Source organism: Acomys russatus, chromosome X (genome assembly GCF_903995435.1).
Source record: "Acomys russatus chromosome X, mAcoRus1.1, whole genome shotgun sequence".
In the NCBI taxonomy this organism is placed as follows: Eukaryota; Metazoa; Chordata; class Mammalia; order Rodentia; family Muridae; genus Acomys; species Acomys russatus.
This window is the reverse complement of record NC_067169.1, coordinates 70,643,436-70,715,524: the sequence shown is the minus strand read 5'-3', so window position 1 is coordinate 70,715,524 and position 72,089 is coordinate 70,643,436. Positions and strand designations below refer to the sequence as shown.

General features: G+C 36.2%; 1 protein-coding gene and 2 pseudogenes across 1 annotated transcript; 1 reads left to right on the top strand and 2 right to left on the bottom strand.

Moving 5' to 3' along the window:
- Positions 1–17,451: 17,451 nt before the first annotated feature.
- Positions 17,452–18,333, bottom strand: LOC127185335 (transcription factor Dp-2-like; annotated as a pseudogene).
- Positions 18,334–38,933: 20,600 nt separating this feature from the next.
- On the bottom strand, positions 38,934–40,937 carry LOC127185334 (vigilin-like). Its single transcript, XM_051141832.1, has one exon. It carries the CDS (start codon positions 40,935–40,937, stop codon positions 38,934–38,936), a length of 2,004 nt encoding a protein of 667 aa, XP_050997789.1.
- Positions 40,938–41,886: 949 nt separating this feature from the next.
- LOC127185333 (Y-box-binding protein 1-like) lies at positions 41,887–48,417 on the top strand (annotated as a pseudogene).
- The last annotated feature ends 23,672 nt before the right edge of the window (positions 48,418–72,089 follow it).

Sequence of the window (72,089 nt, the reverse complement as noted above, 5' to 3'; positions counted from 1 at the left end):
CTTACGATTTTTTTTCTCTGTAGCTAAGAGGCTCTGAAAAAGCAGCTTATCAGCAGGGGAGTCCTGCTGTAACTTCATTATGTAAACCAGATGATCCTGAGTCCCAAGATCTACTTGTCCCAGATTCCTATTTGTTGACATTTAAGATGTGTATTATAAGCATCTTGTTTAAATAATTTTTATCTCAAAACCAGTCAAAGTCATTTACAAAATCTCATGTTTTAGCAATGTCTAAAAACAAAATATTTCTGCTATAGTGAGAAACAAAAACTTTAAAGGAAAATTCAAGCAAAGAGACAAGAAATTTTTACGTTTTGCTCTACTTGTACCATTTCAGACTGCAGTGGTGGAGCTCTTTCTAACATTACTTGGAATTTAGTAGCTGTTTAAATGTATTTCATTGTCCCTTCCTAGAAAGACTTGACAATCATTTTACAGCTAGAGAGTTTTGAGCTCTAGTAGCCATCAGTTCTTTTGAGAAGTGTCTTCCTTCCTTCTTATTGCCTTTAAATTAGCTTTGTTTCTTTTGGCCTTTTCAATACCTTTTCCCTGAACTTTTGTAATGAAAAAATGGAAAACCATGTTCATCATTAAACATGACAACAGCCAAAACAAAGTCAGAAAAGATACAAGCATTGTTTGACAAGCATAATTTCCATCCTATGTGTAGTTTTAGGCCTATCTTGGTATGAAAGGCCGCCTGTCTCCCTGTTTCATTTCTCCAACTAGCCATGTGCCAATAGTCACCACTGACTTGTTTGAGCTGAGCAGAAAGCAGAAGTGACTTTTGCTGTACTGAGTCTGTTCCCATCTGCCTACAATAGGCTGCCTTTTGCTGTCTAAAAGTCCTTCTGAAAGGGACATGCAGGAGATAGTTTTTGACCAGGGAGTTTTTCGGTTTAAGCTTGGGTTATGTTTTTGAAAACTCATTACCCCTGTCAAACTATGATAAAATATGACTTTTAAGGGTATGGATACTTGAACACATTTGGGCACCATATGCTTAATGATTATTAATATTTAATATTAATAATAATCTTAATAAAATCAGTGGTTATGTCTTAATCAGATTTATGCCCAAATAACCACACAGAGAGACTAGGATCCATTTAATTAGCCCATAGCAAAATGCTGCTCAATAATTACTCCATCCTAAAACTTCATGCTAGTTTAGTTTTTTCCTATTCATATTTCCCACATATACTTGGTTTTAAATCATCTCCTAGGCACAGTTCATTTCTCCTGATGTTTCCAGGTTTTCTCTTTTTGGCTCTACCCTCTCCGTCCTTCTCTTTTTCTTACCCTCACTCACCAGAATTTCCCAACCCATTCTCTGTTATTGCTCAGCATTGGCTATTTGGTTTTTATTCAAAATACAGAGAACAAATAATATGCTTACCCAAACTTGAGACAGGAGATATTTAGAATAAACCTCACAGTGCAATGTCCAAATAGAAACCAGATGGTAAGGTGCAGAAATCAGCATTTGAATGAACATGGATAAACTGTGCATAGTCCACAAGAACATTATGCTAACACTTTCAGAATTTGAAATAAAACTGCAGTTGTGATCTTAAATTTATGATCTTTGACATTGAGCAAATTCTTTAATTTTCTAAAATGAAATTTATAAATATTATTTGTAGAGAATTAAATAAGGTAAATTACAAGAACAACTCAACACAAGGAAAAAGACTGCACACTGAATAAATATTTGCTATAATTTCATAAGTTCTGGTCTTGAATTCCTTGGTAAAGGCACAAATTTCAGGCATTGTGTCTCATATTAACTAGGAAAATTGTATTTTACAGGGATACTGTATTTTAAATCACAATCTTCCTAATTACGACTTACTGACCTCTGAAGCTTTATACATGTAATTTAAGTTCTTCTTGTGTCACTGTCTGCATAAGTATTACTTACTACTGCATAAAAATTAATAATCTTTCTTTAAAGCAAAATACTTTTAAAATATAGATTAAATAATGAAGACTAAATAATTTATGGTATATTCTATTTAGTAATATTTAACTGAAAACATGTTAAAATTCTATCTTTTTATTCAAGTGCAAAATTTAAAATTTGTAAAATCAGATAATTTTCCTTTTTCCAGTAAAATAAGTTATCTTCCATGATCAGGCATTAAACCCATAGAGGGATATACACACATAAGGAAGACATAAAAGTAGGAGGGTGATTTGGGAGGAAACATTAAAGTAAAGGAGAGAGGAGAGTTTGGAGTTAAAACATTTAAAATTCACTATGTACATATATAAAATTATCAAAGAATTAAAAACAATGCAGTCATTTGTTTCTATACTTAAAGTTTACTTCAGCTTCTACACCATAAGATGGCAGTGTTGCTCTTCCAGATGTTTTATAAAAAGTATTTAGACAAGTCACAATGTCAACATATACTATAAATTATGCACTATTATGTACACAATAAATCATGCCTTTACAAATTTGGCTTTATATAGCTTAAATTCTAGATATAATTATTCACAGGATTTTATGATGATATAATTAAAAGAACAGTTATTAAACTTATTTCTTATGTTGCTGGTGTTTCTCACGATGAATTTAAGGGCTATAAATTATTGCATCTAGCAAAAAGTATTTGGGGAAATACTAATTCTATGGGGATGAAAATATACAGTTTACATTCTGAGAAAAGGAAATAGAAGAGGTACCAAAAAAATAAATAAACTACTTGTTCTTGACTCTTCAATAATAAAGGAAACAGATGGTTAATTATATCCCCACTTATATAAGCATTGTTTGGATTTTTGTTTATTTTGTTTTGGGTATAGCATCACATACAAAGAAAATTGAATTAATATCCTAAGGTAAGTTGTTTAGATTATAACTTGAGATATATTGTATGTTTATTCCTCAATGAATTTCTTTCCAATATATATAATTCATACAAATTGAAGGTATAATACATTGCCTTTGGGAAAATATATGATCAAGAACCAAACATAAGTTTCCTGTTAGAAGAAAGAATTGAAGTATAGATAAAGTAACTTTACAAAAAAATGGAATCCACTTTTTAAGAACATATAAAAAGAGCCTAATGAAATAAAAATAGCTGAGAGATTACAAGACTACTCTTAATGTAGTTGGCCTCAAACAATATGCTGGCATCATCTCTGAAACATAGTTGTTCTGAAAATAGTCATCACTGATATCTTGGTCCCCAGTGTGATAGATGGGATGATATAGCCTTTTACAAAGTAGATTTGTGGAGAGTAATGAAGTCTTTTTTTTTTTAATTTTTAAAATTTTTTTATTTTTATTAATTTATTCTTGTTACATCTCAATGTTTATCCCATCCCTTGTATCCTCCCATTCCTCCCCCTCCCCATTTTCCCATTATTCCCCTCCCCTATGACTGTTCATAGAGTAATGAAGTCTTATTGCCTTTACTTTCTTGAATGATTATTCTTATAGAATAAGTTTTGGGCTTGTTGGAGTAAATAAATTCTCATGATAGTGTATTGTTATAAAGCAAAGTCTCTGTATACATTTTCCCTTCTGCTTACGACCATTTTCGTTTTTATTTATTCACCAAGTTATGACTGAGATAGTGAAATCTCACCAGGCTATTTACACATGGTTTTTGGATATTCTTGCTATCAGAAATTTGGGCCAAATTAATATAACATTTTACTTAATAAATCATTCTTGGTATGTTTGTAAATAGAACACAGCCAAGATGCACAGTTGGGTTATGCTACAATCTAAAATGATGGAGTTAAATCATGTAATTCACTTATAAAAATCAAAGACAAAGCTTAAAAGGCTTATCAAAATTAGAAAAAAAAAGCAGATATATAATCAAGTTTTTCAAGTTAATATTTCATTCTAATTTAGCAGACACCACTGCATCCTGACTTTTTATGAAATATTGTTGGATATTTTACAAATTTTAGTAGTATTTTTCAGTATCTGGTTTTACAATCACTCTCTTGATAGAAATTTGAGAATGATTTTTGTCTCTCTTTTCCTCTAAATATTTTTGTGTAAATTGATGTTTTGCTGTATGTTTATGTGTTTACCACATATGTGCAGGGCCTCCCGATAGAAGAAGAGTATGTCTGACCCTTTGTAATTGGAGTTATAGATGATTGTGAACTATGTGGATCCTGAGAATCAAGCCCATAAAAGCAGCCAGTATTTTTAAGTAGTGAACCATAGCATTGGCCTCAGACTAGGAAATATTTGCTTTTAATTTAAAACAATTTTTTAAATTCAAGGCTTTATTATATTAAAATTTAGTTAAACTGATAAACATTTAAAAACCACATACATTTATGTAGCACCATGTAATGATTCTTTTTGTTATTTGTATTACATTTTTCATTATTTAAAACAATTTTCTAATTCAAATATATTTTTACCATATTCCTTCCCATAACCCAAGTCCCTCCAGATACTCACATACTCTCTCATTTACTACCCACCCAACTTTATGTCCATTCTCAAAAATCAAAGAAGAACCCAATACAAAAACCAAAACCCCCCAAAAGCAAGGAAACAAAATAAATCCACATTAAAAAACAAAGAAACCAACACATAAAACTTAAACCAAATAAAATCAGGCACAAAAAAACTGTGGAGTCCAATATGTGTTGTTAAACTACTCCTGAAGATAAGTCCTTCCCTGAACTGGTTGATATACCAATGGTCACTATATTAGAAAAAATCTAATTTTTCTCTCCCATAGCATGTATAAATGACACTTCAGTTGTAAACCTTTATCATATTGGCTAGGCTATAATTGTTCTATTCATTCACTTTTTAAAATATAACAGAATAAAATATAAGGTAAAAAATATCCATGACATGGAAGTTGGGCAAGATGAACCATCAAAAGAAAAAGGCCCAAGAGAAGGTAAGAAAAGCCATTGAGATCCACTCATTTGCACACTTAGTAGTCACATAAAAACACTAAACTAGAATCCATAATATATACATAGAAGGCCAGAATCAGACCTACTCAGGCCTTATGCATGCCGCTTAACTTTCTAAGAGCATATAAAACCTTGCTCCTTTTGATTTGGAGGGCAATGTCTTCTTGGTGTGGTCTATCCCCTCCAGCTCTTACATTCTTTCTAACTCCTTTTTTGAGTTCTAAGTTTTAAACTCTTCTCAGTTTCTGTCTTCTCCCTGAACTCTAAGAGAAAGGATTTGAAAGAAACATCTTGGGAGAGAGAGATCCAAGATGGCGGTGCCAACCGTGCACTGTGTCTGATCAGCAGGACTGAGCGTAGGGACCTGGTTGGGAGCTACAGACCACAAGAGCTGGAGTGCCCTGGGTGAGAAGGTTCCACACTGTGTGGATCATAGGTGCGTCTTGCCTCGGGCCATCCAATTGGTCGACGGAGAAGTCCCTGGTGCCCAGTCCTCAGGGTCTGGGACTCATAGCATACCTGTCTGCAAGTTTCATCTGCGCTCTACATTTCAGATTCTGTCTTTTACTTAAATGTGGGCTATGGAGCACCAGCTTCTGGGTCTGCTGGCCCAGGGGAGAAGCCAGGGTGTGGAGCATTGGTGGGTGGATCTGACCTCAGAAGTCCCCATGGCCTGGTCAGGCACAGGCACATTCACCAAAACCCAGAGAAACACAGGCTAGTGCACTGCACAGACACTCTCTCAGGTGAACTCAATTATTTGCTGCAAAGCACCAGCATCTGAATCTGCTATAGCAGGGGAGAATGCAGGGGTGGATTAGACCTCAGGTCACCAAGCCTATCCACTGAAGGCTCTAAGGCCCATGCAGGCATATGCATGGTCACCAAAGCCTAAGCAGCAAAGCCAGTGCTTTGCACCCATACTCTGTATCAGGCTAAACTGTGCACTGAAGCACAGTAGTATTGGGGGCTACATTGGTGGATCTGATCTCAGGTCACCAGGCCAATCCAGGAACAGTTCCCAGGTCCAAGCAGGCAAAGGCAAAAGCTCCAAAACCTAGCTAGCCATATGCCTGGCAGGGAGCAGCACCCATGCCCTGTATTTCAGATGGAACTGTAGGCCACAAGGTGACAGTGTCTGGGCCTTAGATCCCAGAGGACACCCATGGTATAGTGTACAAGTAGATCTGACCTCAACCCACATGGTAAAGCCAAAGAAAATCTCTGGATCTGAACCCAGGTCACCTTCTTGATCCATAGAAGGGTTCTCTGATTCCCTCAATCTATAGCCAGTCACCTACGAGCTGCTCTCAATGGCCATTGAAAGACACTAGAAACTACCAAACAATGCCAGAGACAACAAGATGACTAAAGCTCAACATAAAAATACAAACTAAAAAAAAAAAAGCCAAAATAATATGGCATCCCAAAAATCCACTTAGGACTGAGTTTTCCAAGGTCTCTCACTCTCTGTGCAATATATCTGTGTGGGTCTCTATATTTGTTCCCATGAGGATGCTTCTCTACTGATAGCTGAACAAAGGTACTGATCTGTCAGTTGAGGAGAATACTATTAGGAGCCATTTTATCACTTTACTTAAAAAAAATTTAGACCAATATCATTTGGTTTCATGCTAGGTCCCTGGGCAATATAGTCTCTGGTTCTTGGTCACCTAAGCAGTGTCAAGTATACATTCTATTGCCTGGAATGGGCCTTAAGTCAAATGAGTTATTGGTTGGTCACTCCCTCAAATTTTGTGCCACCATTGCCTTAGCATATTTTTCAGACAAGATAGCATTGTACATAAAGAGTTTATGACTGGTTTGGTGTTTATTTTTCTCCTTTGCTAATGTTCAGAGTATCTTCTTGTGCCAAAATGCTAGAAGGTAGAGGAGAAGGCACAATGTAGTTGACAACTCGACAGTTTTATTTTTAATGAGTTGTGTAAGTGTTATCTTGAATATTTGTGTCTAGCTGTCAGCTTATAAAAAGGAATTATGGCAAAGACCTAGGGTGTTTGGAGATATCTGTGGGACTCCTTTTGCCAACAACTTAGATATAACTTGGTCCTGGTACTGGAAATTTCATCTGGTGGCAAGAGACATCTGGTTGGGACTCTATCTACCCCATTATTTGATGATTTCATTTAGGTTATCTCAATATAAGTATATATTTCAGTAAATTATACTATATAAGATTTCAATACTACCCGTCAAAGCCCCCTAATTTTAGTTGTCTCTCCCTTTATTTACTCCCAGAACCATTTCTCTTCTCATCTTCTCTACTTGATACGCTCATTCTAGCTTCTCCTTCTATCCATAGCTATATGTTCTATTTTCCTTTCCTAGCAAGAATTATCTGTTCTCTCTCATCCCTTTCTCTATTCCTACCTTAACTGATTGCATGAATTGCAGATTGGTTATCATTGGCTTCACATCTAATATTCACATATAAGTGAATATATATCATATTTATCTTTCTGGGTCTGAGTTCCCTTACTCAAGTTTTTTTTCTAGTTCCATACATTAGTCTGTGAATTTCATGTGTTATTTTTAGTGCTTGTATAATACTCCATTTTGTAAATAGGCAATATTTCATTTATCCATCTGTTGAGGGACAATTTTGTTGTCTCTAGTTCTATATATTATGAATATGGCATCAGAGTACATGGTTAATCAAGTATCTCTTTGGTGGGATGAAGCATCCTTTGGGTAGCTGGTGTAGTGGTGTAGCTGGAACTTTTTTAAAGTTTATTTGTTTATTCACTTTACCTTCTGATCATAGTCCCCTCCTTTCTCTCATCCTAGTCATACCCTCTCACATTACTACACTGTTTTCCACTCCATTTCTTTTCAGAAAAGCAGAGCTCCCTGCCCCCATACCAATGAACCACAGCACAGCAAGTCACATGAACACTGAATGCATTTTCTTTCATTAATACCTAGCAAGGCAACCCTGCTAAGGAGAAGTGATCCAACAGAAGGCAACAAATTGCATGCCAGAAACAGTCCTTGCTTACTTGCTAGGGGCTCCCACATGAGGACCAAGCTGAACATCAGTTATATCTATGTAGGGGGCCTAGGTCCAGACCATGCATGCTCTTTAGTTGTTGCTTCAGTCTCTTTAAGCCAACCAGGGCTTAGGTTAGTTGAATCTGTTGGTCTTCTTTGTGGAGTTTTGTCCCCACTGGATCCTTCTATTCTTCCCTGCACACTTCTATATGACTCGCTTAGCTCTGCCTGAAAGCATAAAACAGAGTGAAGTAGTGGTTGTGTGAAATTATACGTTCAGAAAGATTGTCTTCAGTGACAATCTTCCTATAAGGTCCAAACTTCTAAACCTCTTCAGAAAGTACCACCACTAAAAACAAAATTTCAAACGTCTGAACCTAGGGGTATGTTTCTCATTTAAACTATCACATACAATGATGCTACATTTACTTGATCAAGAAATGATGCGTGGTACTCAGTAAAGAGTCAAAGAACAGAGGAGCTTTAAGACAGTGCAGATAAAATGGTAAGGGGCTGAAAATTAATGTTCCATATACTAGGATTCTGACAGCACATGTACTACCTCTAGATAAATACTGATATGAAAAGAGGTGTCAAAATGATGTATCTACTCAAAACTAAATTGAATTTACTTCAGTTTTGGCCAGTTAGTACCGTCCCATTTTTCCTTCATACGAGTGATTTGGCTGGTAAGTAGCATTTCACCAATATATGCCAAATTTGGGGGGGGGGGAGGAGCATAGCACTTCACAAAATTTCATATGAAAATATGACTCCATACTTGTTATTTTTCACTTATTTCTATATTTATTTTAATTTTTAGTTTTGATTAATCTCATTTATTAAATTAAAACAAAGAGAATTACAGTTGGAGGGTTTTAGAGGTAAGCTTTGGTTGGAAAGAAGCTAAAGGAAAGAGTTAGAGATGAACATGGTCAAAATACATGGTATGAAATTCTAAAAGAATTAATGAAAACATTAAAAAGAAATTAAGGCCCAGATCCAAGATGGCGGCGAGCAGTGTGGAATGTGTTGGAGGCTCCCGTGAACAATTCAGGGAATTGCACACATTTCTGAGCCAGGAACACCGAGGTCCCCACTCCAAGACAGCGGGAGTGTTCCACGGTTCAGAGGGACCAGGGTGCAGAGGACCTGCATGCCCCTGCACATGGGTGGAGCACAGACTTTCTCGGATCACAGCAGCAATGGCAGAGGCAGCAGCAGCAGCAGCAACAGCAGCACCAGCGTCAGCAACAGCGGTGGCTGAGGTTTGCAGCTCAGAGCCTGCCGGTGGAGGCGATTGGTGTGGTGGCCGGTGGGAGCTGCTGTGGGAGAGGGGACTCTCGGCAGGATTTGGGTCTCATGGTGCCTGGAGACCCAAACTGGACTCGTTGGACAGTTCGGCCCCAGAGTCATGGGTACAGCGCAGTGCACAGTGCCGTGGAGATCCTTGCTCAGCTCAGCAAGCAATTCTGCCCAAGGCTATAACTCAGCCCAGCCACAGCTCCCCTGCTGTGATGCAGGCTGGGCCGAGCACTCAGTTCCACCCTAGGCACCAGCTCACCTCAGCAGCAGCTCCCATGTTGTGGCGCAGGCTGGGTGGAGTGCTCATTTCCATGCTAGGCGCTAGCTCAGCACAGCCGCAGGTCTCCTGCTGTGACGCAGGCTGGGGAGAGTGCTAAGCTCCACCGGAGGCGCTGGCTCAGCCCAGCCGCAGGTCTCCTGCTGTGATGCAGGCTGGGAGGAGTGCTTGGTTCCACCAGTGGTGCTGGCTCACTTCAGCCACGGTTCTCCTGCTGTGACCCAAGCTGAGCGGAGCACTCAGTTCCACCATTGGCGCTAGCTCAGCGCAGCCGCAGTTCTCCTGCTGTTACGCAGGTTGGGCGGAGGGCTTAGTTCCACCAGCTCTAAGAATGGTTGGACACAGTGTTCAGTTTGAATCCAGAATTCCTGGCTGACCTTGGCGGACAGTTTGGGCCCTGAGTCAATAACTTACCACACCACCCACTTTGGACCAAAGCCCCTAGCTGAGTTTGGTGCGGAGTCCCAGCCCAAAAATTCTAGCTGGACCCTGTGTGCATTTTGGGCCCAGAATGCCTAGCTGAGCTCGGCAGATGGTTCAGGCCCTGAGAATCTAGCTGAGTTCAGCCCATGGTTTGGGCCCAGTGTTCCCTGGCTGGACTTGGCAGAGGACGGAGAGGCTGTCGATAGCTTGGCCTGACCCAATGCGCATTCAGAGACCCAGAACGATTGCAGGACCCACAGCACGGGGGAGCTGAAGATCACTGGCTATGAGAGTCCAGAATGACAGGGCTAACCTCCTACCATCCACACCAGTGAAGCATTAGAGCTTCCAGCCAAGGGAAATCATGAGAAAACAGGTGAATCTATCATCATACTCCCTCCATCCAACTCTGGAAGCTACCCAACAAAAACAAAGGCGGCAAGATGTCTAAAGGACAGCGTAAAAGCATAAGCAAAAAACTCCAAAACAACATGCGGTCTCCAGTTTCCAGCTATCTCAAAGAAAACAAACGAGAGAAATCAAATACAACAGAAATATAAGAAAATGACTTCAAATCCTTAGTAATAAGGATGGTAATGGAGGAAACAAATAAAATTCGTAATCAAATGCAGAAAGACAGACCCCAACAGGTGAGAGACATAAAAGAAGCACATAGAGTGAAACTGAAAAAATTGCAGGAAAATGCAAACAACCAGATGAAATAAATAAATAAAACAGTTTAAGCTCTGAAGACCTATAAAGAGGCAATGGAAGAAACTCAGGAATGTACAAACAATCAGATAAAAGAAAACAAAAAATCAGTTCAAGATCTGAAAATGAAAATGGAGTCAATGATAAACACACAGACAGAAGAAAAATGAGAATGTGAGACCTCAGAGAAGAAGGCGACCAACACAAAGGTGAGCTTTGCTAACAGAATCCAAGAGATGGAAGAACGAATCTCAGGGCTAGAAGATACAATCACAGATCTTCAAGCAACCATTAAGGAAAATGCAAAATCTGTAAAACTCCTGACACAAAACATCCAAGAAATTAAGGACACCATGAAAAGAAGAAATCTGAGGATAATAGGCATTGAAGAAAGAGAAGATATCAGACTCCAAGGCCCAAAAACAATTCTCAACAAAATTATAGAAGAAAATTTCCCTGATCTAAACAAAGAGTTGACTATAAACATACAAGAGGCCTAGACAACACCAAATTGAATTGACCAGAAAAGAAAACCTGCCCGTCACATAATAATAAAAACACAAAACCTACAGAACAAAGAAAAAATATTAAAAGCTGCAAGGCAAAAGGGCCAAATAAGAGTCAATGGAAAACCTATCAGAATTACACCCGACTTCTCAGCAGAGACCATAAAAGCCAGAAGGGCCTGGACAGAGACCCTCCAAACCCTAAGAAACCACAGATGCCAGGCCAGACTACTTTACCCAGCAACACTATCAATAACCATTGATGGAGAAAACAAAATATTCCATGACAAAAACAAATTCAAACAGTACCTATCCACAAATCCAGCTTTATAGAAGGTACTAGAAGGAAAACTCCATCCCAAAGGGTCAAGATACAACCATACTACTCAGGAAATAGATAACTATACCATAGCAAAAACAGAACTACACAAATTCTGGACTGGAAACAACATCAAATTAAGACTCTTAACAGTCACTGGTCATTAATATCTCTCAACATCAATGGTCTAAATTCTACAGTAAAAAGACACAACTAACTGAATGGGTGCATAAACAAGATCCAACATACTTCTGCATTCAAGAAACACATCTCACCCATAATGATAGGCATTACCTCGGGGTAAAAGGTTGGAAAATAATATTCCAAACAAATGGTCACAAGAAGCTAGCAGGTGTAGCCATTTTAATATCGAACAAAATAGACTTTCAACCAAAATTAATCAAAAGGGATGAGGAAGGACACTTCATACTCATCAAAGGTAAAGTCAACCAAGATGACATCACAATTCTGAACATCTATGCTCCCAATACAAGGGCACCCACATTTGTAAAAGATCTGCTAATGAAGCTTAAACCACACATCGATCCCCACACAATAATAGTAGGAGACTTCAACACCCGACTCTCACTGAAAGATAAGTCATTGAAACAGAAACTAAGCTGAGAAATAACATCATTAACCAATGCCATGGGTCAAACAGATCTAACAGATATCTATAGAACCTTTCACCCAAACAAGAAAGAATGTACCTTCTTCTCTGAACCCCATGGAACCTAGTCCAAAATTGATCACATCGTAGGTCACAAAGCAAGCCTCAATAGATATAAGAGGATTGAAATAATACCTTGTATTCTATCAGATCACCATGCTCTTAGGCTGCAAATCAACAACAACAGAAATAACAAAAAGCCTACATGTATGTGGAAACTAAACAACTCTCTGCTAAACGACACCTGGGTCAGGGAAGAAATAAAGAAAGAAATCAAGGAGTTTCTGAAATTCAATGAAAATGAAGGAACAACATACCCAAATTGTGGGATATATTGAAAGCAGTGCTAAGAGGAAAATTCATAACACAAAGTGCAGTTAATAAGAAATTGGAAACAGCACATATAAGCATCTTAATGACACAACTGGGAGCCCTAGAAAAAAAGAAGCAGAAACACCCAAAAGGAGTAGATGTCGGGAAATAATCAAACTCAGGGCTGAGATTAACAAATTAGAAACTAAGAAAACAGTCCAAAGAATCAACAAAACCAAGAGCTGGTTCTTTGAGAAAATCAAAAAATAGACAGACCGTTAGCCAAACTAACCAAAAGGCAGAGAGACAGTATTGAAATCAACAAAATCAGAAATGAAAAGGGAGACATAACAACAAACACTGAAGAAATACAAAGAATCATAAGATCCTACTTTGAAGGCATATATGCCACAACATTTAAAAATCTAACGGAAATGGACGCTTTTCTTGATCAATTTCACTTGCGAAAGATGAGTGAAGAACAAATAAACAAGCTAAATAGTCCCATTTCCCCTACAGAAATAGAAGCAATCATTGATAGTCTCCCAACCCAAAAAAGCCCAGGGCCAGATGATTTCAGTGCAGAATTCTACCAGACCTTCAATGGTGAGCTAATACCGATACTATTCAAGCTACTCCAAAAGATAGAAATGGATGGAACATTACCAAATTCATTCTATGAGGCCATACTCTCATTGATACCTAAACCTCACAAAGACTCAACAAAGAAAGAGAATTTTAGATCAATTTCTCTTATGAAAATCGATGCAAAAATATTAAATAAAAAACTTTCAAAACAAATATAAGAACAAATCAAAGACATTATTCATCATGACCAAGTAGGCTTCATTCCAGTCATGCAGGGATGGTTTAATATACGGAAATCCATCAATGGAATCCATCATATAAAAAACTGAAAATAAAAAACCACATGATCTTCTCTTTAGATGCAGAGAAAGCATTTGATAAAATCCAACACCCATTCATGTTTAAAGTTTTACAGAGACCGAGAATACAAGGTACTTTCCTCAACATAATAAATGCTACATACCGCAAGCCAATAGCCAAAATCAAAGTAAATGGTGAGATACTCAAGGAAATTCCTCTAAAATCGGGAACAAGGCAAGGCTGCCCACTCTCTCCATATCTCTTCAATATAGTACTCGAACTTCTAGCCAAAGCAATAAGACACAAAAGCAGATCAAGGGTATCCGAATGGGAAAGGAAGAAGTCAAATTATTCCTATTTGCAGGTGATATGATAGTGTACATAAAACCCTCAAAATTCCACCAGAGAACTCCTACAGCTGATAAAAAACTTCAGCAATTTGACTGGATACAAAATTAACTCAAAAAAGTCTGTAGCCTTCCTATACACAAATGACAAGCTTGCAGAGGAAGAAATTAGGAAACCACACCCTTCACATTAGCCTAGAACAATATAAAATATTTAGGAGTTACTCCAACCAAGCAAGAGAAGGACTTGTTTGAAAAAAATTTCAAAACTCTGAAGAAAGAGATTGAATATGACCAGAGAAGATGGAATGATCTTTCTTGCTCATGGATCGGGAGACTTAACATAGTAAAAATGGCCATCTTGCCAAAAGCAATCTACAGATTCAATGCAATCCCTATCAAAATACATACACAATTTTTTAAAGACATTGAAAGTTCAATTCTGAACTTCACATAGAAAAACAAAAAACCCAGAATAGCCAAAACAATCTTGTACAATAAAAGGTGCTCCATAGGAATCGCGATACCTGATTTCAATACTATAAAGCAATAGTAATTAAAACAGCATGGTACTGGCACAGGAATAGGCTGGTTGATCAGTGGAATCGAATCAAAGACTAGATATGAATCCTCACACATATGGTCACTTGATTTTCGACAAAGAAACCAAATCCATTCAATGAAAAAAGGATAGCATCTTCAACAAATGGTGCTGGTCTAACTGGAGGTCTATATGTAAAAAAATGCAACTGGACCCATATTTGTCACCTTGCACAAAACTCAAATCCAAGTGGATTAAAGACTTCAACATAAAACAAGAGACACTAAGTCACTTAGAAGAAAAATTGGGGAAGAGCCTGGAACATATTGGCACAGGAGACAACTTCCTGAACAGAACACCAATGGCCCAGGCATTAATGTCAACCATAATAAATGGGTCCTCATAAGGCTTAGACACTTCTGTAAGGCTGGAGACATTGTCAACAGAACAAAGCGACAGCCTACAGACTGGGAAAAGATCTTCACCAACCCTACATCTGACAAAGGTCTAATATCCAAGATATATAAAGAACTCAAGAAATTAAACACTACCAAACCAAATAACCCAATTGAGAAATGGGGCTTGGAACTAAACAGAGAATTCTCAATGGAGGAAATTCAAATGGATGAGAAACAGTAAAAGAAATGCTCAACCTGTTTAGTCATCAGAGAAATGCAAATCAAAACAACTCTGAGATTCCATCTTACACCCATCAGAATGGCTAAGATCAAAAATTCAAGTGACACTACATGCTGGCGAGGATGCGGGGAGAGAGGAACACTCCTTCATTGCTGGTGGGAATGCAAACTAGTACAGCCACGTTGGAAATCTATCTGGTGCTATCTCAGAAATCTGGGAATAGGACTTCCTCAAGACCCAGGTATTCTACTCCTTGGTATATACCCAGAAGATGCTCCAGCACACAACAAGAAAATTTGCTCAACCATGTTCATAGCAGCCTTATTCATAATAGCCATAACATGTACACAGCCTAAGTGTCCATTAGTAGAAGAATAGATAAAGAAACTGTGGTACATATACACTATGGAATACTAATCAGCTATTAAAAACAAGGAATTCCCAAAATTTGTGGATAAATGGATTGAGGTAAAAATGATCATAATGAGTGAGTTAACCCAGAAGCAGAAAGACTCAAATGGTATATACTCACTTATTTCTGCATACTAGCCCAAGGGGCATGTCCCACGAAAACCTTCACTTACCAGGAAACTGGGACAGAGGGGAGGATGTCCTATTGGGACTCTAGATGAGAGAAGCATGGGAGAATAGCAAATAGAAGGATCCAGAGGGTCCTAAAAACCTACAAGTAGAACATTATGATAGCCAGATTTGGGCCCAGGAGTCCCTCTCAAACTAAGGCACCAGCCAAGGACAATATAGGCGGTAAACTTTAAACCCCTACCCAGATCTAGCCAATGGTCAGAACACTCTCCACACTGAGTGGAGAATGGGATATGACTTTCTCACGTACTCTGGTGCCTCACATTTGACCATGCCCCCTGGAGAGGGAGACCTGGTGGTACTCAGAGGAAGGATAGCAGGTTACTGAGAAGAGACTTGATACCCTATGAGCATATACAGAGGGAGGTAATACCCCTCAGGAACAGTCATAGGGGAGGGGAATAATGGGAAAATGGGAGGGAGGGAAGAATTGGAAGATACAAGGGATGAGATAACCAATGAGATGTAACAAGGATAAATTAATTAAAAAAATAAATTTACATAAACAAAAGTTAGTGGACAATATATATATATACACATAGTCCCGAAACTGTTACAAATTCTCCATACTAACAACAGTGCTGATGCCACTTTCCTCATTCCTGGTATTACAAACTTGTGTGTTTATTTCTTTTAAGTGGTTCTTCCTTTTTAGAGTAGCTAGAAATTTCTCATTTTTATTGATTGTTCTATAGACATGCTTTTTGTTATATTGATTTTTCTCTATTGTTTTTACTACTTTCTAGTTTATTGATTTCTGTCCTTACTCTTATTTACTTTCTCTGATTAATTTGAGTTCACTTTTCCTTCTAGATTTTTTTGCACTCAGGGGAAGGATAGCAGGCTACCAAGAAGATACTTGATACCCTATGAGCATATACAGGGGGAAGAGGTTCCCCTCATACACAATCATAGGGGAGGGGAGTAAGGGGAAAATGGGAGGGAGGGAGGAATGGGAGGATACAAGGGATGGGATAACAATTTAGATGTAATATGAATAAATCAATACTATATATATATATATATATATATATATATATATATATATATATATATATTTAGTTTGAAATGCAATTTACCCAGAAATAAATCTGATAAGGTCAATTTGATAATTAAAATATGAACAAGGTAACATGTACAAGAGAACAATGATGTCCATATTCTTGAAATAAAGTAATGACATTTGGTTCAGTTTCACAAATTGCACATGGGTAAAATCATACAGTACTGCAGACAGCTATAGACAAGCAATTTGGTCAAAGGAATTTGCTGCTTTGTTTCACTCTAAATTAAAAGGCTGCATAGCTTTGATTAAAACTATAAGCACAGTTTCCTTCTCACTAAAACTCTGAATCTAGAATGCTGGCAAAAAGGCAGTGCTGGCGAAGGTTTTAATGCACATGGAAATGCTATTCTATTTGGCTTCCAGAAGTAGCACTAGTAACTCCTCTGCATCGACACATTGACACGTGATCACTTCAGTTTACTGTCAATTATTCTAAACGTCACCTAGGTACTTAAAAGTTAGCACTTGCTCCCTTCTAGAAGCTAAGGCAGCAGATGCACAAAGCACCTCAGCTAGACTTCAATTAGCTCAGCAGTTCACCTGTGCTCCTCAGGCTACAAGAACTGCAATCTAGATCCCTCAGTGTACATCCACTGGGACTTTCAAGTTCATTTGTGCCTATAAAAGATAGCCCAGTGAGGGAGGAAACAATCAACACTGCATACTGTTCCTTGCAGCAATCTCAAGTCTAAATGCTCACACACTGAGGGGTCTTTAAAATCCTACCTCCCTGAAAACAAATGAACTTCCTCCACATCTGTTTTTCATGGGTTGCTGACCCTCCGTTTCTTCAGAAAGCATGTTTTGTTTGCGACGTGCCCTACTGCTCAGGTTTCCTTCACGCTATGTTAACTTCCATTTCAATCATCTCGGCCTTCATAAAATTTGCTGCTTGTGTTTCTCTAGTTTTCACTAAAGACAAATGCAAACAAAGGCAAAGACTGAAGCAATCATTTCAAAACACACATTTTGTCGTTTTCTCTGTACCAGGTTTTTAAAAGCAATTTGCTGCAGGAGAAGCTCTTGCAGCTGGGCTCGTTTCTGCTTTATCCGCTCTATCCACCTCTGCTTCTCTATTTCCAGGTTTTAGCACTCCTGAGCAGAATTGGTAGGCAGGCTCTCTTTTTTTCCCTTTGAAATTATGTTCATTGACATTAGCACATTTAAAGCATCATAAACTCTTCGTCTAATGTTCTTCTGATCATAAGCCGAATCAGCTGCCAGATGGTTACTTGAATTGGTGAACTCAGACACCAGCTCATCGGCTACTTCATTGTAGGATGTCGTGCCTTTCCGCTGAACTTTCTCACATACTTTCATTGAAAAGTGTCTCAAGCCTTTCCCATTTTTATCTCCTTTTTTGCTTCGTTTACTTTTTGAAAAATCAGAGTCTATAAATTCTCTAGCTCGTTTTCTATCACTGGGAACCCAGCCAGTAGCCTCAGCTATGTGAGTCTGGGTGACCATTGCTGGTGCAGGGGTATATGGACTCCCAATCAGAACACTTCCTGAATTGGTGGTTCTCTATGGTGTGCTTTTAATCATTTGGGGTCCAACATTCACATTTATTGGCCCTAAGGTTTTTGGTAAAATCTTTGTTGGTGAGTTAGTGCTGGAAACTGGATATGCAACCAGTGAGATGTTACCATATGACCCAGCAATTCCACTTCTAGGTATTTACCTTTTGTTGGACTGAAATTCTGATCTATAAAACCCCTCAGTTCTGCATTTGTGGATGTCAAACCAACCTAGACAATCTATCAAGAATCTTTGCTCAGCAATATTTCAATACAAACCGCCATTCAGTGCAGAGGGACTGTAGGTCTGCACAGCCCCCTCGGCCCTCTCCCGGGAGCCGCCGATCCTCAGGCAGAGCCAGGTCCGGTCTGAAGCCCGCAGTGCAGGAAGAGCCAAGGCGCGCCCCGCGTGCCAGGGAGCGATGGCCACACAGCCCAGCGCGCCCGACGCGGTCCGCCCTCCTAAAATATATTTAAAAAGTAAAAAAAAAGAAATTATATTGCAAGTTTCGGGGTTTTTCCTTTTGATACCTCATGAAATTTTCTTCAATTATGAAAATTACATCCTGTATTCCATTTATGTTGTCTATCCTTCTACACCTTTGCTTCCCAACTTACCTATTAATGTGTTTGGTTTGTATAAGCATTCTAAATATTTATAGATTATTTAGAATTTAACAAAAAGCCCATTGAAATATGTTTTGTACCTATTTTCAAAGGAGCCAATATTGAAAATACTTTATATAGACCTTTTTTGTCAGAGCTTGCCAACATTTTTTTTTCAAATTAGTATGACAATAATTGTATTCCTAAAAGTTGTTAAGAGATTCATTATATTAGTTTTTCTTATGGAATATGAAATATGAAATGAATGCCAATATTTTCATATTGGAAAAATTATGCCAATAATATTATTTTATAAACAATAAGATATAATTAACAATTGAAAACCAATTGTAATAATATAATCTTTTCTATAATACAAAGACAAAGAATGTAATATTATAAGACAAGTGATAATATATTAAAAGCACAAGCACCATTTCAAAACTTCAAATTAAATTGAGTCTATAACATGTTTTGTCCAAGTATTATATAAAACTTTGGTACTTAAAAATTCTAATTTCTATATAGTAATACAAAAATGTATGCATACTTAGCTTATTGGTAGAGATGAATAGACAACATAAATACATGACAGATGTAGCTACAGATGTGCATACATGCACACACATACACTACTAAATATTGTTGGTACAAATATTTTTCATTAAGGGGTAAAGAAGTTTTGTTTCAAAGAGAAAAAAAACTTTTGGAATTGATTTTGAAAACTTGGAAATGTAAATAAATAAATAAATAGATAGATAGATAAATTCACAATGGCTATTAGATGGAGGTGTTTCTTCATAGAAATAATAACTAGATTACTTGTCTGGTCATGAAAACAAGAATCTTAAATAATGCTGAAAAGTCATAATGGATTGATAATAATAGTAAATATTAGCACAGTGCAAAGAGAAAATAACTAAAGGTCACTTCAAACCTGCTCATGTTTTCACTAGACTTTGAGAAACCTTAAATGCAATGATTATTTTATGAAGGAATTTGTTATAAATAAATGTCAATGAACACAATACACAGTACTGATAAACTGGTTAGATGAAGGATACAATATCTGTAACTCAATAAAAAATAAAATCTTAAAGAACCTGCAGGCAAAATATGAGTATTTATTAATATTTCAATGCTCTTTATGTGTTAATTTCTCAAAGTCTATGGCAACATGAATTATGGAATGGCAATTATTTCTTTATTTTCATTTTTCATGTCACTAAAACTCAGTAAAAATTTGCAATGAATTATTATAGAAGTTCTTTATATAGAGTACATATACTCTATATAGAGTAAATCTGTTCTCCAAATTAAGTATAATGAAAATTGTTCATAGCAGCTTTAATCCTAAGAGCCAGTAACTGGAAACAATCTAGATGTTTCCCAGCCACAGAATGAATAAAAAATTTTGGTACATTTACATAATGGAATAATACTCAGCCATTAAAAACAAGAACAGCATAAAATTTGGAGACAAATGGATAGAACTAGAAAATATTCTGTGAGGTAACCCAGACCCAGAAGTATACACATGGTATGTACTCACTCATAAGCTGACACTGCCATATAGTGCAGCTGGAAAGTTCAGAAGTATGAACTCAGAATGTTCTCAGGTTTGAAATGTAGCCTTGTTTTTCATCACAGAGAAGTAGAAAGAAAAGTGGACATACATATTTTTTGTTATATTAGCAGGAGAAACTAATCAGATCTTAAGCTTTTTGCTTTTCTATGATGTGAGAAAACTATCATTTCTATGGGTCTAAGTAACCAACAGAAGTTTCTCAATTAATTCCTCATTACCTTGTATAAATTGCAGTGTTTAATGTGCCCAAAATATTTTAACAGAATATGGTGGGACTCAAGTTGTTAGAGCTGTACCCTTGAACATAGACTCATCAATATAAATAGATGTGGAGGGATTCAAGTCATTTTATGAGAAAGCATAAACCAAGTAGGCTTCCTTCTGCACTTTTAGCCCACACAGTTGGATAGGCAGACAGGCCTACAGCCTATGTATCCATTACCTGATCTCTTCTTTTATTTTCTAATGTAACATTAAAGCATTTAAATGAAAAACAAAAATGGCATCACTCTTATGTCCCTCAGCCATGTATCCATTCTTCTATTTTCTTCTATTATTTATTAATTATATTTCTAGTAGCCAAATTCACTGTTCCCTTCTCTAAATCCAAACACACTAAGAACCCAAGCAACCTGAGAATCTATGATGCTACAATGCCCTTACCTCATTTCCAGGGTTTCCCCAAATCTCACCTAAGTTCCAAATTACAATGATTTTTTTGAGATTCTACATCACTCATAGTTCTTATACCTATCTTTTACCTTAGTTTTTTCCTTCCCTCCCATTTTTCTTTTACTTGTATGATCACACTTGTTGCAGAGATGTTTCTTTGTCTGATCAATGAGAGTACAGAGTAGGCAGTGTATACATCCTTGTCCCTGTGTTCCTGTTCGGGAGCAAATTTACCAGTCCTTGTTTAGCCTCAAGGAAAGACCTGACTTTGATAGTGATGGAACACAGAAAATACAAACAAAGGCACACAGAGAAGGTGGTGTTATTTGACATGGGATATCTGATAGAGAAAGTGAAGCACCCTGTTCGTTCAGTGTGATTATTATACAGAGTTGAACAGGGAGGCAAATTTATTGCATACAATCAGGTTACATTATTACATACAAATAAATAAGGAGGCAGAGTTTGTTATATACAACTGGATAAAGCAGACAGATTTAGCTAACTTCTATAAGAACAGTCTCTATATGGGGATATTATGCAGGCGGAAAATACTGGGGGGTGGCACAAAGCTATAGTGGACACTTTCTGCATTTAATATAAACATTTTCACTAAGACAAGGAGGGAATGTTTTGTCATTTCTCTGAGCATAGCCCACAGAAGATTTTGCCATTTCCCTATGAGTTTGAGGTTTTGGGGTACCTTATATGATCAAGACAGTACACATAGATTTTTAAATTTGTTGTGTTGTATCCTTGTAGTTTTATTTGTCTTTTGGATTTTTCAATAGATAGAGGTTTACTATTAAAGTTGTGTTCATCCCTGTCTTTTTAAAAATTATTGTTGCTATTTAGGTTCATTCAGTCACAGAATGAACTTTGTATTCCATTTAATGTCATAGTAGATATTTTTGTAACGTCTGAGTTGTCTATCATAAGCCGTGTATAATATGACCTACTTGAAAGCAATACATTATCAGATGAAAATGATATCTATATGATCAGGCCCAAGAAGTTACTGAGTGTACAAGTTACATGATGAATTTACTCAAATGCCTGTAGTTTTTATTCCTGTTTCAATGCCTTTGGAACCAATCATGCCCTTTAGTTTCATAGGATTTTCCCTATGATTGGGTTGACTGAGGAAGAGAAAATTCCACGTCCAATGAATGTACCACTTAGAAGTTGACAGCTGCAACATTAGAACTCCTTTCTGGAACAACCCTGAAAGAAACTGGTGAAGGCATATCTTCACAGTAGGCAGAACTGAGGCAGTACACAAAAATGTCCAGATGTGTACTTGTTTAGTGATTAAATGGACTGTAGCCAATGTACTGGCTGGATGGTCAAGGCATTGTAAAGAATATGATTGGAAAATTAGTGAGAAAGACCTTTGGGAAAGAAGTATGTGGGTAGAACTCTTTAAATGTGAAAGTTACTTTAAGATATGTTTATCCTATGTAAATGCTCATCAGGAAATGACATCAGTAATCAAGTAATTAGGATGATGTGGAGAGTAGCCTGGTTCCTTGGCAAGCCCTGTCATTGCCCCATGGAACAATGAACACAGTAGAAATGGTGTTTGAGATAGAAAATATGCATGGATTCTACATGTAGTTCCACTCACCTGGCTACAGTTTCTGATGAGTACCATATCTGTCTTCCTCAGAAATTGACTCTTAACAGCTTAAATAGCACCACTCCCTAGGGTGACCTGCTAAAAACCTTGTGTTAGGTTAACTAAACTGAATCATGTCCTTTAAGAAAAAGGCAAAAGTTCGTCCATACTGTATGGAGGTTTTGGAATAGCATTTCTTGCATTTGATGATTTTGCCAAAACTACCATCTGAGGACTTACAGAATGCCTCATCAACCATCATGTTATTTCACAGAGCACTGCTTCTGACTATAGAACTGCATTCACACCCAGAGAACTGCAATAGTGGTTCCATGTTGATGAAATACACTGTTATAACCATGTTACCTACCATCTTGAAGCATCTGGCTTGATAGAACAGTGGAATGTTCTATTGAAGACACAGTTAAAGAAACAGTTAGGTGGCAATAGATTGGTGGGCTGGGCTAAATTTCTCAAGAAGGCAGAATATTCTATGAATCAATGTCCAATATGTGGTACAGTTTCCCCCTTAGCAGGATTTATGAGTTCAGGAATCAATGGAAAGAATTAGGAGTATTTCCAGTCACTATTACTCCTTGTGACCCACTAGGAAACATTTTGCTTTCTGTTTCTGAAATCATAAGCTCTACTAGACAGTTTCTTCATGTTCTAGTTCCACATAAGTTCTAGTTCCAGACAGAGGCACTCTCCTTCCAGGACACACAACAAACATTCAATTGAAATAGAGTCTCAAGATTTTCCCCTGGTGACTTCAGGCTTGTAATGCCCTTCAATAAACATGTATGAAAGAAATAACAGGATTAGGAGGGGTGAGCCATGCAGACTACTAGAAGAAAATTAGAAGGCTTTTCTGCAATAGAATGTAGGAAGATTGTGTCTGGAGTTCATAATATCCCTTATGGCATCTCTTGGCTTTACCATACCCTATATTTAAAGTCAACTGGAATTTACAACAGCCCAATCCAAATAGTACAACAGAATCCCCAGTTCCTTCAGGAATGAAAATATTTGCTACAATAAAATGTGTCTGATTGGCCTGGGAATCCAATAATTGATACAAAGAGACTGAAACAAAATTCAAAGCTGCAGGAGTTCCAAGATGGCGGCGCCTATCACGCACTGTATCTGGTCTACTACACAGAGACCAGGGACTGGATTGGGAGCCACAGACTTCATAAACTGGAGAATGCTAGATCAGTGAGGTCCTGCTCAGTACAGACCGTAGTCATATTTGTCTCCAGGCCAAACAACAGCCCACAGTGGACCTGAATGCACTCTCCAGACTATGGAATGGAACGCACCTGTGGACTGCAGCCAGCCTCTATAGCCCAGGCCCAGTGTGTGCGATGGTCAAACACCAGAGACCCTGGCCTGGGAAAGTCTTAGAGAAACAAGTGAATCAGTCCTCAGACACCCCTACTTGCCCACCTCAGTCCACAGGGAGCACCGGAGGCCACGCTGAAGCTCACAGTACCCAGAAAGAGCGTGCGCCATCTAGGCAGGTCCAGCTGGAGCCAGGCAGTCAGCCTCAGCAAACTGAGCCTGAAATTTTGGGCTGATAAAACTTGGCCAGGAAAATCTCCATGGCCTGGCAGGGACTCCCACACTCGTGGGAGAATCTGGACTGCTCTTAGGATCTGGAATGGGGTCTGAATTGCCGCTACCACACAGTGTGACTAAGCTGCCAAAAGTGTGCAATCTAGGCTGGTCGGCTATCTACACTGATACGGAAAGGAACCTGTCAAGGGCCACAGTGCTCAGGGCCTGGACAATTGTGCAGATAAAGACACAGTCCCCATAGCCCGGCAGGAACTCCCATGCTTGTGGGAGAAACTGGACTGCCCTGGGTGTCTGAAGAGGAGTCTGAGTTGCAGCTGTAGCTTGGTGGGACTGAGTCACCAAGGGAGCACAATCCAAACTGGGTAGCTTGCTAGACTGATCCTGGCAGGAACATGGCTGTGGACCATGTCAGTTTGAGCCTGGACAATTGAGCAGATAATGGCCCAGTCTCCTACTCTGTTGGGAGAGGCTGGACTGCCTTGGAGGGTGTCAGGACAGAAAATTAAGCAGAAGCCCCCAACACAGCTAGTCTGAATCTCCTCAGTAGCATGAATGATATCAGGCAGAAGCCTACCTCTGCTGACCCAGTCAGGAGCTTAAGGTGTATTAGAACGTCTCCTGGAGCAGAAACCAGGTCACCTGCAGGTTCCAGAGAAGAACTCCCTGATCCCCATAGGGATCACTCACCAATTATCTACTCTCAACGACCAGTGACTAACACCAGAAGCTACCACACAACACCAGAGATAGAAAGATGACTAAAGGAATGTGTAAGAATGCAAAGAAAAAAACAAAACAACTCATCATCCCCAGATGCCAAGTATCCCAAAAGAAAGTAACCCTGAGAACTCAAACACCATTGAAATACAAGAAAATGACCTATGATCATTAGTAATGTAGATGATAATGGAGGAAACGAATAAAATCAGTAATCAAATGCAAGAAGATGCAGCCAAACAGGTGGAAGACATAAAAGAAGCCTATACAGAGGCACTGGAAAATATTCAGGAAAATACCAGCAACCAGATAAAGGAAATAAAACAGTTCAAGATCTGAAGATGAAAATGGAAACAGTGATAAAAGCACAGACCGAAGAAAAACAGGAATGAGAGACCTTAGAAAAGAAAGTAAGCAACACAGAAGGAGGAATCTCTAATAGAATGCAAGAAATGGAGGAATGAATCTCAGAACTAGAAGATACAATTGTAGAACTCAAAGCAACTATCAAAGAAAATGCTAAATCTGAAAAATTCCTGACAGAAAATATCCAAGAAATAAATACACCATGAAAAGATGAAACCTGAGAATAATAGGCATCAAGGAAAGAGAAAAGACACAACTCCAAGTTCCAGAAAATATCTTCAACACAATCATAGAATAAAATTTCCCCAATTGAAAGGAGATGCATATAAACATACAAGAGGCCTACAGAACACCGAACAGAATAGACCAGAAAAGAAAATCTTCCCGACACATAATAATAAAACTACAAAATATATTGAACAAAGAAAAAATATTAAAAGCAGCAAGAGAAAAAGGTAAAGCAACATAAAATGGCAAACCTATCAGAATTACACCAGACTTCTCAGCAGAGACAATAAAAGCCAGAAGAACCTGGACAGAGCACCTGCAAACCATAACAAACAACAGACGCCAGTATCAAGTGAAACTATCAATAACCATTGACAAAAAAAAAACCCAAAATACTCCATGACAAAAAAAAAAATTCAAACAGCACCTATCCACAAATCTTGCTTTACAAAAGTTACTAGATGGAAAACTCTACCACAAAGGGACAAGCCACAACCAAAACTACACAGGAAATACATAACTACACCATCACAAAAACACAATGACACAAACTCTCTGCTGTAACAAACATCAAAAATGAAGGGACTTAACAGTCATTAGTCATTAATATATCTCAACATCAATGGTCTCAACTCTCCAAGAAAAGGACACAGACTAACAGAATGGATATATAAACAAGATCTAACACTCCTCTGCATTCAAGAAACACATCTTACCCATAAGGACAGACATTACCTCAAAATAAAAGGCTGGAAAAAATATACCAAGCAAATAGTCACAAGAAGCAAGTTCGTGTAGCCGTTTTAATATCTAATAAAATAGACTTTCAACCATAATTAATCAAAAGGGAAGAGGAAGGTAACTTCATACAGATCAAAGGTAAAATCAACCAAGACATCACAATTACGAACATCTATGCTCCAAATACAAGGGCACCCACATTGTAAAAGAACTATTAAAAAAGCTTAAACCACACATCGATCCCCACACATTAGTAGTGGTAGACTTCAACACCCCACTTTCACTGAAGGTTAGGTCATTGAAACATAAACTAAGCTGAGAAATAACATCATTAACCAACACCATGAATCAAATGGATCTAACAGATATTTACAGAACTTTTAATGCCACAAAAAAGAAGTAAATCTTCTTCTCAGCACCCCATAGAACCTTCTCCAAAATTGATCACAAAGTAGGTCACAAAGAAAGTCTCAACAGATACAAGAGGATTGATATAATACCTTGTATCCTATCAGATCACATTGGTCTAAGGCTGGACTTCAACAACAAGAGAAATAATAAAAAGCCTCCACACACATGGGAACTAAATTCTCTACTTGATGACACCTGGGTCAGGGAAAAATTAAAGAAAGAAATTAAGGACTTCCTGAAATTCAATGATAATGAAGGAACAACATACCCAAATTGGTGGGACACATTGAAAGCGGTGCTAAGAGGAAAAGGTATAGCACTAAGTGTCTTTAGAAAGAAAGTAGAAACATTCCATATAAGCAACTTAATGATACATCTGGAAGCCTTAGGAGAAAAAAAGAAGCAGAAACCCCCCAAGAGGAGTAGATGTCTGGAAATAATCAAACTCAAGGCTAAAATCAATAAATTAGAAACAAAGAGAACAATTCAAAGAATCAACAAAACCAGGAATTGGTTCTTTGAGAAAATCAACAAGATAGACAAACCGTTAGCCAAACTAACTAAAAGGCAGAGAGATACTATCCAAATCAACAAAATCAGAAATGAAAAGGGAGAAAGACATAACAGCAGACACTGGAGAAATATAAAGAATCATAAGATCCTAATTCGAAGGCATAAAGGCCACATTTGATATTCTAAGGGAATTGGACAATTTTCTTGATAAATTCCACTTGCCAAAATTGAATCAAAATCAGATAAACAAATTAAATAGTCCCATTTCTTCTATAGAAATAGAAATAATCATTGATAGTCTCCCAACCAAAAAAAGATCAGGGCCAGATGGTTGCAGTGCAGAATTCTACCAGACCTTCATAGAAGAGCTAATACTGATATTCCTCAAGCTACTCCAAAAGATAGAAATAGATACAACATTCCAAATTCATTCTCTGAGGCCACAGTCAAGTTGATACCTAAATCTCAGGAAGACAGAACAACAAAAAAAAATAGGATTTCAGTACAATTTCTCTTATGAACATTGATGCAAAAACATGCAATAAAATACTCGCAAAATGAATACAAGAACATATCAAAGATATCATTCACCATGACCAGGTAGGCTTTATTCCAAGCATGCAGGGATGGTTTAATATGTGGAAATCCATCAAAGTAATCCACCATATAAACAAACTGAAAGGAAAAAAACCAAATGACCATCTCCTTAGATGCAGAAAAAGCATTTGACAAAACCCAACACCCATTGATGTTTAAAGTTTTGGAGAGATCAGGAATATAAGGCACATACCTAAACATAATAAAGGCTATATACAGCAAGCCAATAGCGAACATCAAATTAAATGCAGAGATACTCTAGGAAATTCCTCTAGAATACAGGATGAGACAAGGCTGCCCACTTTCTCCATATCTATTCAATATAGTAGTCCTTGAAGTTCTAGCCAGAGCAAAAAGACATCAAAAGGAGATCAAAGGGATCCAAATGGTAAAGAAAGAAGTCAAATTGTCCCTATTTGTAAATGATATGATTCTTTACATAAATAACCCCCATAATTCCACTGGAGAACTCCTATAGCTGAAAAACAACTTCAGCAAATTGCCTGGATACAAAATTAAATGAAAAAAATTCAGTAGCCTTTGTATATACAAATGATAAACACACAAAGGAAGAAATTAAGAAAACTACACTCTTTATGATAGCCATGAACAATATAAAATATCTAAGAGTAACTCTAACGAAGCAAGTGAAGGACTTGTTTGCAAAAACTTTAAATCTCTGAAGAAAGAGATTTAAGATGATATCAGAAGATGGAGGGATCTCTCTTCTTCATGGCTCATGAGAATTAACATAGTAAAAATGGCCATCTTATAAAAAGCAATTTACAGATTCAATGCAATCTATATCAAAATACCTATACAATATTTTAAAGACAAAGAAAGTTCAATTCTCAATTTCATGTGGGAAAATAAAAAATCCAGAATACCAAAATCAATCCTATACAATAAAAGATCCTCCAGAGGAATTTCCATACCCAATCTCAAGCTGTATTACAGAGCCACAGTAATTAAAACAACATGGTAGTGGCACAGCAATAGGCTGGTTGATTAATGGAATCAAATAGAAGACCCAGAAATTAATCTGCACGCATATGGTCGCTTGATTTTTAACAAAGAATCCAAATCTATTTCATGGGAAAAGGATAGCATCTTCAACAAATGGTGCTAGGCTAACTGGATGTCTACTTTAAAACAAACAAACAAACAAAACAAAACACATTTGGACCCATATTGGTCACCATGCACAAAACTCAAGTGCACAAAACTCAAGTCCAAGTGGATAAAAGACCTCAACATAAAACCAGAGACACTAAATTGGTTAGAAGAAAAAGTAGGGAAGAGCCTGGAACACATTGGCACAGGAGACAACTTCCTGAACAGAACACTAACAGCCCAGGCCTTAAGGTCAACAATTAATAAATGGGACCTCATGAGGCTGATAAGTTTCTGTAGGCAGGAGGCACTGTCAGCAGAACAAAGCAACAGCCTACAGATTGAGAAAAGATATTCACCAACCCTTCATCTGACAAAGGTCTGATATCAGAATTATATAAAGAACTCAAGAAATTAAACACCACCAAGCCAAATAACCCAATTGAGAAATGGAGCTCAGAACTAAACAGAGAATTCTCAACAGAAAAATGTAGAATGGCTGAGAAACAGGTTAAAAAATGCTCAACATCTTTAATCATCAGGGAAATGCAAATCAAAACAACTCTGAGATTCCATCTTACACCCATCACAATGGCTAAGATAAAGAACTCAAGTGACACCACTTGCTGGTGAGGATGTGGAGAGAGAGCAACACTCCTTCATTGCTGGTGGGAATGCAAACTAGTACACCCACTTTGGAAATCTATCTGGCGCTATCTCAGAAAATTGGGAATAAGGCTTCCTTAAGACCCAGCTATTCCACTCTTTGGAATATACCCAGAAGATGCTCCAGCACATAACAAGATTTGCTCAACAATGTTCATAACAGCATTATTCATGATAGCCAGAACATGGAACAGCCTAAGTGTCCCTCAGTAGAACAATGGATAAAGAAACTGTGGTACATTTACACTATGGAATACTACTCAGCTATTAAAAGCAAGGAATTCCTGAAGTTTGTGGACAAATGGATTGAACTACAAATGATCATAATGAGTGATTTAACCCAGAAGCAGAAAGAGTCCAATGGTATATACTCACTTATATCTGGACACTATCCCAAGGGGCATGTCCATGAAAGTCTTCACTTACCAGGAAAGTGAGATAGAGGAGAGGACATCCTATTGGAATTTTAGGTGAGAACTTAAACTTATATGTTTAACTAGAAACTTATAAGTAGAACATTATGATAGGCAGATCTGGGCCCAGGGGTCCTACTGAAACTATGGCACCAGCCAGGGACAATACGTCCAGTAAACGTCGAACCCCTACCCAGATCTAGCCAATGGACAGGACATTCTCCACAGTTGAATGAAGAGTCTGGATTGACTCTTACATGAACTCTGGTGCCCCATATTTGATCACGTCAAATGTGCTTGGCGGCATTCAGAGGAAAGATACCAAGAAGAGACTTCATACCCTATGAGCATATATAGGGGGAGGAGGTCCCCCTCAGTCACAGTCATAGGGGAGGGGAGTAAGGTAAAAATGGAAGGGAGGGAGAAATTGGAGGATACAAGGGATGAGATAACAATTGAGATGTAATATGAATAAATTAATAAGATATATTTTTGAAAAATTCAAAACTGCAAACACTATGCTGTGCAGAATCTAAACTACTTTTTTTCATCAATAAACTAAAATAAACTACTCTAATCCTCATAACCTACATATATCCCAAGCACTTGCCAATCTGATCCTCAACAACTTCTCCCTCCAACTCTCAGTCAACTCTCATCTGTCAACTCCTACCTCAGCCCCTGTCAACTGTCAACTCTCAGCTCCTCCCACTTCAAGGATGAACTGCCTTCTACTGCCTATCCTTCTTCCCAGCTGATTGACTAAATAGTGCTTTACTGATAATTGTTACATCCAGTCAAGACATTCCTCCACAGTTCCCCTTTTTAGTCTAATAATAAAAAACTTTTAACTTACATTTATATTATTACAACAATATTCAATATTCACAGATAAGAACCACAAAACAATCATTATATTCATGTTATACTCATAATGTTTTGCTGTCTTCAACCCCATCAGAGACTTGAGAATAATTACCTGAGTAAACAGGAAGTACTGGGTAACAGATTCCAAAATGAAAAAAAAAATTGCAGGGACACTTTGCTGCCTAAACAGTCACTCAAAACTCTCTAATATGTTGGAGCATCATCTTCAGCCTTCTGGTCCAGTATATCTGACAGAACTATTTGTGAAGCAAGGACTATTGAGGACTTATGTACCTTGTCTTAGCAGAGTTAGGCCGTCAACTCCACCTGCATCCAAGCTTGCCCATTTCAGGCAGCATTTTGTCTGTGTGGAAAACAAGGACATTTTTTCCCAGTGACTTGTGTACCACATCTGAAGCCATCTGTGTAAGGAGGCTCAACAATGCTCATTACATTCTTTGACGCAGGCTGGGTATTGCCACGAGTAAACCTGTCTCATTTTCCAATAATCCTCAAAACAAAACAAAACAAAACAAACTTTATTTATTTTTTTATTAATTTATTCTTGTTACATCTCAATGGTTATTCCATCCTTTGTATCCTTCCATTCTTCCCTCCTTCCCATTTTCCCCTTACTCCCCTCCCCTATGACTGACTGAGGAGGACTTTCTCCCCCTTTATATGCTCATAGGGTATCAATTCTCTTCTTGGTAACCTGCTATCCTTCCTCTGAGTGCCACCAGGTCTCCCGCTCCAGGGGATATGGTCAAATATGAGGCACCAGAGTGCGTGTGAAAGTCATACCCCACTCTCCACTCAACGGCGAAGAATGTGCTGTCCATTGGCTAGATCTGGGTAGGGATTTAAAGTTTACCGCCTGTATTGTTCTTGGCTGGTGCTATAGTTTGAGTGGGACCCATGGGCCCAATTCTGCCTATCAAAAGTTCTTCTTGTAGGTTTCTAGGACCCTCTGGATCCTTCTACTTTGCTATTCTCCCATACCTCTCTCATCTAGAGTCCCAATAGGATTTCCTCCACACTGTCCCAGTTTCCTGGTAACTGAAGGCTTTCATGGGACATGCCCCTTGGGCTAGTATGGAGATATAAGTGAGTATATACCATTTGAGTCTTTCTGCTTCTGGGTTAACTCACTCATTATGATAATTTCTAGCTCAATTCATTTGTCCTCAAATTTTGGGAATTCCTTGTTTTTAATAGCTGAGTAGTATTCCATAGTGTATATGTACCACAGTTTCTGTATCCATTCTTTTACTAATGGACACTTAGGCTGTTTCCATGTTCTGGCTGTTATGAATAAGGCTGCTATGAACATGGTTGAGCAAAACAGAAGACCAACAGCCCAGGACTTAATGTCAACAATTAGTAAGTGGGACCTCATCAGGATGAGAAGCTTCTGTAAGGCAGGAAACACTGTCAAGAGAACAAAGCGACAGCCTAAAGACTGGGAAAAGATCTTCACCAACCCTACATCTGACAAAGGTCTAATATCCAAGATATATAAAGAACTCAAGAAATTAAACACTACCGAACCAAATAACCCAATTGAGAAATGGGGCTTGGAACTAAACAGAGAATTCTCAACAGAGGAATATCAAATGGCTGAGAAATACTTAAAGAAATCAAAACGACTCGGAGATTCCATCTTACACCCATCAGAATGGCTAAGATCAAAAATTCAAGTGACACCACATGCTGGCGAGGACGTGGAGAGAGAGGAACACTCCTTCATTGCTGGTGGAAATGCAAACTAGTACAGCCACGTTGGAAATCTATCTGGTGCTATCTCAGAAAACTGGGAATAGGGCTTCCTTAAGACCCAGCTATTCCACACCTTGTAATATACCCAGAAGATGCTCCAGCACACAACGAAACAAACTTTAAATGCCATATTCTGTAGGTCTCTGAAGTTTCTGAAGACCTTCTTGTGACAAAATTGAATAGTATAACGAATTAAAATTAACTTATTTTACATCAATATATACTATTCTTTACCAATGAATTAAAAATTGCCTTGTGAGTAACAATTAAGGCTTTAAATTGTCCTATCATCCCTATATATTTCTATCTTATCAGAGAAAAAACCATGAATCCAATCTCATTCTCTCTCCGAATAAGAACAATAATAACAACCAATTCCCAATGAAAACTAAACACATATAGCTGCAAACCTTACCCAACCCCTTTAAGGGAAATGGGATGTCTTTCTCTAAGGCTTCTTCTGGCTGATTTGGGCGAAATAATACCTATGTAGGGGCCCAAATAAAAATGGGAAAATGGTTGAAAAATCCAGATAGCATTTTTGGTTCAGTCTCTAAATATTGAAAAATTCAAGGTTTAATTAGGAGCTTTCTTTGAAGCTGTCTTGTGAGCTGTTCTATTCTGATGATGAACAGCAACTGAAGCACTTATGGCTGGAACATGAAGAATGAAGGATGTCAGCATCTAAGCATGCTGGAGGATGTGTCCTGTCAGGTCCTATCCAGCATCAGAGTCTAGTTCTTTTGCTCTGAAAATATATAATTTCTCACAAACATTATACAGTTCTGAATGTATATATGCACAAAGTATGCAGGATGTACAGAACAATAAAGGCTGGTTCTGTAGTTTGAATTCATGTATGTATAGACTGACTTAATTTAGCAGTCTCTCTTTCCTCCAGGACTGTTTTATTTTGACCTTTCAAAGAGGAAGTATTACCATTACCAAAGAACATAAATCATTATTTAATTGAAATCAAAACAAGATTGTATAGTTCTAAATGTCCTTCTCTAGGCTCTATGGCACCTGATGTATAAGCCAGGCCACTACCTGTCTCCTGAGAAAATATATCCCATTTTAGAGACAAGTTGGTTGCCCTGATCAAAAGAAAAGACATTAAGCGTGTACTTTTATGTATATGAATTATAGCCTTTAAGCTTTGGGGACCTAACTAACCTGATGTGTGCTTTGTCACATTTAAGCCTCTGTGTCTTTTTGCATCTGTTGTGACTGTCACCTGTCCCCCTTGAAAGTAGCTCATGTTTAGGGAGATAAGCCAGTTGCTAGAACAGTGACACCTCAACTCAGCATACAAAGGCTTTTCAACGTGGGAGACATACAACTTGCATGTCTGTCTCCCTGCCCAATGTTTGTCTTCACACAGACCAACAGAATATATCTCTTAGGTCAATTACCTTTTGTCACCATTTCTCCCAATGGAAGCTCCATTTTTAAGCAGAATGGCTGGCTTTTTTAAAAAAGCAGTGACAGTTTTCCTCACATAAACTTAAAATTGTTGTGTATCCATACTTTAGATCAGTAAAGACATATAATCTGTTATTAAGAAAATGGAACTTACTAGTAAGTTTAAGAAAAAATTGTTATTTTAAATCCTAGGTTGTCTCTGCAAGTCACTTATGCCTAGAACTCACAGAGGTCAGTCTGTATTTTTCTCCTTTGTGTTAAGATTGAGGCAGTGTGCCGCCACCACTCTGCACAAATATTTTATAACAATTCTAGCAAAATCTACAGAGATCTCAAGTAAAGTTTAAAATTTAAAAAAATGTGCTAAGTTTTGGGTCAGTTGCGCCAATTATGCTTCAGTAAGCCAAGCCCTTTCCACCATTCTTTTGAATTTATTTATTGCTAATTCACATAGGTGAACCCTTTCCAGAGAGAGCTATCAAACACCTTGCAGCTAATGAATTCTGAATTTCAGATGTTATCAATTCTATGGAAAAAGTTTGCTACTTGCTCCCTTTCTCATTGTTGGTAACTTAGCCTGGCATATCTCATCTTTCTGCTTTTCTCCCTGAACAGAAAAACTAAAAAACAAACAAACAAACAAACAAACAAACAAAAAACTAAAAAAAAAAAATAGCCATAAAGGATCCAGGAGCCTTCTGCCATAGCAACTTGGAGAGGAACCATAACAGTCTCTAATTTATTATTTGGCTTTTCTCTTTGGCAACTATTCCCCCCACCAAACTATAACAAAGTATGCTTTTTCAAGGGTATGCATACACTAAATTTTTTGGGTGCGAATTTGTTACAATAAAATGTATCTGTTCCACCTAGGAAGCCAATAACTGACACAAAGAGACTGAAATATAATTTAAAGCTGCAAACACTATGCCAGACAGAATCTAAACTGCTACTTTTTAAACAATAAACTAAAATAAACTACTCTAATCCTCATAACCTACATATATCCCAAGCACTTGCCTATCTGATCCTCAGTGTCCCCTCCCCTCCCCTCCCCTCCCCTCCTCTCTTTTTCAACTCTCATCCATCAACTCTCTCCTGTGAACTGTCAACTCTCAGCATTTCCCACTCTCAAGGGGAGTCTACTTCCTGTCCTTCAGGCCAGCTTATTGGCTAAACAGCACTTTATTGACAGTTGTTACATCCACTCAAGACATTCCTCCACAGGTATGGATCACTCCTCCAATAAAAGAATCAAGACTTGCTAAGTTTCTGACTAAAGTTGGATAAAATATAGAATGAGTAGCAGTGAAAAGTAGTTACACAAACTAGTTAGGGCTGTGTGACCAGCTGCAGAAATAAAAATTGTGTTTGAAATAAGTGTTTCTCTGCTATTTTGTTGAGAACATGTTGGGAAATATATACATGTACATTAGGCAGATATTTGTGTGTTTTCTCTCTATTTCATTACCATGGAATATAACATAAGTTGGAATAGTATTAATGGCTGTGTTTACATTTATAGTAAAATTAAATGAGGCTAAAAAGACCAATTATTAGATATTAATTTTTTCATTTATATATTGATTTTCATTTTTTAAGGAATAAAAACTTTGTATTCATTCATTTATTTATTATTTGTGACTTCTTAAATTTAATCACTTTGCTGCCTGATCACAGCCTCCTCTCTTCTTTCCTCCCAGTCACACTCTCAATGTCCTTAACCCACAGTCTTCCTTCTCTTTGTCAGAAAAATGGTGGCCTCCAATGAGTAATTTTCTTAAAGCACTGCTCATATTGCCTACTCACCAAACATGACTTCACTTGCTACCTGGAACATAATGAACTGAAAAAATAGCTAAAAGAATAAAATATTGTCTTTTTCAAACTTCTCCTAACTGTCAAATATGCTTCTGCAAATTTTCATTTGCTTCTTACCTCCACCTTGAAATTTTAGAGTATAAAATGAGATTGCAACTAGATGTGTCATCTCCTCCTCTCCACTCTCACTGGTGTTGAGTGCTTATTCCAGAAAGATTCCCAAAACAATTGTTGTATGTGGGATAATTTTGTAATATTTGGCAGAATTATTATGACATAATTGTTGTTTTCATTTGGAAATTAAACATAATTTATAGATATGTAATAACATTTCAAGTTGACAAAGGAAAAACTTGTGATGACTAATATGGCTGCCAACTTGAATACATCTAAAGACCAGGTGAAACCAATCAGTGGACCTCTCTGTATGGAATTTTACTAAGTAGATAATTGAGTTGGCAAGATCCACTTTAAATCTTGTCCACATATTACGATGGCAGTCCCTACAAACCGGATATGTGAGAAGGAAAGTTTTGCTTTTTCCCTGCTTGCCCTCATTCTTGCTAGGAAAGTCATTATTCCTGTTTATGAGGCAATTCTTCACTGGGCTACTTCTTCAGGTTTCCAATGTAGAATGAAGGCCAGCTGAGATACCAGCCTCATATACTGAACAACTACTAGATTCTTGGCCTTTCCTTTGAGAGACAGCCATTCTTGAACTAGCTGGACCACAAGCCTGAAGCCACTCTTAGAAACATCCCATTAGATGTAATTAGAAATAAGGCATAAAATAGATAATTGTTTAGTAGTGAAGTAAATGCAATGTGAATTATTCATATATTTTATAGTGACATATTCTAAATTGTTTCTATTAAACAAAAATTGATTTTTAAGTACAATATTGAAGTGCAATATTGATCATCACCTACTTACCATAACTGTGGATAAACAGATCTCAGATTTACTAGAAATATAATACCTAAACTTCATGGCTTAAGACAAAATACCCAGGTATTTGCCTATAATCTTTAAAGAACTAAAGCTGATATTGCAAAATCAATACAGTTTTAAGGTAATATCTAAGGTATAAATTCACAGAAACTCTTGCTGATGATGTGGCCTGCCTATTAAGAACTCTCCTATTTCTTGTGGATGTAAAGAAAATGAGCTAATACACACTAAAGTTAAAAACTCACATTATGTGTTATATGTCTGTATTTACAGCACTTGGGAAGAAGAATTAGTAGAAGGAACAAGAATTTGAGCCAAGTCTTGACTACATGGGACCCTGTTTCCAAAATAAACAATAAACAAAACCTAATATCTTAATTCAAGATCATCACCCCCCCCACACACACACAAATTGATGTTCACGCCTACTTTTTTGGTTTTTCACAACAAAGTTTGCCTGTGTAGCCTTGGCTGTCCTGGACTCACTTAGTAGACCAACCTGGCCTTGAACTCACAGCGATCCTCCTGTCTGTGCCTCCTGAGTGCTGAGATTAAAGTCATGAGTCACCACTGCCCAACACCCATACAGAGGCAAGTGAGTATACCAGAATGTGTGCATTTTTGTAAAGTTTTCTTTTGGAATTGCCATATAAAAACCAAAACAAATCAAAATATAGTGATATAATATTCTGGGTTGTAGCTGAGCATGGTGGTATGCACCTGTAATCTCAGTACTCTGGCAGGCAGATGCTGGTTGGTCTCTGAGTTTGAAGCCCAGCTGGTCTACAGATTGAGTTCCAAGACAACCAAGGCTATACAGATAAATCCTGTCTCAAAAAAAAAAAAAAAAAAAAAAAAACAAAAACAAAAACAAAAACAAAAACAAAAATCTAGTATTTTGTAGGGGTTCTTTATGGTATTTTGTAAGGTCAATTTCAGGTGTGAAGAAGACTCAAATATTATAGAAAAAACAATCCACTCTCTAATATCCAGCCATCACCTTCGTTAGTAAAGATGTATCTTCCCTTCATAAGTAAGTATCTTAGGATCAACATGTGTGGGAGAATGAAAGAAGTTTAGTGTGAGAAAAGATGTTTAAATTTTATACAGATATAAGGGAGGACACAGCTGAGCTCACAGTGAGTGCCAGGTTTCAAGATACAAGTGGAGTTATTTTGAAGTCTGGTATGCATGCCTTATAATACAGAACAGTTAGTAGAGTAAAGATACTACTGGGAATATAGCATGACTTGGACAATTAGCTCAAATGAAATAGGGTAGGTACAGGAAGATATGAATTAAGATGCCAGACATCTGGTATTATTAGCAGTCACACTTTGTTTAATGACTAGCCGTCCTCACATCCCTCAAAAAGAAAGAAATCAAGAAACTACAAACTGAAAATGCTTTGATATTCTTGGTTTACAATTCTGAGAGTTCACAGAAAAGAAGGTTAAAACATAGTCTGTTTTGGTGTTTAACATTTTCCCTCAAAAGGTTTTCTAAAAGGTGTGCCTAGATACTAAAAAGCAAAACAAAAGTATGAAATTCTCCAACCATTATCTAAGTATACAATTCCATTCAACAAAAACTGATGTTCTTTAGGATCCATGATACTTGCGAATATCACTGATACACTGATATACATAATACAATGATTACAGTTCATGTTTCCTCTCCTGCTCTAAGCCATGATAAGTGGGAAGAAGGCTGTGTGATCTTTATAAAAATAAATAAGGAGTAATGCAAATAAGACAAGGGAAAATAAACAAAAAGATAATAATTAGATTGTGGTCTCATGATGTAAAGTTAAAGATGTAGCCCCCTTGTGACAGTTGCTGAGGCTCATAATAAATTGAAAAGTGTTATACTGATATACCATAAAACGTAGGAACCCTGTGGTATGTATGGAATGGATAAGTGGAATATATTTTTGCAATATTAGAAAGTGTGTATTATGAAAGAAATTATAAGATCAAGTCTACAGTGGAAAAAAAAACACAAGTTGATGCATATTGCATACTTACAAGTGGAAGCATGTGACATATTTCACTGTGAAACATTTTGGAACACTAGATATATGATGTAAATGTGTCAGAAATATGTCTACAATTTTTTAGCTACATTAGGTAAGAAATTATTTTTTTCACAATGCTTTCAGGTAAGCAGGTTGGAACAATTTTATTGTTTTAAATCATTTAATGTTATGGTTTCCAAGGAAGCATCTTATTAGGGGCCTGTTGTTTCGACTTTTGGAAATCTTCACAATCATCATTTGGGGAGTTTGGTGTGGGTTTTGCATTACGAGGAACATCGCTTTTCATAAAACACTTAGACGACCCCATGGTTATTTTGTAAAGACAGGTGTTCCTAAGATTATCCAGACGAGAGTCATATTTTATGACAGCAGAAAGGTAATATTTCTCAAGATGACTGATATGGTCAATTGCTGCCTCAACATTGCAAGGGAGTCCAATCACTGTGATGTTGGGATTCCAGGATCCTTTTGGAGGTAAACGGATGTCAACATGGAATTCTTCCATAATTTTATGGATGTTTTTTCCACCATATCCAATAATCTTGTCACGAACCTGGTGGTTTAGTGTGATTTCCTTAAAAACTGTTTTTTCTATCCTGTATAACGTTCTCATTATTGCATCTTTAGCAGCTAAGGTGTTCTCTTTATAGCCTATAATTATTATTTGGTCTTGTATCTCATGGTTTCCTTTTTTTGGAAAATGGATAGTAACACCATGCTCTGTGCAAATCTGAGCAATAAGCAAGCCCTTATGTCCAGTGATCTTGGAATGGTATTTTGGATCTAGATTAAACATTAGCTTAAAATTTCTTAGTGCTCGATCTTCTATTTCTGTTTGTAAAGCACTGATTTGCTTTTCCAATTTAATCTTAGCTTGCTCCACCTTTGCAGCAAGACCCATTATGCATATGATATCAGAATTGCCTCCAGAGTTTAATACCTGAGTATGAACATCAAATTCACTCATTAGCTTCTTTATCCCACTTCCATTCTGCCCAATGATGTAAGGATGTAGATGAGAAGGCATGTGGACTTCATCAGTGAAAGGAATTAGATACTCAAGAGCTTCCATGGCAGCTTTGCAATTTTCCATTTGCCCTGAGATAAATATGGTCTTACATTTCCTTAGGTTACTAAAAACTTCTTTAGTGTTCTTTCCTCCCTTTTCTTTCCCAGTTTCCTGAACCACTGGATGTATATACATACTTGGCTTTTCTTTGTCTGAAAATGAGAATTTAACTTTATAATCCCTAGCAATTTGCTGAACTCTGGAACACATTGGTCCCATGAAAAAAGTATAAAACTCCTGAGGAATAACGTATTGTGTTGTGACGTGAGACCCCACAGGCTCAAAAATCTGCTGGATGTGTTTCTTTGCTGCTTCAACGCAAGCTTTTTCTCCTTTCATTGTAACTCTGATGTTCTGTTTTCCTTCATGCATAAAGTTAATAATTATACCAGCATACACTTCAGTCATTTCTCGTATAAGCTGGTCCCTTCGCATGACAAAATAGTGGTGAAACTTACGATTTATCAATATGCTGTCCTCTACCACATACTCTAAGTCTTTCAACATAAGCTCTAGCTCTTTTTGTACTCCTTTAACATCTTCCTCTTTCCCTATGATTGTTACCAAGTCCTGCTCCTTATTTTTAAGGGTAGGGAAAATAGCACGTACCCCAAATTTTACACATGTACTGGGAAGATTGCCACCATTTTTATTCTTAAGAAACTGGTGATATTTTGACTTGACAGGGATAACTATAGAATAACTCTTGGCTTTTTCTTCTTCCAATAACTGCAGAAATTTTTTCTTTGCCTTTTCAATATTTTCTGCAGGGCCCCTAATAATGATTTTTTGAGGGTTTGTCTTGTTTTTTGAAATATAAATATTGAATCTTCCACATTCTTTCATGATTGGTTCAATCAAACGTTGTTTTGGATTGAAAAGCGATTTAAATAGACTAGAAGGAATAGATAATTCCACTTGTGTAATTTTGACTGTATTTTTCTGCATCGTAAGAAACCAATTTCGAGCTAGTTCACAGTTTTCTGGGTTTCTGATAATTACATCATTCTCCAAATTACAATTTGATGGAAAATTGGCCTTCGTATTTGAATTCAAGGCCATAGCATCATTATCCTTTTGCAAACACTTGTTTGGGTGCATAATGCAGGTTTTGTTTGATATCATTGTTGAATTTCAAATAATAATAATCTAGATGTATTGCAGATAAATTGTTATTAACCAGCAGTGAAACCTCCTGTAGTTGCCCTTTTTGCATATTAGTCTAAGGAAAAGAAATAAAAAAATTAAATATATGTTGTTTCCAAGATAATCTATAGATGAGATAATAACTTACATTTTTATACTGTACCAATCAGGCAAAATATATATGCTTTACCTATTGATGTATTCTTAAAATGAGCAAAATATGGTCTCAAACTCTGATGACTGTGAGGAAACACATACCTTTTGTCTAAGGGAAAATCATCTTTTAATTCATGTTTGACAGTCTTAAGATGACATTTATTTTTTAAAACCCTGTATTTCAATTTATTCTTTGCTGCCAAGTAATGACTAGAAATAACATCTGAAAACATGTAATTTTCTAGTAACTTTTGAAGTAAAAAATATAAGATAGACTGATCCTGCATTTATAGGAGCTGGCTTTCTCTGAATAGTTGTTGAGCAGTGGAAGTCAGAATTCACTAGTAATCAGGATAAAAGAAAGGATAATTTAAATAATAGCAACAATGAGAGTGTTATGTTCTTCCAGATAATTTCTAGAGCTAATTAATTGGAAATCAATTTTACTAGTTATACTAAAATGCATATTTCTCCTCAATAATTTGATATATATCAGAAAACTTAGACTACATCTACAGAGTGTCAGTATCAGACTGATCCTCCAAATTCCAAACAATATTTTTATATGAAATGAAAAAAGATGCTGTATTTACAAGGGTCTGCTTATTTAAGGGTTTAATTGAGGAATAACTTTAAAATTGTCACATATTTCATGTCTGCAATCCAGAGATATTAACAATTTCAAAATTTTGTACAAATATTATAACTCAGGTTTACATCATTTTCATAATCTCACAATGTGACCATCATGCACAGGTAACCCTCATTTCTTCCATCACACCTAGGAAACATAAGTTTAGTTTTGCTTTCTTTGGTTATCTTACCTAGAAATTCATAATAGTAGTATCATATATCTTACAGTCTGCTGAATTTTAAATCTTTACTTTCTTATCACTTTGAAGTTTAGTCATGCTGAAATTTAAAGTTATTATTTTCTGTTATTGAATAAGATTTCTAATTAATTTTTACCTCTATTATTCATCTGACACAAGTACTATTTCTGATTCTATCACCAAGAGTAAAATTCAACATAAAAGTATTGCTTCTTTTCTGAGAGCAATTGTTCCTCTAGTTGTTCTTTATGTAATATAATTTTTATCTGTAACTTAGAAGATTCCAAACTTTGAATATTATATTATGCTGTTTTTCTTAAATATACACCCATAACCCTGATCTTCAATATTTATATCATCAGCTGTCTCACTATCACTACTTACACAATTCATAGTCCATTCAGCCTATAACTAGATCTCTAGATTTTTCACTTCTTGGAGAAGTCTTGCATTTTTCAAATACTATTTTATTTTCATATTGCTTTCTAAGCATTTGGTGTCATCTTTTTAACACTCACATTATTTCATGTAGCACATAGAAAATAAAATAATTCCTGTCAGGCTAAAATCAACTTTTCCTTATACTGTCTGATATGCAATCCAAACATAAGCCAATATATCATCATAGTAACAAGCACTGACTGAAGAATGGTACTTTTCCAATCTCTGGTTTATTTTATGAAAGCAAGCACATATAATTTGCTCAAATAGGAAGAAGCGTACTTTTCCCTAGCCACCACCTAGTGGGATATGATTGTAATTATAACAAAATGAATCCTCTTAATTTAAACTATGACATGTCAAAAAATTATTTTCACCTTAAAAAGACCATTGAGTATATTCATGTTTTCTACTTCAGTGATCATAGCTGCCAGTTTTTCGCCCAACACACTACACTACTTATACAGTTGTCTAAATCTTCCTTGATTGTTGTCTATACATTTGTTTTCTTGACTTCAGCATATGCTATACCTATATCAGAATAATTTCAAGGTCTTCCTTCAGGATTTTTCTATTATCATTCAGACCTCAACCCAAATGTCATCTCTAAAGAATGCTTCTCTGCCTGGTTAAACTATATATACTCATTTTTAAAAGCTTTATTATAATTTATTCAGATTACATCCTGATTGTTATTCCTTCACTTATATTTTCCCATTCCCACCCTGCCTCTCTCTTCTGCCCTATTCCCATCCCCTAGACCTCCGATAGACCTCCTCCCTCACCATATGACCATAGCCTGTCAAGTCTCATCCAGATATACTGCTACTCCTTCCTCTGTATACCTGCCACTTCTCCTCACCAAGGAGAAATGATCAAATAGGGGGCACTAGAGTTCATGTCAGAGGTTGTCTCCACTCTCCCTACAACTGTGGAGAATGAGCAGGTGTGTCCAGGTTAACTGAATGCACTGTCTTTGCTTAGTGCAACAGTTTGTGCAGGCCCCCCTAGGTCCAGATCCTCAGACTTCCATGATCTCCTTGTAAGGCTCCTGAACCCTCTGGGCCCTTTCATCTCCTCATTCTTCCATTCCACTCTCAGCACTCCATAAACTCTTAATTCTTCTTACTTACTTTCTTTCTTTTTTTTTTAAGACAGGGTTTCTCTGTGTAGCCTTGGTTGTCCTGGACTTGCTTTGTAGACCAGGCTAGCTCTTATTTCTTTTTTTAAACCTATTACTAATACTATTTGAAGGACATAAAGTCTATACCAATTTACAACATTCTCTATAATATACCTCTATATCAAGGAGTTGGCTTATTAGTTATTGTATTTGCATTGCCTGTTAGCATTTATACTATATTACAAGAACAGATAATATACCTATATGAATTTTGGATAACAGAAAGAAAACCAAATCATGTAAACTTACATGATACTATATGGAATATAATATCAGTGAAACCTATCATAGTAAAAAATAGATGAGAAAATGCTATTGCCAATTAAATAAAAATAACTTATATTTACCAATATTAAAATACAGATGAATATACTATTAGCTTCTTCATAATGAGCAAATAATAAAATACCTAATCATGTCAAATGCTGACTAGTGCAATTCCTACTCTCAATTACTGGACTTTGGTCAAAGTTGATGTGGAAAATTTGGAGACTGGTCATTGGTTCAACTCTTGAACAGAAATGGACAGATATTATGAGGCTGGAATTATAATTATGTACCTTTTAGCAGAAAGTGCCACATTTTGGCATCCTTTGTAGTTATATAATGAAACATGAATACCCTTTCCGTTAGCATTACTTCTTTTTTTTTCCATTTACACTGATAGAAATCAAGTGCCAGGCCTTGTGCATAGCATACAAATTGTCTATCACTTGCACATATCACTGTTAATTGTCTAGAAACACATACCCTCATGTATCAATAAATATCCAATGAAATGTTCATAGTAGAATTGGTCTTAAGGATGAAAAACTTCAGAATACCTATATGACCATTAGTAGATATTTATATTTCAACAACCTTTGACTTTCACAACACATGCTAAATGTCAAAATACAATAATGTTCTAGAATAAACAAATAATAATAACTTACTTATTTAATAAATTGTTATAAGTTGCCTGAATTATGTCCTCTATTTATGTTTGAAACCACATTAACAACTGAATATTTATTGGAGACATTTGTTCATATACATTGAAAAATTCTTCACAACACATAAAATGCTATAATAAATAGATTTAAGATAAGACCTGGAACTAAATGTCACCATACTTTTAAAGAATCAAACTGCACATTATTCACATATGATAATTGACAAAATTAATCATTAAGGATTTTCATCCTGAAATTTTAAAGATGAAATTGCAAGGAAAGGTCTACTCAGGTCCCAACACAGATAAGTAAGAATCTCTAGGCTCTGAAAAGTGGGCTGAAACTCTCCTGACATAAACACCTCCTGATGCTCATCATCTAAGTAGTCCCCTAGTTCCCTTGTCTGGATTCTAACAGGTAAGCTGTCTACAGGCTATCTGAGTCCAGCCCACAGCCCACACTCCCACAAACTTATCACACAAACTTCAAAATTGCAAACCCTAATAAAACAACAAGAAAATCTGAAACAATTCACAGAACACCAGAAGGAATACATTAGTCTGAGAAAAAAAAAAAAAAAAAAAAAAAAAAAAAAAGGATAAATGCATCTTAGAAGTCATAGCAATAAAAAACACTATTTTATCTCCTTTTAGACTTGAAAGCAATAACAATTATCAAATAATTTACATGTGTATTGATTGTTGTATATTTACAGATATTTAAGGCTATTTTGTTCAATCCTTGCTTAATACATTGTACATCTGCAACTCACTAAAACATGTAATGTGGACGAGCCCTGAGATCTTCAATACTGCCACAGGCCTAGTCACCATCACACCAGGGAGGAGCAGCCACTGTGTCCCACTACCCCAGTTGCCATCACTGCAACCAGGAGCAGCAAGGCCAAGACTCAGCAGCCATCCGCTGCCATCAGTGCTGCCAACACCAAGCCCAGCTCCAAGGGCAGCAGCATGGGTATTTGGCAGCCCAGATGGCCTCACATCAGCCGTGCCTGCCTACAGGAACAAAAATATCATTAAAAGGAAGGTTTTGGGAACAGTAAAATGGTTCAATGTTTTCGTTGTGAGCATAGCCTTTAGCAGCTGAGATGAGGGGGCTACAGTTGGGATGTAAAGAATTCAAACTGCAGAAGAAGCATGTAACTTATATTGTTAATCCCGCTACATTGGAGTAGCTCTGAGACTGGCTGAGATACGAATGTCTATGCATTGACAAGGCTTCGTGTTGGTCACAGATTCCCTGTGACTTATCGTTAGAGGCTATTCTTAGAATGGCATGACGGAAGATTTGCAGATGTCTTACTTCTGTTCATACAAAGAACAAAGGACTGGCCTTAATTGTTCTGTGTATCCCACACACCTCATACAATTATATTTTTTAGAACTGTATAATTATTGGGATTAATTATGTTTTCAGAACAAAAGAACTGTACACTGACACTGTATCAGACCTGACAGGGCTCATTCCTCTTAGCATGCTGGACACTGACATCCTGCATCTTTCATGTTCCAGCCCCAGGCACCTCAGTTGCTGTTACTCATTAGAACAGGACAGCGTTGTAGAAAGCTTCTGATCTCAATTGGTCCAGCATTTCTTCCTGTCCCACAAAGGACTCCTATTAAGCCTGGAATTTCTCAACATTTAGAAATTGGACCACAAATGCTTTCCCTGGCTTGCTTAACCATTTTTATTTGGGTTCCTTCAAAGTTATTACTTGCCCTATTTCAGCCTGAAGAAACCTTAAGGGAACAACTTCCTATTTCCTCTAAGGGGGGGGGGGTAGGTAGGTTTCTGTTTGCTCTTTTGGGCTACAGATGCTTATTATCATTGGGAATTGGTTATAAGCTATTATTAGTCTTAAACCGAGAGAAAACTAGGTTGGATTCAGGGATGTTTCTCTTTTCCTTTATCTTTCTTTTGTAGATAAAGAGATAGGTGATGAAAACAAACAAGGAGGGATATAGAAATATAGAGGATGGATAGAACAAATGGTTCATTGAATCTACTCCTCAACTCAAGGCCTTAATTGTTACTCACAAATAAGGTTTGTTTTACTTCATTGGTATACAAGTTTGTATACTGATGCAAAATAAGTATAATTTTGATATATTGGTACAGAATTCAAAGATAAGATTATTCTTCACATATTATATATAACCTGGTGCTGCAGGTTATTTAGGATATTTAAGTAATACAAGCTAATTGTTAGTTGATCAAATCATGGTCATGTCAAATACTAGTCTACTTTCATCACAAGATTATATGTCCTGGTCTAAAAGATAGATATCATTCTATAGATATATAAGGTAAAATAGTTAAATAAAATCTCAAAAGCTTCAGAGACCTACAGAATGATATTTAAAATGTTTTTGTTATTCTAAAGATTCCTCAACAACAAGACAAGTTAACTCCTGGTAGCATCCTGCCTACATCAAAGAAGAAGATGAGCATCAAAGAACCTCATTATGGAGTTGGCTTCAAGTGTGGCAAACAAGCTACTGGGAAAAATCTCCTAGTTTCTGCCACAGACAGAATTCTGCCTAAGAATGGGCAAGTTTGGATGCAGGCAGAGTCGACAGTCAAACTCTGCCAAGACAGGGTAGGCAAGTCCTCAATAGTTCCTGTCTCACAGGAGTGCCTGTAGGATATATTAAACTAGAAGGCTGGAGATGATGCTCCAACGTTATAGAGAGTATTGGGTGACTGACTGTTCAGGCAATAAACTGTCTCTGTCAGTTTTTCACTTTGGAAACTGCTAACTTGAAGTTCTAGTTCACTCAGGTAATTAAGTTTTGTTCCTTCTCAAGTCTCTGATGGGGTTGAGGACCAGATAGTTTAATCTTGCATTTAAGCTTAGTTGATTAGAGATTAAGATGTTTTTAGATCTAGATAGTGTTTTAAGTTAACTGAGATGAGATACAATACATATTGATTTTCATTCAGAATTTTAGACTCAACAAGATAGGAAAAATGCTTTCTACAAATTTGCCAAATATGCATAGCCAAATCCCTATGAATGTAATATTTATATGATCCCTGATTGTTTTCTGGTTCTTCCTGATGTCTGTAGTTTTTTATGTGTAATAATATAAATGTATACATTAAAAAAGAAACAATAAAAATCAGAAAAAATGGTTCAATGATTTCTTCAACAGGAATGACACCAAAGACGACTTCCTTGTACACCAGACTGCCATAAAAACAATTACCCCAGGAGGTACCATCTTTCACAATGTAGGAGATGGAGAGACTGTGAAGTTTGATGTTGTTGAAGGATAAAAGGGTGCAGAGGCAGCAAATTTTACAGGCCCTGGTGGAATTCCAGTTCAAGACCTTAAATATGCAGCAGACCGAAACCATTATGCCATCCATGTAAGAGGGGTCTCCTATGAAATTACCAGCAAAACTACCAGAATAGTGATAGTGGGCAAAAGAATGAGAGATCAGAGAGCACTTCTGAAGGCCTGGCCCAACAGCATCAACCATATCTTAGGCAGAGGTTCCCATCTTACTAAATGTGGAGACCCTATGGGAGTTGACCACAGTATTCCACCCTGCCTATGCAATTAGAAGTGATGGAGAGTGCTGACAACCAAGGTGTAGGAAAGCAAGGTAGACCAGTGAGAGAGAATATGTATCAGAGTTACAGAAAATGATTCTGCAGGGGACCTCCTCACCAAAGACAGCCTAGAGAAGACTGAAATAAAGAGGACAAGAAAAATCAAGGAGATGAGAGCCAAGGTCAGCAGCCACCTCAACGCCCATATCACTGAAATTTCAATTATCAACACACATGCTCAAAGAACAATAAACAACAAGATGGAAAAGAGACAAAAATAGCCAATCTGATCCACTTCCAAGGCTGAGCAGGAAGGGACTGAGTAAATGATGGTTTACCATCTCTACCATCATCTGGTTTGGTCATCCAACAAAAAGAAAGGAATATGAAATTCCAGCAGTAAGAAATGAACAAAGATTGGAGATGAAGGCATTATTGTGCTTGCTTTTTGCCTGTTGACCAGACACACTAGAGCTATCTGCATTATCTACATGGCATGGGGTTTTTATTATTTTTACCTAAAAATGTCTCTTTTTGCTAACAACAAACATTTTTTAAGAAAAAAAAAAGAGGGGCCTGGTTTTTCTACATACATCTTTAATGATTTTTAATTTTTTTCATACCTGGTCATTTTGAAAATTTTAAGAACCTAATTTTTATTTTGTAATAGAAGTTTATGACTTGTTTTTAAAAAGTCAACAAACTGCAAGTGTCTGTTAATAAAGACCTTAAATAAAAATATATAATGTAAAGTTCTAGTCTTACGTAAAACAACAACAAACTGCAAGCACCTGTTAATAAAGGTCTTAAATATATATATGTTCTAATCTTACAAAAGCTAATATTGTAAACTGTTTAGGATAATTAGAAATGCAAGTTAGTAGTTATTCACCTATAAACAATCTTCTAATCGTGTTAGGTATTCATTTAATATATTAAAAAAGTAAACATTATTTGATGCATGTATATTTTCAAAGTTAAGCAGAAAGTAAATACATAGAAATAAGCAATATTCATCTGTTTAGATATACTGAGATAGATATGCGGTCTTCAGACACTTCAGAGATCTACAGAACATGGTATTAAAGATGTTTTCTTAACAATAGAATTTTCATACAGTAAGAAATTTCTGCTCCTGGCATTATCCCGTACTAATTCAAAGAAGTTGATCAACACTGAAGAACCTATACTTGGAGTTTGTTTCAAACATGCCAAAACTAGACAATAGGAATAAAACTACCTTCACCTTGACTGCTGACAGAAGACTGTCCAAACTGTGGACAAGTCAGACACAGAAAAGCTGACTGCTCAACTTTGCAGAGACAAGGTAGGCCAGTCCTTCAAAATTCCTGTTTCACAGTAATATTTGTCAGATATTCTGGGCCTGTCAACCAAATATTGGATCAAACAATGACACAGAGAAACCTCGGATGATTGCTTAGGTAGTCAGTGACCTCTGTCATTTCTATAATTTTTTAAAGTTGCTTACTCTGCTCTTTCTGTTTTCTCAGGTAAAATGTATCTTTCTCTGTTCTCTGATATGGCTGAAGACTATATAGTTAAAGTCTTAATATTTTCCTTATTAAATATCAAAGACATAAAATATTAAGATCTTTAGGATCTAAGAAAATATTTTAGGATTTAAAAAGTTGTTTTTAGGTTGATAAATGGAAATTTTGATTAGGAAGTGATTTAGATACAAACTTTGGTCTTACCATGAGAGGTTAGTGGAATACATATGGACTGGACATTGTAAATATAAATTTAATTTTGTAGTTCTCATAATAGTTCTTTCTTTTTTTGTTTTTGTTTTTGTTTTTTGACAAGGTTTCTTGTGTAGCTTTAGCAGTCCTTGACTCACTTTGTATGTCAGGCTGGTCTTGAACTCACAGTGATCCACCAGCTTCTGTGGAATCCCTGAGTACTGGAATTAAAGATGTATGCTATCACACCTGGCTTTAATTGGGATTATTTTAGATAGTTTATTAATATTAGAGAATAAGCCTTTATTGGACAAAAAATGGCATGTGTAGTGAGCATTTTGGTTTCTTTAAAAACTCACTTATAAGTTTTAATGCCAGATGTGGGATAAGAAGCTCTTTCAAAACAACTGATTATGGTATGCCTTGTGCACTAACAGGGGCATGATCTTTATCAGCTGCAGATAGTTTAATTCTGGGTATTCTAAAAAGTGTATAAGGGAAGAAACTTGAGAGGGCCTGTGGTAGCTACTTATCCTCCTGCTGTTGCCACTCCTGTGGCTAGTTTGCCTGATTCTGCCTTTGTGGTTGTGACTGATATTGCTGGATGCTGGTTTGATGGACTGCTGGATAATCTGATGATGAAAATGATTGGATTTGCCCCTAATGAGGAAGAAATAATTCAAGGAAATCTATGACCCCTTTCTCCTGTAACCATCTTTCTTTTCTAGCTAGTGTTGCTGGTATGTGAAGAGATTAGGATGAAATAAAGGTTGAAAGGAAGGTAGAGGTACAAGGATGGGAGCTTACCATATAGGTTCTCTGAAAGACTTCATCCATCAGGGGATCCAAACAGATGCAGAGACTCACACCCAAACTTTGTTGTGAAGTGCAGGAGTTTTATGGAAGAGTTGGTGAATAGAAGGATTTGAAGGGAACAGAAAGTCGACAAGAACACCAATGGAGACAACAAATCCTGGTGGAGAAGGTGGTTCTACAGAGACTGATGTACCAACCAAGAACCATGCATGATGAAAACATAGACCCTCTGTCCAGATGTAGTATATAGACAGCACAGTCTCCTTGTGGGTTCCACGATATTGGGAGAAGGGGCTACTTCTGTCATGGACTCTGGCCCCCACACATTGATCACTTCCTTCTGGTGGGACAGCCTTGCTCGGCCACAGAGAAAGAGGATACAGGCAGTTCAGATCAGACTTGATAGGCTGAGGTCAGATATCAGGGGTGAAAGGCTCCCCCTTTCTGACAAGTAGGGGTGGGGAAGGGTGGCATCTCGAGGCAATGAGGAAGGGGGCTATAATCAGGATGTAAATAAAAAGAATCCGCTGAAATTCTTGAAACAGACTAAAAAATAGTTTATTAATGTTAGAAAAAAGCCATCTTAACAAAAGGGGGAAATATGGTGATAGTATTTGTTTATTATTAAACCCAGTTATGTTATGTGAATATGAATTTGTTTTAATCCTATGTGTGAAATATGGTGCTGCTTCAGTTAGTCCACAGTTGTTAATTATGATTGTCTCATTCTTTAGGAAGGGCATGAATTTTGCCGGTGGCAGATAGTTCAATTCTGAAGTATCTGGAGAGGGTATATAAATGATAGACCCCTGAAAGGGCCTGTGGCAGATGTTGCTCCCCCACTGCTACTGGTCCCTGCTTCTCTGTTAGCTATTGTTTGTTTACTGCTATTCTGGATACTCTGATGACAATAATGATGATTGGACTGGCCTATAGGAACTTGATGCCTCTAAGTAGCATGAAGAAATCTAAAGAGGTATATGCCCCCTTTTCCCTCTAACCTTCTACCTAGTGTTGGGGGTTAGAAAGGATTAGTTTGCAATGAAGTTTGGAAGAGTGGCAGATAGAAGAACCCAATAAAGTATCCAAAAAAAGTAAGCCTATATAATTCCAGTACAGTTGCTCAAGAGGTCTAATAAAATACCACACAATTACAACATGACAAAATTAGCATATGTCTTTCAATAACAAATGAATATTAGTGGTGTCCATTCCTTGACAAAAATACAGAAATTAGAACAAATTAAAAAAAAAATTTATCTTTGTGCTGAATCAAAGTAACATCCTTTGTTATCATTGATAATAAAAGAGGTAAAAGAGATGGAAAAGGGTATTCTAAGGTAATGGAACTAGGAGATAAGTAGGTATAATTATTCTAACTTGATAAAATATACTTCAAAGGAAAAATAACCAGAAAAGAAGACTATTTCATATTCATAAGGGGAACACTCTACCAAGAGTATATAACAATTCAAGCATACATACATCAAACACAGGTGTACTCAATTTCATTTAAAAATCACATTATTAAATGGAAAATTACAAACTAAATCCCAATAAAGTGATAGTACATGATTTTTTAACCCACTGTGACCAATGGACCAGTAATACGTACAAAAACTTAGCAAAGAAACATGCAGTTGAATTGTACCATAAACCAAATGTATCCTACAGATATCTAAAAAAGATTCCACCAAAATACTAAATAACACACATTGGTCCATGGACCATCCTCCAAAGTAAATCACATATTAGAGCAAAAACAAAGTCTCAAAAATACAGGAAAACTAGAATAACACCCTACCTTTTATCTGATCACAGTGGAAAAAAATCTAGACATCAAGAAAAATAAACCTAAAAAATGTATAAAAATTCATGGATATTAAACAACAAACTATTGAATAAAAATAAATATCAACATAAAAATTTCTATGGAATACAATGAAGGCAGTCCTAAAAGTCCAAAGAACATTTGAAACATAAAATCAATAGCTGAATTATACAATCAAAAGACATGAAAATCAGGAACAAATCACAATCCAAAAACAGTAGATTGGTAGATATTATCAAAATCTGGTCTGAAGTTGATAAAATACAAATAAGTAATACTAAAAAGAATCAATAAAAGTAGGTGATTTTTCTGAATAGAAACAAGATGAATGCCCAAGTAACTTTTCTATTATTATGAAACCCAGCAACAGAATGAAACTTAGAAAAGTTTTGTTTTATTTTTAGTGCTTATATCAAACTCATCATTGTGTGAAGCCAATGCAGAAACTGGGGGCTGGAAGCAAGAGTCTCTAGGAACTTATGCATAAGCCAAGAAGGAATATATATTATTGGTTTGCTACTCATGGCTCAGTAAGCCTTTCTTATAAAACACAGGACCACTTGAAGAATTACTTCCTACTGTTAAGAGATCAGAACCACTAAAGTGAGGCCTTTGATTTCCTAAGACAGTTGATATGGGTCTTAAGTTGCTGTACTTATGAAGAGACCAACATCATTGAGGGCAAATATTCTGGGAAGTGCTTCCTTAAGATTGTAATAGAGAAGCTATAGTGTTGAGGGAAGTACAGGACTAAGTTGACATGAGATTCAACCTAGGTAAAGTACAATAGTCTCACAGCCAATTCTTCAGCTCCAACTATACCTCAGATACATAATTCAAAATGCCAGATGGCAATACTTACTGTAAAATAAAGATGTTGCAACATAAATCCAGTATATCAAATCCTTGTAAATAAAGGAAGAAATTAAATCATCCTAAAAGTACAAATCTCTATAAGTCTGTGTAATTCCATTATCTGTCAACATTTAACACATACAGATACTAGAACATCCTGGGAATAATACTACATTTTCATCAAGATGAGAAATTAAATAAGGAAAACCTTAAAGTCCAAGGATCTGGATCTTCATAGTTAACTATAAATGGGTATTTAAGGCTTGTATTGGAACAGATAATGGTGGTCAATGGCAAAGCTGTTGACTCATGATGAATAAGCTCAGATTATTAGTCTTATCAAGGTGTTTTCTCTGTTTTGTATTAATATTTTGCTTCTGCAAATTGCATAGATTTGAGTCAAGTTGAAAGAAATTCAACTAACATGATTGACCTATACTGTCAACACATCAATAGTAAAGTACAATATTTCCTTTACTGTTTACTCACATCTATATTAATAAAAGAAAATAAAGTAGATAGCAATTGTTAAAACTCATAGTCTCAAAAAAACTGAAAAATTTTTCATTTATAATACCTCAAATCACTTTAAACACCACGAATCTCTCTATAACTACAAAGTGTGCTCTTGTGAAATCAACATACAACTTAAATACTTTCATAGGCCAAAACGCCAGAATTAAGACACAGTCACAATCAATAAAAGAAATTAAGCATTAACAAACCACATAAGCCAATTAAAAATGAGGTACAGAACCAAGAATTCTCAAGAAGGGAGCCTCTAATGACTGAGAAGCACTTAAAGAAATGCTCAAGTCCTTAGTCAACAGGGAACTAAAAATCATGTAAACTCTGAGATTCCGTATTACACCCATCAGAATGTCTAAGATAAAAAAAAAAAAAAAAAACTCATGTCACACTACATTCTGGCATGGCTATGGAGAACATATAACACCCCTTGCTTGCTCATGGGAATGCAAACTTGTACAACTTGGAAATCAATCTAGTGCTTTCTCAGCAATACCACTCCTAGGCATATACCTAAGAGTTTCTCCACCATACCAAAAGGACACACCACCTTTATCTGTAATAACCCAAATCTGGAAAAAAAACTTCAATGTCCCTCAACCAAAGAATGGATTAAAAAAATGTGGTACTTTTATACAATGGAATACTACTCAGCAATTTAAAAAAAAAAAGGAAATCATGAAGTTTTCAGGCAATTGGATGGAACTAGGAGAGATCACTCTGAGTGTGGTAACCAGACCCAGAATTAAACACATTATGTGCACTCACGTATAAGTGGATATTAGCCACATAGTATTAGATAACATACTACAAGTCACAAACTCAAAGAAGCTAAGTATCAATGAGAGTCCAAGGGGAGTTTCTATTTCTTGAATCTCACTCAGAAGGGGAAACAAAATAGACATTGGAATCATATGAAGAGAGAGAACTTGTTGGGAGAATGAGTGGGTAAGGAAATGAGAGTGGGGATCAGATGTGGTGAAAGTAGAAGGAGGAGGAGAGAGAGATGTGGGAGAAAAGGGAAACTGATGGGGGCATCTCTGGGAAAAGCTGGACACCTGTAACAGGTTAGACTTTTAGGAGGATACAGAGGTGACTCCAGCTGAGACTCTTATCAGTGAGGGATATGGAGACTGAAGTGGTTACCTCCTATAGTTAGGCAGGACTTCCATTGAAGGGAGGGACCACTAATCCACCCACAAACACTTTGACTCCAAATTTACCCTGCCTACAAAGTGTGCAGGGATAAAAATGGAACAGATATTTAGTTAATGGCCAAACAATGTCTGCCCAACTTGAGACCCACCCCACAGGAGATATTTAACCCCTGACACTATTAATGATACTCTGCTGTGCTTGGAGAAAGAAGTGTTGTGAGAGATTCCACCCAGCAGCAGATCAAAATAGATGCTGAGAACCACAGACAAACATTAGATGGAGCTCTGGGAGGGTTGTGGAATCTCGTGGAACAGTTGGGGGAAAGATAGACACAAAGAGAACAAGAATGACACAAGAAGACAAGCAGAATCAACTAACTGAATATGATTGGGCTCATAGATACTGAACCATGAACCAAAGAGAAAGCATAGACTGGACCTACGCCCCCCACATATGTGTAGCTGATGTAGATCTTGGTCTTCATGAGGGTCCCATAACAATTGGAACAGGGTGCTGTCTCTGAAATAGAATCAGTTTCCTACTTTTGGATCACTTTCTCCCAGCAGGGCTGACTTGTCTGTCTTCAGTGGAAAAGCATGCTCTTAGTGCTAATGAGACTTGATATGCCAGTGTGGGTTGGTACAGGTGGTACTCCCCCTTCCTGAGGAGAAGGGGTGAAAGGAAATGTGAAAGAGATTGGGAGAGTTAGGTTGGGAAGAGAGGAGGGAAGAGGCTGATATCAGGATGTAAAGTGAATAAGTAAATAAAATAAGGGAAAAAAGCAAAACCCAAAGTTACACAGTGTAAAAAGCTAAGACTTATACATGTAGTATTCACTTATGATATTCTGATCTCCAAAGAACTTGTAAAACTGCTTCTCTTTCTCTGTTATCCACAGCAAACAGATCTTGTCTCCAGGGTGGTTCCACCTCAATACCTACTGCTGCCCTTGGTGGGTATTTCATTGTACTGGCATCCCCATTTGCTCCATTGCAACAAGATTTGACTTTCAAGAGTACCCTATCTTCGGACATCCATCAGGGGATTGCTGCTGCCAAATAGTGCCAAGCCTCAAAGTCTGCTCAGGACCACTTCAATCCTGGGGCTTCTACTGCAACTGAGGCTGCACCTTCATATAGCTCAGATTCACCTGCCAAAGGTTAACATTCATTAACCAAGAATATGCCTCCATAGTGTTTACTACATGTCAATCTTATAGAAGTATTTTCTTTGTTAAAAAATCCCTTTCCTCATATATCTAAGTTTCTGTAAATTTGATTAAGTAAGCAAACTGATAATACTTAATCAAAATAGCCAAAGGACAGAATACTCAAATTAGTTAAATTAGAAGCACAAGGTGAGACATTATGAGAGAAAATAATTAAATTCTATAAACCTCATTGTCATGATTTAAAATATGTAATTTGTGAAATTGGGAACACTGAAAGATATAGATGATTCATTTCAACGCATAGCCATACCAAACCTAAATCAAGATAAAGTAATAAAATCATAACCAGCAATGTGACTGAAGTGGTAATAAGGCCTCCTAACTTAAAAGAAACCAGAATGAGATGGATGCACTGCAAAATTCTACCAAAAAATAACTGAAGAATTAACACCTATACTACTCAAACTATTCTGCCAAACAGCAAAGCAAAGAAGGCTTCGAAAATCTTTTAAGGAAGGCAACACTACCCTGATGCCTAAGCAAGCCATTAACAAAACTGATAAGAAAAATAAGAATGATAATCCTCATGAAAATTTCCTATAGACCACTGTCAAATTAAATTCCAGTTCATATCAAAAAGATCATTCTTTACAAGCATGTTTATTTTATTTCTGAAAAAAATGTTTCAGCATGTACAAAACAATAAATTTTATGCATCACGTGAGTAGAATGTCATACAAAAGTGACAATATCCTCTCTTTTGATACAGAAAAAACTCTTAAAAGTTGTTTTCAAAGTAATAGAATGCTTGGGGTTATAGAGAATATACATCAACATAATAAAGAATACATACTACACAACTATTGTCAACATCATATTAAATGGAGGAAACTCAAAGAGTTCCTGCTAAGATCAGAAATAATGAAGAGGCATATACTCTCTTTATATTGTTTGAATTCATAGAGTGATGAGACATGAACAGTAAATAAAAATCATAAAATAAATCAGTAGGAAGACAAGAAATCAAAGTGTTACTATTTTTAAATAATTTTGTTATTTCTATTAATATCTGTACAAGAAAACTATACATATTAAAGTCATTCAACAAAGTAACATGATAAAATATTAGCACACAATATTCAGTTACCTTACTATATACCAAAGGGAAAAAGCTGAAAAAGAAATAAGGGAATTAATATCATTTACAACAACCACAGAAATAATAAACTATACTTGTTAATAAAACTAACTACAAAAAAATCTACATAATGGAAAATGTAGAAATAAATTGACATAGACACTAACAGATGGAAAGCCATCATATGTTTTTTGATTAGAAGAAATAATAGTGTAAAATTGACTATCTTATCAGAAGCTATCTATAGATTCTAGGCAATGCCAATCCAAATCCCAGGGATATTCTTTACAAATTTAGAAAAAATACAGAATTTATATAGAAGCACAGAAGACCATGTATTGCCAAAGGAACTCTGACCAAAAATAATACCTTTGAAGAAAGCATTACACCTGATTTAAAGTTATACTGTGGAGCTGGAGTAACAAAACAACATATTACTGACACAGACACATGGGTTGATGTAATAGAATATAGGAGTCAATTCAAATATAATTATGAAAAATTACAAAAATACTAATTGGAAAAAAGACAACATTAAAAAGCACATTTAGACAAAATAAACTTCATTACTTAAAAAACTGGAATTAGATTCTCACCTCTCATCATGTAGAAACTAGAACTTAAATAGAGCAAGGAGATCAACATAAGACCGAATCCTCTGTCACTGGTAATAGAAAAAATATGGAATTTTTCAATTTATAGGCCTAGGTAAGGACTTTGACTCCATTAGCACAAAAATAAAACAAAAATAAAGGAATTGAATCTCAAATAATCGTGAATAATAACAGTTTCCTTTTCTGTAAATGAATAAACTGAGACAATGTGGAACCGAACAGAAAATTTACAAGAAAAGAATTTCAAATTTTTAGGGGACATATTAGATAGTGCCACATTTATTTAATTATGAAATTAAATCTACTTTACTACTCCAACTCACACAAGTCAGAATGGCCATCATCAGGAATACTAATAGACATACATATTGGCATGGCTGTAGTGATAAAAGAAGTCTTACATGATATGGATAGGAGTGCAAACTACCATATACACACTAAAAATAACCTGGATGTTTCACAAAACATGAATAAAAACTATAAATAGAAATTCTATATAATGCATCTATAATACAGAGACATTTTTACATTATTAATTTATTCATAGGAGCTAGAAAATGGAATCAACCTGGAAGTCCACTGACTGATGAATCCAAAGAATATTGTGGCACTCGTGCACAATGAAAAATTACTCCAATATAAAAAAATTTGAAAGGAAATAATAGCTAAATGAATGGAACTGGAACAAAAACTATACTGAGTGCGATGATTCCAGTCTAAAAATACAAATGCATACTATCTCTGTCATATGTGAATCTTAGATTCAAATTTTTTGTGTATTTGACTTGATGCACCTGTGAAACCCAGAAAAATAGAAACAGACCTTATGGGGAGGGACAAGTTCTGAGAAGTGAAAAAGTAGATCATAGGTTCAATGAGGTGGAATACTGGGATTGCAAAGGCTAAAGCAAGGAGTCATGTGGGTGTATGGGAAAAATCAGAGTATGAAGAGGGTATAAAAACCCACACCAATGCCTATTATTTTGCAACATAATTTTAAAATATGTGGAAAGATTACAGAATGTATCTGTAAGAAGAAGGTTGATACTAAGTGATAAGAATTAACATCTCTAAGGTTGGAACTAGCCCAGATCTATAGACATAAACATAAATATTTAGAAAGCAATTAGTCAAGACCTTTGACTAAGTAGCAATAGAAAATTCAGTATTAGGGCCAATGTCCTTCAAAGGCAAGGCCTTTTGACCAAGACTACAGTACATGTCATGATATCCTCTCCTGTGGAGCAAGCCCTAGATGTAGTCAAAAATTCACGGAGGTGACAAAGGGAATCACTAAAATACTAATAGCCTATATTGGTTGGAAGAACAATGGGTTCCCTAGTGGATATGCTTCAAATAACAAGCTACTGAATATTCCTCCCATGGAGGCCCTCTTTGCTCACAAGAGTTTTTCTCATTTTCCCTTTGTAAATATACATTTTTCTGAAGAAAAATATTAGTTACTTGGACACAATGCAGATTGGAAAGGAAATAAACAGATTTAATATTAAGTCCATGATGAACAGGGTCGAGGAGAGAAGGAGTTTTCATATGGAGACTTCTGCTCCACAGGTTTATTTTCTGTGCACTCAGGGGAGATTATAAGATAGCAGAAGTGACCATGAAGATAAAATTGATACAGAAATGTATACCCCCAAACAAGACTATAAATAATTTTATCCAGTGAAGGAAATACATTTGCTACAATATTCTCCTTATAAGCTACTAATAATACATCTCCATAAACTTTAAAAGATAGGTGTTTTAAATATATTAGTTCTCTTTTCACAATAAAATTGAATGAAAAATAAATAACATAATTCCAAAAATAAATATTCAAGTACCATGTACTCTGATTCAAAATAAATAATGAGTAAAATTAGTAACTGAGAAATGTTAAAAAAAAGAAAAGAAAAACTGTAGGATTGGATAATGTTTCTGAATAGTAAAGTTCACAGGTCACAAAGAAAATATTAAAGGGAAGTTTAAAATTATATAAACATTCATCTTATGAAAGCAAGGGGAATAAAAAAACTTCTAGGCAGATAAAAAGAAAATATAAAAAAATTAAGAAATCTTTACAATTAAAACATTGCAAAGGTCTAAAATTTTAGTCAGTCTAATTTGTGAAAGAATAAAATGATCAAATTAATTACCAAAGTTCACACTAACAAGGATGATAAAGGAAAAAATATCTATTGGCTGAAAAAGTAAACTAGGAAAATTCTGAAACTGATTTTTATGGCAATATGATTTTCAGTAAGATCACCTCCTTAAGATGCTTTCCATTACACTGGGAAACATAATTATTGTTACACAAACTTAGAAAATATTAAACAAAATAAAATAATTTGCTTTGCAGGTCATTTCAAAACATCCAAGAAAGACACTTACTGGATATTATATCTCTTGTTTACTAGATAATCAAAATACCTACTTATCTTAGGTGTAGCTCAATATTAGAACATCCATATAACAGGAATAACTTCCTAGTAATAGATGTAATTTTCTAAGTTATATATAATCGAAACTTATATTGAAACATATTTTTACGGAACATCATTGGGAAAACACTCTTGCATATTTACTATTCATATAAGTAATGAATGGAAAGGAGAAAGGCTACCTCAAATTTTTACTGTTCCTAATAAGAAAGTCTGTCTCAGGGAGGGAAAAGTTTTCAATTATGAAAATGTTTAATTGTAAGTACATTATGGTTGTATAAAATGCTATGCAGTGCAGTCTGATTCTTATGTTTTAATTTTTTAAACATTACCATGTTTGAACCACTGAAACAGAAATCATCAATGTTTTTCTCAAAATTTCTTCATGAATAAATGTTTTAGCATTATATTATCAAAAATGTATTTGAAATGATATTTGATGTGGCATTCCACCTTACATTTTCTTCTTCTCCAGTATACCATGACCCTTTGTTGATAAATTTATGAAAGCACAATCTTACCTTTCAAGCTTTCAAAAAAAAATGAAGAAGACAGCTTCATGGAATTGCTTCTTTGCCTCAATATCAAGTGAAAAGCTGAAAATAAAAATGGTAATCTTCTATTACATGAAACTTGGGATGCTAGGGTGGCCCTGTATTAAAATGCCTCATCAAGCAAATACTATTAACAGAAATATATATACATATATATTACATATGCTTGTATGTAATACACATACACAGATTTTATATGTATATATACATATATATACACTCTCCTAAATAATGTCAAAATTTATATATGCATGTTACAGTTAGGTTTTTTGTTAGTAGTTATTAATATGATCCCTTGTGCTTTTTTCAGAGGTATTTATTGTTTTATCTTCCTCCCTTCATGTTCTAAATTTTCCTCCCTCTCCTTTCCTTAAAAAGCCTACACTTTTCTAATTTACTCTAACAAAAACGCCAATGATAGACATGTGAAATGTTCTTTTGAATTGCTGACCAAAACATACAATTTATTTATGATACCCTTGGTTATCTAGAAGGAAAAGAAACTTAAATCCCCATTGTTGAAGATACCATGCACTTCAGTGGAAAAGTCCACAGGTGCCTTAGCTGACACTAACCTGGAAGTCTCCTTCTTGAAGACTAGCTTTCATAGTACCAGAAGGTACCATGCTTGCCTCTTTCCTCACAAAATAGGCAACCATTATCCATACCCAGATAATTTGCCTAGGAACTATATCAACTAACAACATGGCATAATAACCCTAAGGGTGCAGTTTTGGCACATATATCATTATAGTAACCAACAGCACTTTAATTGAACTTAAAACTTGCTCAAGAAGAAGGAGACCGTTACTGATGCTGGAAGGCTGGCTAACTTCACAGTGGTACTGAAGTCATGGTTACTGGAGGACAATCTACATCCTCTAGTTTAGTAAACCAACATAATTCTTCACAACCATCTACAAACGTTTGTTCTTATAACATCACATATGTTTAGTCTTTGCCCCTCATCAAGTTAACTTCTCTTTGCAACAGACACCATTGCAACAAAGCAAAACTAATCAAAGTACAGAGTTATGGAAACCAGTCCCAATAAAAAATCTACAAAGCGCTCCTTAACCTAAGAATCTCTGACCATTGCAGAAAAGAGAGCAGACAGATTTTAATAGACAAGGGAACTGGAAATTTCTGTGAGAGTGACAGAAACTACTACCACTAAGATCAGTAGCTAAAACTATAAAAGGTCATCAACATGACTACTCAAATGTGAGACTAGCAAGGACAGCACCAATATATATAACAAAGTGGTTTGAGGAAAGTATGAAGGCCACACCCTAAACACACACACACACACACACACACACACACACACACACACTGTAGATACCTGAAGAAAGCTGTGAAAAGGAGCTGACATTCGCTAATTTCTTTGGCCTTGCTAAAAAAATTTTTAGTCATCCCTGAAAATATTCATAGAAATAGAATTATATAGACAAATAATTAATATTTAGTTTATATATACTCACATATACATGAGTGTAAAAATTATTAGTGAAAAATAGGCCATTAATTTGATGGAGTGTGGAGAGGAAAAGAGCAGGGAAGAAAGGGAAAGAAGAAATGTTGTAATTAAATTAAAACCCCTCCAAAATAACTAAATTTCAACTGTGAACTAACAAATAGAAAAAAATCGACAAAAAGCAAATTTTATTACGTGTTAAGCAGTATAATGTGCAGATATGAATGCTGACAGGAAAATCGAGAACCCTGAGGTTTTTTTTTTTTTTAGTTTAAAATATAAAAAATATGATCTATACAGTACAAATTTATCTATTAAAATTAAAGACATAACCAACTTGTAAGTGTAAAAATTGTAAGTAAAAGAACGTTAAAGTTTTGATATTAAATATGAGATGTCACATAAGAAAAACAAATAATATCAATGCTGGGAGTATAAAATTATTAAGTATACATGAAACGAATTTTAAAATAGACCAATGGAAACATAGATAAAACTCATAATACCTTTAAAACGGAAAATATGTCAAATATAAAATAAGAATATAAATAAATCAATATTTAAATATCTGAAAATTTGAAAAAATAACAAGTTACTTCCCTAAAATTTAAAAATTAAGGAAAAATTGAAGTTTCTTATTAGTTTCAGATGGCACTGAAATTCTGATCATAAGAAGGTATCTAGTAAAATTTTAAAATTTCAGATTCTGATTTTATAATACAGAAGAACATCAAGATGGGCCAAAATTCACAGTGCCAGTGTGTGTTTTCACAATACTGTAAGACAGCATGAATAGAAACAAATTCTCATAACTAGTTATAAAATATATTACAATGATGTAGGGAAAAATAATTTATGAAAAGCAAAAATATCTTGGAAGTTATTTAAAAGAGATTGTTGAACATTAGACAAAATATTACAGTGAAAATATAAGGAACTAAAGTCAGAAGATAGGAACCAAAAACTCTTAAATATATACATATATAACCTACCAGACTGTTTAAAAGTGAATAAAAAGTTATTTTTCTCTAAAAATCTAGTGAAACTTAACAAATAGGTTACCTGGAAAGGATGAACAACCAGACTGGACTAACATTGACCTTACTGAGCATACAGGAAGGTTCCCATGACAACAGAATTTTGAGGAAGGGTTTCCTCACAATGAGTAAGCCAGGCAAAATGGCCACAGGCCCTCACTGCCAGAATGTGCTAGTCAAGATCTTCAAGATATTAAGAAGCTAATAAAATATTAAAGTAAAAAGATACAACATTTATATATTAAAATACAAAATCTGTTGAGGAATAGCATTACAAACAAATAATTTTATGTGACAGGCTGCTAACAACAAAAATGACAAAAATAATTACACTTAAAAATAGAATTAATTTTTTTGAAAAGAATAAATCAAATAGAAAATGACAATATTTTGTGTTGGGATAGCAGTAAAGAAAAAATAAGAATGTAAAGGTGTTGTCTAATGGAATCTCTAAGGTCATAGTTGAAGCTAAAAGCTCAGAAAAATTCATAATAGTGAAATGGTTTAACACAAGTCTTAAATACTCTAGATTTTCCAAATAGCAAACAAATTGTATTATGGTTAAAGTCATAACATCAGTACTTTAGACAGTATAACAAACCCTAAGCGGAAGATATGGATAGGCTGCAAAAAGAAGGACTACTACATTTACAATGAAAAAATTCAACTGACTCCAATTAAAGCATAACCTACTTCATCTTAGACTGATCAGCATTCATTCAAAAAGGAGAAGAACTATCAAGTGATTAAGTAAAAATAATTAAAATTTCCCATACTATAATGAAGTTAGGTTATTTTAGGAAATACTTCAAAGTACTTCACCTCATTTATTTTCAGTTGAAAAATAACATTAATTCAAATAACACCTTATGAAAATAGTATTAAACAGTATTTGCAATACTAATCAAAAAAATACTTATGTCGACACACAGATATACTATGAAGAAACTTTGTTTTAAAAAAAAAATGGAGGAGATTAAACAGCATTGAAAGTACAAATCTATTTAAGTCTGTATATTTAGACTATCTTTCAATACTGTACACATACAGGTACTAGAGCATATTGAAAATATCAGGACATTTCAATCCTAAGGATGAGAAAATAAAATAAGGAAAACCTAAGAGATCAATGATCTGAATGGACATAATTAGCTAGAAATAGATATTTATGGCTTATATTGAACCAGGAAATGTAAGCAAGGCAAAACTGTTTACTCTTCTGGTGAAGAACCTCAGTTTTTATTATTATTATTTAATTTATTTATTCAGATTACAACTCAATTGTTATCCCACCACTTGTATCCTCCCATTCTTCCCTCTCTCCTGCTTTCTCTCTATTCCCCTCTCCTATGACAGTGACCGAAGGGGACCTCCTCCCCCACTGTATGGTCATAGGTTATCAAGTCTCATATTGGTAGCCTACTTATTCTTTGTTTGAGTACCATAGGGCCTGACCACCAAGGGGATGTGGCAAAATATGGGATACCAGAGTTCATGTCAGTGTCCAGTCCCCACTCTTCATAGAACTGTGGATAATGTCCTGTCCATTGGGTAGATCAGAGTGGGGATTCAATGTTTACTACTTGTATTGTCCTTGGTTAGTGCAACAGTTTCAGCAGACAACACTGGGACCTGATCCATTTGTCAAGATGTTCCTTTTGTAGTTTTCTAGGCCCCTCTGGGTCTGTCTATTTCCCAATCCCCTATATTTCTCTAACCTAGGCTCCCAATAGGATGTTCTCACATCTACCTCAATCTCTTGGTAAGTGAAGACTTTCATGGGACGTGCCTTTTAATCTAGTGCCCAACTTTAAGTGAGTATATACTATGTGAGTCTTTCTGTTTCTGGGTTAACCCATTAAGTCTGATCATCTCTGGTTCCATCCATTTGTTCACAAATTTCAGAATTTCCTTGTTTATAATACCTGAGTAGTATTCCTAGTATAAATGTACCATAATTTCTTTATCCATTCTTCTACTGAGGGACACATAGGCTGTTTCCAGGTTCTGACTCTTACGAATAAGGCTGCTATGAACATGGTTGAGTATATGTCTTTGTTGTGTGGTGGAGAATTTTCTGGGTATATTCCAAGGAGTGGAATAGCTGGGTCTTGAGGAAGCCCTATTCTCAGTTTTCTGAGAAAGCACCAGATAGATTTCCAAAGTAGTTGTACAAGTTTTCATTCTGACCAGCAATGAAGAAGTGTTCCTCTTTCCCCACATCCTTGCCAGCATGTGGTATCACTTGAATTTTTTTATCTTAGCCATTCTGATGGGTGTAAGATGGAATCTCAGAGTCAATTTGATTTGCATTTCTCTGATGACTAAAGACATTCAGCATTTCTTTAAGTGTTTCTCAGCAATTTGATATTCCTATGTTGAGAATTCTCTGTTTAGTTCTGAATCTCATTTCTTTTTTTAAAATATTTTTATTAATTTATTTATATTACATCTAAATTGTTATCCCATCCTTTGTATCCTCCCATTCCTCACTCCCTCCCATTTTCCCCTTACTCCCCTCCCCTATGACTGTGACTGAGGGAGACTTCCTTCTCCTCTATATGCTCATAGGGTACCAAGTCTATTCTTGGTAGCCTGATATCCTTCCTCTGAGTGCCACCACACCACCCTATCCAGGAGACATGGTCAAATATGGGGCACCAGAATTTGGGCGAAAGTCAGACATCACTCTCCACTCAACTGAGGAGAATATCCTGTCCATTGGCTAGATTTGGGTAGGGGTTTGAATTTACTGGAGGTATTGTCTTTGGCCAGTGCCATAGTTTGAGCAAGACCTCTGGGCCCAGATACGCTCATTATATTGTTCTTCTTGTAGGATTCTAGGACCCTCTGGATCCTTCTAGTTCCCCATTCTCCCATGCTTCTCTCATCTAGAGTCCCTATAGGATGTTCTCCCCTCTGTCCCGATTTACTGGTAAGTGAAGACTTTCATGGTACGTGTTCCTTGGGCTACTCTCCAGAAATAAGTGAGTATATACCATTTGACTCTTTCCACTTCTGAGTTACCTCACTCATTATAATCATTTCTAGTTCAATCCATTTGTCCACAAATTTCAAGAATTCCTTGTTTTTAATAGATGAATAAAATTCCATAGTATAAATTTACAACAGTTTCTTTATCCATTGTTCTACTGAGGGACACTTAGGCTGTTTCCATGTTCTGGCCATTATGAATAAAGCTTCTATGAACATGGTTGAACAAAAGTTCTTACTGTGTGCTGGAGCATCTTCTAGGTATATTCCAAGGAGTGGAATAGCTGGGTATTGAGGAAGCCTTATTCCCAGTTTTCTGAGCTAGCATCAGATAGATTTCCAAAGTGGCTTACTAGTTTGCATTCCCACCAGCAATGAAGGAGTGTTCCTCTCTCTCCACATCCTCGCCAACATGTGGTGTCATTTGAGTTTTTGATCTTAGCCATTCTGATGGGTGTAAGATGGAATCTCAGTGTTGTTTTGATTTGCATTTCCCTGGTGTCTAAGGATATTGAGCATTTCTTTAAGTGTTTCTCAGCCATTCGCTATTCCTCTGTTGAGAATTCTCTGTTTAGTTCTGAGCCTCATTTCTCAATTCAGTTATTTGGATCAATGCAATCCCTATCAAAATACCTACACAAGCATATAAAGGAGGAGGAAGTCCCTCTCAGGCACAGTCATAGGGGAGGGGAGTAAGGGGAATATACAAGGGCTGGGATAACCATTGAGATATAACAAGAATAAATTAATTTTTTAAAAAAACAAAATACCTACACAATTTTTTAAAGGCATTGAAAGGTCAATTCTCAATTTCATATGGAAAAACAAAAAACCCAGAATAGATAAAACAATCTTGTACAATAAAAGATCCTCAGAAGGAAGCTCCGTACTTTATCTCAAGCTGTATTATAAAGCAACAGTAATAAAAACAGCATGGTATGGGCACAGCAATAGGCTGGTTGATTAGTGGAATCGAATCGAAGACCCAGATATGAATCTAAACATATATGGTCACTTGTTTTTTGATGAAGAAGCCAAATCTATTCAATGGAAAAAGGATAGCATCTTCAACAAATGGTGCTGGTCTAACTGGATGTCTACGTGTAAGAAAATGCAACTGGACCTATATTTGTCACCATGCACAAAACTCAAGTCCACGTGGATCAAAGACCTCAACATAAAACCAGAGACACTAATTCAGTTAGAAGAAAAATTGGGAAAGAGCCTGGAACACATTGGCACAAGAGACAACTTCCTGAACAGAACACCAACTGCCCAGGCCTTAAGGTTGACAATTAATAAATGGGACCTCATGAGGCCAAGAAGCTTCTGTAAGGCAGGAGAAACTGTTAACAGAACAAAGCGACAGCCTACAGACTGGGAAAAGATCTTCACCAGTCCTACATTTGACAAAAGTCTAGTATCCAAAATATATAAAGAACTCAAGAAATTAAACACCAGATCCCCATTTCTTAACAGCACCATGCTGTTTTAATTTCTGTTGCTCTACAGTACAGCTTGAGATCAGGTGTGGAGACTCCTCCTGAGGATCTTTTATTGTATAGGATTGTTTAATCTATTCTGTTTTGTTGTTGTTGTTGTTGTTTTTGTTCTTGTCTTTCCATTTGAAATTATGAACAGACTTTCAACATCTTTAAAAAAGTTGTGTAGGTATTTTGATAGGGACTGCACTGAATCTGTAAATTGCTTTTAGTAAGATGGCCATGTTTACTATGTTAATTCTCCCAATCCATGAACAAGGGAGATACGTCCATCTTCTCAAGTCATCTTCACTCTCTGTCTTCAGGGACATAAAGGTTTTTTTCAAACAAGTCCTTCACTTGCTTGGTTAGAGTTCCTCCTGGATATTTCATATTGCTTGTGGCTATCATGAAGGGTGTAGTTTTCCCAATTTTTTCCTTTGCATGATTGTCATTTGTATACAGGAAGGCTACTGACTTTTTTCAGTTAATTTTGTATCAAGTCAATTTGCTGAAAGTGTTTTTCAGCTATAGGAGTTTTTTGATGGAGTTTTGGGGGTCACTTACATACACTATAAATCATCTGCAAATAGGGATAATTTGAATTACTCATTTCCCATTTTGATCCCTTTCATCTCCTTCTGTTGTCTTATTGCTCTGGCTAGAACCTCAAGAACTATACTGAAGAGATATGGAGAATGTGGAAAGCCTTGCCTCGTCCCTGATTTTAGAGGAATTTTCTTGAGTATCTCTCCATTTAATTTAATGTTGACTATTGGCTAGCTGTATATAGCATTTACTATATTGAGGTTATTTGCCTTGTATCACTGATTTTTCCAAAACTTTAAACATGAATGGGTGTTGGATTTTGTCAAATGTTTTTCCTACATCTAAGGAGATGATCATGTGGTTTTTTTCTTTCAGTTTGTTCATATGGTGGATTACATTGATGGATTTCTGTATATTATACCATCCCTGCATGCCTGGAATGAAGTCTACTTGTTTATGGTGAATGATATCTTTGATATATTCTCGTAATCATTTTGTGAGTATTTTATTGAGTATTTTTGCATCAATGTTCATGACAGAAATTATACTGAAATTCTTTTCTTTTGCTGGATATTTGTGGGATTTCTGTATGAATGTGACTGTGGCCACATAGAATGAATTTGGTAATGTTCCATCCATTTCTATCTTTTGGAGTATCTTGAAGAGTATCTGTATTAGCTCTTATTTGAAGGTTTAGAAGAATTCTGCATTGAAAACTATCTGGCCCTGGGCTTTTTTTGGTTGGGAGACTATCAATGATTGCTTCTATTTCTATAGGAGAAATGGGGATATTTAATTTGTTTATCTGATCTTAATTCAATTTTGGCAAGTGGTATCGATCAAGGAAATTGTGCATTTTCCTTATATTTTCAAACTATGTGAAAGTATGCCTTTGAAGTAGGATCTTATAATTCTTTGTATTTCCTCAATGTCTGTTGATATGACTCCCTTTTCATTTCTGATTTTGTTGAATTAGATTCTCTGCCTCTTAGGTAGTTTGACTAACAGTTTGTCTATCTTGTTCTATCTTGCTGATTTTCTCAAAGAGCCATCTCCTGGTTTGGTTGATTCTTTGAATTGTTCTCTGTGTTTCTAATTTACTGATTTCAGCCCTGAGTTTGATTGTTTCCAGTTTCTACTCCTCTTGGGTGTTTTTGCTTTTTTTTTCCCCTAGGGCTTCCAGATGTGTCATTCAGTTGCTTATGTGGGATGTTGCCAATTTCTTTATTAAGGCACTTAATGCTATGAATTTTCCTCTTATCAGTGCTTTGAATATGTTCCCAAAATTGAGCATGTTGTACCTTCATTTTCATTGAGTTTCAGGAAGTCCTCAATTTCTTCATTTCTTCCCTGACCCAGATGTCATTAATTAGAGAGTTGTGTAGTTTCCATGTGTGTGTAGCCTTTTTTTTTTTATTTCTATTGTTGAAGTCCAGCCTTACACCATGGTGATCTGATAGGATACAAGGTGTTATTTAAATCTTCTTATATCTTTTGAGCCTTGCTTTGTGACATAGTATGTGATCAATCTTGGAGAAGGTTACAATGGGTGCTGAGAAGAAGGTATAATCCTTTGTGTTTGAATGAAAATATCTGTGAATTTCTGTTAGATCTATTTGATTCATGACATTGCTTAATGATGATATTTGTCTGCTTAGTTTCTCTTTAAATGACCTATCCTATCCTTCAGTGAAAGTGGGATGTTGAAGCCTCCCGTGATTATTGTCCGGGAATCAGTGTGTGGTTTAGGTTTTTTTAATAGTTCTTTTACAAATGTGGGTGCCCTTTCTTTTGGAGCATAGGTTTCAGAATTGTGATGTAATCTTTGCTGATTTTACCTTTGATGAGTATGAAGTGTCCTTCCTCATTCCTTTTGATTAATTTTGGTTGAAAATCTATTTTATTAGATATTAAAATGGCTACAGCAGCTTACTTCTTTTGACCATTTGCTTGATCCAAATGGTCCAAAGGCTTTTTCCAAAAGCTTGGGGAAAAAAGACATTTTTTCCAGGCTTTTACATTGAGGTAATATCTGTCCTTGAGGATAAGATGTTTCTTGAATGCAGAAGAATGTTGGATCTTCTTTATGCATCCATTCAGTTAATCTGTGTCTTTTTATTGGAGAGTTGAGACCATTGATGTTGAGAGATATTAATGACCAGTGTCTGCTAAGTCCCTTAATTTTTGATGTTGGTTACAGTAGAGATTTTGTGTGGTTGTGTTTTTGTGATTGTGTAGTTATATATTTCCTGTGTAATTTTGGTTGTAACTTGTCCTTTTGTGGTGGAGTTTTCCTTCTAGTAACTTCTGTAAAGCTGGATTTGTGGACAGATACTGTTTGAATTTGTTTTTTCCAGGAATGTTTTGTTTTCTCCATCAATGGTTATTGATAGTTTCACAGGGTATAGTAGTCTGACCTGGCATTTGTGGTCTTAGTGTTTGTAGGACCTCTATCTAGGCACTTCTGGCTTCTATGGTCTCTGCTGAGAAGTCAGGTGTAATTCTGATAGGATTCCCATTGTATGTTACTTTGCCTTTTTCTCTTCCTGCTTTTAATATTTTTTTCTTTGTTCTGTGTATTTTGTATTTTTATTATTATGTGGAAGGGAATACTTTCTTTTCTGGTCTATTCTATTTGGTGTTCTGTAGGCCTTTTATATGTTTATAGGCATCTCCTTTTTCAAATTGGGTTATTTTTCTTCTACAATCTTGTAGAAGATATTTCCTGGGATTTGAAGTCAGGCATCTTCTCTCTCCTCAGGTTTCATCTTTTCATAGTTTGCTTGATTTTCTGGATGTTTTGTGCAAGAATTTTTTCAAAATTATCCTTTTATTTGATGGTTGTTTTGAATTCTATAATGGTATCTTCAAGTGCCAAGATTTGTTCCTCCAATTCTTGGATTCTATTAAAGAAGGTCACCTCTGTGTTGCTTGCTTTATTCTCTAAGGCTTCTCAAACCCCTTTTTCTTCTGTCTGTACTTTTATCACTGTTTCCATTTTCATCTTCAGATCTTGAACTGTTTTACTGATTTCCTTCATCTGGTTGCTTGTATTTTCCTGAATTTTTTCCAGTACCTCTCTATAGGCCTCTTCTATGTCTTCCAGCTGTTTGGCTGCATCTTCCGGCATTTGATTACGGATTTTATCCCTTTCTTCCATTATCATCTTCATTAATAAGGATTTGAGGTCATTTTCTTGTATTTTGATTGTGTTTGGGCTCTCAGGGTTGCTTTCTTTGGGATAGCTGGGATCTGGAGATGCCAAGTTGTTTTAGTTTTTATTGTTTGCATTCTTACACTGTCCTTTAGTCTTCTTGCTATTTCTGATGTTGGGAGGTAGCTTCTAGTGTCCTTCACTGGTCGTAGAGAGTGGATAGTTAGTGAGTGATTATAAGTCTTGCCTGTGGGGATCAGGGAGTTCTTCTCTGGAACTGGCAGGTGACCTGGTTTCTGCTCCAGGAGACTTTGCTCTACACCCTAAGCTCCTGGGTATGTCAGCAGAGGTAGGCTTCTACCTGATTCCATTCAAGCCACTGTTTAATTTTCTTTCTTGACCCCTCTGTTCAGTTCAGCCTCTTCCAAGCCTGTAGGAGACCCCGCCGGGCCATGGGGACTGGCCAGGCCAGGTT

Bases quoted from the DNA above. Each gene is read 5' to 3' on its own strand.
- LOC127185334 (XM_051141832.1), bottom strand. From the start codon at position 40,937: ATGCACCCAAACAAGTGTTTGCAAAAGGATAATGATGCTATGGCCTTG.